This window comes from Temnothorax curvispinosus, unplaced genomic scaffold (genome assembly GCF_003070985.1).
Source record: "Temnothorax curvispinosus isolate PA1 unplaced genomic scaffold, ASM307098v1 QBEX01005182.1, whole genome shotgun sequence".
NCBI lineage: Eukaryota > Metazoa > Arthropoda > Insecta > Hymenoptera > Formicidae > Temnothorax > Temnothorax curvispinosus.
Window position 1 is genome coordinate 1,559 of NW_020214962.1, and position 72,089 is coordinate 73,647.

At 35.4% G+C, this 72,089-nt stretch overlaps 3 protein-coding genes across 8 annotated transcripts in view; 1 reads left to right on the top strand and 2 right to left on the bottom strand.

The window, feature by feature from the left end:
* Nucleotides 1-2,865, bottom strand: part of LOC112454621 (leukotriene A-4 hydrolase-like) — a 3,645-nt gene extending 780 nt beyond the window's left edge. Inside the window, exons 1-8 of the mRNA XM_025016117.1 lie at nucleotides 2,755-2,865; nucleotides 2,175-2,287; nucleotides 1,937-2,088; nucleotides 1,741-1,852; nucleotides 1,599-1,667; nucleotides 1,056-1,344; nucleotides 331-641; nucleotides 1-175 (exon numbers count right to left, since the gene is read on the bottom strand). The exon at nucleotides 1-175 is cut by the window's left edge and continues 74 nt beyond it. Of these exons, the coding sequence (XP_024871885.1) occupies nucleotides 1-175; nucleotides 331-641; nucleotides 1,056-1,344; nucleotides 1,599-1,667; nucleotides 1,741-1,852; nucleotides 1,937-2,088; nucleotides 2,175-2,287; nucleotides 2,755-2,803 (1,270 nt within the window). The 5' untranslated portion in view covers nucleotides 2,804-2,865. The remainder of the gene's footprint in view (nucleotides 176-330; nucleotides 642-1,055; nucleotides 1,345-1,598; nucleotides 1,668-1,740; nucleotides 1,853-1,936; nucleotides 2,089-2,174; nucleotides 2,288-2,754) is intronic.
* Nucleotides 2,866-5,902: 3,037 nt separating this feature from the next.
* On the top strand, nucleotides 5,903-38,359 carry LOC112454623 (centrosomin). 5 transcript variants are annotated; one of them, XM_025016122.1, is made up of 15 exons: nucleotides 5,903-6,017; nucleotides 17,684-17,739; nucleotides 26,994-27,262; nucleotides 27,703-27,874; nucleotides 28,025-28,164; nucleotides 28,829-29,239; nucleotides 29,589-29,810; nucleotides 29,881-30,207; nucleotides 33,646-33,753; nucleotides 34,424-35,677; nucleotides 35,872-36,159; nucleotides 36,232-36,456; nucleotides 36,537-36,737; nucleotides 37,110-37,329; nucleotides 37,494-38,359. In XM_025016122.1, exons 1-15 carry the CDS (start codon nucleotides 5,971-5,973, stop codon nucleotides 37,703-37,705), a joined length of 4,152 nt encoding a protein of 1,383 aa, XP_024871890.1. In that variant the 5' UTR covers nucleotides 5,903-5,970; the 3' UTR covers nucleotides 37,706-38,359. The 5 variants fall into 5 exon arrangements, with proteins under 5 accessions (XP_024871890.1, XP_024871892.1, XP_024871889.1 ...); XM_025016121.1 differs by lacking the exon at nucleotides 5,903-6,017 and adding an exon at nucleotides 9,692-9,888; XM_025016124.1 differs by lacking the exons at nucleotides 5,903-6,017; nucleotides 36,537-36,737 and adding an exon at nucleotides 9,690-9,888.
* A 3,058-nt stretch (nucleotides 38,360-41,417) lies between these two features.
* LOC112454622 (LIM/homeobox protein Lhx3) lies at nucleotides 41,418-49,121 on the bottom strand. Of its 2 annotated transcripts, none has more exons than XM_025016120.1 (7): nucleotides 48,014-49,121; nucleotides 46,955-47,129; nucleotides 45,954-46,156; nucleotides 45,462-45,654; nucleotides 43,631-43,797; nucleotides 42,309-42,524; nucleotides 41,418-41,908 (listed from the first exon to the last, which is right to left on the bottom strand). In XM_025016120.1, the coding sequence occupies exons 1-7, from the start codon at nucleotides 48,255-48,257 to the stop codon at nucleotides 41,694-41,696; spliced, it is 1,413 nt and encodes a 470-aa protein (XP_024871888.1). In that variant the 5' UTR covers nucleotides 48,258-49,121; the 3' UTR covers nucleotides 41,418-41,693. The 2 variants fall into 2 exon arrangements, with proteins under 2 accessions (XP_024871888.1, XP_024871886.1); XM_025016118.1 differs by having other exon boundaries at nucleotides 45,954-46,165.
* Nucleotides 49,122-72,089: the final 22,968 nt, after the last annotated feature.

Here is a 72,089-nt window from a genome sequence, read left to right on the forward strand (position 1 = left end):
AATAAGATTGAAGAAACGGTTCGAATAATGTGGGTCCTCCTAATATATTCTCTAGATGACATAAGAGAAAATATCCCCTTTCGTAAGGCACGTATTTAGTGGCTATGTCAGGTGACAAACATTCCAAATTGGGTAATAAGCATCTTAGCCAGCCGACATTTTTGGGTTCTTGAACCTATAATACAATTTACACAATACAGTTTCAGAAAATAATCCAGTAAGAATTGAGGAATTGGATATGTGTTTATAATGCATACAATGTAAATTATTATTAATTGATAACATTATTTATTACTCCATTTCTTTTACTAATCAAAGTTAATGTCTTACCAAACCATTCAGGTTTTTTAATCCCTCCCTTTGAAGAAAAGCTTGTATCTCTTTATGATACAAAACCGAGAAAACTCTGCGTTTAATTTTTCTGGAAATAAAAATGCTGAAACTCTTATTTAACCGCAGATGCTCATAATTGCAACATGTAACTAAATTTCCTGCCCAGCTCTGTGAGATGTTCCGAGCTAGCGAATAACTGACGTAAGAACGATCTCCTCCAAGTAGAGTCGGCGAAATAAATGTCACGCATGGACATTCTATTTCGAAATGGGCGATACTTGGTGGAAGCACGCATATATCGTATCTACCTAGAGATATCATTTGAAACGTAATAATATAAACAAAAGAAAGATATTGCACTGCAAATCCAAGTGTGTTATTTTTGCACACAAAAGCGTCTAAAAATGACACATTTGATTGACGCTTTTTTTACATGCTTCTCTTCATGTGTTAAATTACGTTATTTACTAATTATATGAAATTAAAAGATAATACGTTCAATGTGTTAAGCGACGTGAATTAAAACTGCAAGAAATGCATAAGAATAGCTTCAGCTAAAATAACACATTTGAGTTTGCAGTGTAATCATGCACAAAAGCAAAATTTTATTACGTATATATAAATTTAAATAAATATATCAAAATATTTTTAAACAATTTAAATAAATTTATATTTGATTAAAATTAAAAAACTAATATTAAAAAATCTAGTCAATACTTTACCCCACACATAAGATCCACACAATCTTTCGGCAATTTGCAACATCTTTACAATTGTAGTGCAACGAAAAATATTGATATAATTGGTGGTCTTAAAAATGTTTTCTTCGGCAAATATATTCATTGTTTCATTAAGTTTTTTTGTCCATAATGATCCCACAGCAATGATCACAGCATAAGATGGTACAGGTAAATTTTGACGGAATTCATATTTGTCTAGTTGCGGATCTTCGCGGTCTATATTATGCAAAAGTGCGGACATTAAAACTCTAAAATTTTTTGGTACCGAAATCTAAAAAATAAAACATACAAATACAAAAAATAGATATATATTTTATTTTAGGTTAACTAAAACAATTTTAAAAAAATATAGACGTTCATGTTTAAAAACGTTTAATTTATTTTTTGCTGATGCAGTCTATCTCTTCGTAAATCTTATTACTTTTATCAATAATGTCAATAATAATTAATCAAATGTCATTGATTTTATGTAAATAAATAAATGCTGGAAACATACAAATACTACTTGTGTTTAAATTCTTATACCTTAGCAGAGTACGTAAATTTGACAGACGGAGTGTCCTGGCAAGGAAACCATGTTCTAGCGTACGTTAACTATAAAAAATATAGATTTTTATATACTCTACATTTATATAGAAAAATATCTTTGTTTAGTTTTGTCATTTACCTTGTTGTTAGACAATAAAAAAGGATGTTTACCATCGGCAGTTTGCGCAGGTGTTAGCCAATATAATGCAGATGAGTATGGATTTGTTTCATATTCAATTTGAATTTTACATCTAAAAGTATCGTATTTGTATTTAATTCTTACATCAATAACTTTTAGTAAATATATTTCTTTAAAAATATCTTATATTTAATACTCAGGATTATAAATAGTGTCGATAGTTGATGGTGGTAAGTCTACACAAAATGAAATTCCAAAAGCAGGATTAAATGCAATATGATGATGTAAAGGTGTTCCATCAAGCACGTTTGTGATACGTGATATAACAAGTCCGATGTTATCTAAAAACTAATTTTATTCGATGTTATTTATTAATAACCCACTATATATACAGTCAAAATTTTTACTCGTTGTGGAAGGAAGTGTCTACTCACTATCTGATTAGTTGAAGGTTGCCTTATTATAGTCAAAATCACTTTTCCTTTAAGAACTCTTCGATTAAAATCCACAGTCAATTCTAAATGAATATGGGTTATTCGTGCCTTATCTAATAATAATTAAAAAAATACAAAAATTAAAGATATTATGTAATAAATGAATGTAATAAGTAAATACGTGACAAAAAATGATATTGTAATTAAAATCCCTTATATAAAAATTATTATAAAAACTGCGTATAGTATTATTTATAAAGTGCAAACAATTTCCAGACACCTTTAGATACTATATATTTCATATACATTTAATTAAGAAGGTGCTCAGAATGTTGTCAGTTAATAAAGAACTATGAGTAACTGTGAATAATCTAATTTTGAATACTGTACATTACTGAAGAGGTAAGCTTTGATTTGATAGCAGCTTTGATTTCAACCGTCTATGAATTTTGTCTATAACAAATTTCTTATTTTATTGTATTCTTTTTTAAGAAAAAGAATACAAAAAATAAGTAAATTTTAAGTATTTGTATTATGCTTATGTAGCTAATTTTATATATTATATATCTAATTGAAATACCTGGTAATGCAAAAGAGTGTGGATCTTTAGTAGCTCTTACAATATCCATCTTAGGAAAGTGACGTTGTAACGCCTCTTCAAGCGACTTGCGATAATAGAACTGTACGTCTAAATTGGGCGCACAAAGGCACAGTAGTGCTCTTAACTTCTATCACTTACTGTTGTTTGGTAACATATTCTGTTTATTAGAACGTCAAAGTGACTGTGACTTTTCGCGCATAAACATATTCGAATTAATTACATTTAGTATATAAATAAAACTGTCACACACTTCGGAACTGGTTTTCTTTAATTATATTTTCTTTAGCTTGTTTTTTTTTTTTATTTTTAATACTCAGATACATAGTTGCTTTTGTTAAGAATTATTTGTTTCCCGTGCAATGGTATGGATGAGCGTATGCGTGTGGGTATGCGAAGAGCTCAGTTTCGGTAGTCGGGCACGAGGGAGCAAAGTCCAAATTCCCTCACCTCGCGCTTTTCTCGCGTTCCGCGATATCGCCGGCTTGCGACAAGCGTCGCCCCTGTACGTGCGAACCTTGACAAGAGAAAGTCCACGTAATAAAGTACGCGTGTTCTTAGTCTGCAGAGAGAATTTCTTCGCATCCCGTCCCGGGGGTTGTTATACTGTCATTATTAATAACAGTTTTATTTTAAAAAAGCAATCATGGACACCCATGAGATTGTCACCCAGATTTTCAATTTAGAATTATTTTATAATTGACAATCAGATAATTTTTTTTTTATACAGTTATAGTAAAAATTTGCATTAATATATATCTTTTTAATATTGTTTAAAAATACGTTTGTAGAGTTTTACATAAATAAAAAAATATGCATAGGAACTGTTTTCTTTTTCAAAAAGATCAAACTCGATCGCTAAATGGCATATTATCTTCCGTAGGTTATATGGAAATTTACTAGAATATCTACGATTTAATTTTTCGAAATTTATTAAATCTGTTCACTTTTGTGATTTTTTACTTCGGTTCAAGATTATAATCAACCTTCTGGAAGTCAAGAAATTCAAGGAAATTTGCTTTTTCTGAATAATTATTTTTCATAAATACTCTATAATTTGTAAAGTTTTTTTAGTTTATACTAAATTAAATATCTTATTTGTTAACTCCCAGTTTTTTACGACTTAAATAAACATGGTATCTCTAAGTATATTAGCACTTTGCCACCCCTCCTTTTGAAATAAGTTGTAAGGACGCTCACGGCAGAAAGTGAATAAATATGCGATAAATAAGGTTTTCCTTGCATCCGTCTACATAGTGCAATAACTAATACATAGTTAGCTTTTCCGTTAAGTTTTAACTCCTTCGGTAAAGAGCCACTACCACCACGACAATTTGTCGTACTCTTGAGAGAGTTAAGGCCGGAACACAAACAAAAAGGTACAAACAATAAGAATAGGGAATAGTAACAGAATATAGATTTTCAACCTATCGGAAGCCGTGTATCAATGCATTCTGTTCTTATTCCCTGTACTTTTGTATTGTGCTCCGGTGTTATAGTCGACAAAGAGCCATGTGAAATCATCATAATGTTCCAAAAAATAAGCACTCGACTTTGCAGGATATATGCGCGCGCGCCCACGCACACACACACACACACACACACACACACACACACACACACAATCGGCACGAAATATTCAACATAATAAAGTAGCACACATAATCTGAAATTATTTGGAAAATTATACATTTATAGAATATTTCGCGTGGAAAGTGCAGTATGCGTGAACTATTTCGACATATAGTCATTTATGGCTTCCAATACTCTTACATGTACTTAAACGAGCTTGTAAAACGCGTCATAAACCCATGTGATATGCATAATATGCATAATATGCATAATACCACAATAAGTGATATGCATTATATAAGTATACATACGTTTAAAATTCGCGCACTTTTGCATGCGCGTGCGGCAGCTGAGCGTGCGCATGTGGCCGCAGGGCATGTTGAGTGTCGATTACCGAGATAATTTTTCGTTTTGAAGACTAATAATAAACCAACAAACACTAAAATTAGACCAACAATTATCAGCAAACGATTACGCATCGATTAGGCTTTTTTGAAATTAAAAATAAAATTTTTCCGGCTAACTTTTAAGGCTAATTTTTCTTTTTTAATAAAAAAAAATTAGGAACCAACAAACGTTGTAATTAGGCCAACAATCATCAACAAACGACCAACAAACGATTAAAAAAAAAAAATTAATAAAGTCGAAGTTGACCGGCTTCGGCCGGTATCACAGGGCCGGTATCACAGTCTCCTTTAACGTGATCCTCCGATTAAACTCAGTCTTCGTCTCTTTCTAGGGGGACAGTTAGAAAGATATGCAGAGTGAATTTAATGAGAGAATCACGTTAAGGTGATCCTAAAGCTGTCTGTAATACCTACACTCGTTTTTAACAATATTTGCTTCGTATAAAAATTCTACAATTTGATGTTACAAAATGAGGGTGTAGGTCCATTCAGTAGACATCAATAAAGGAATATCATACCGTTTGTAGAACTAGGCTGAGACTCCAAACAAAAAAGTTAAACGAAAAGTACGATAATGTACATACGTATGTACATACATTACGTTCACGTAATCGTACTTTTCGTTTAACTTTTTTGTTTGGAGTCTCAGCCTAATTCTACAAACGGTATGATATTCCTTGATGTCTATTGAATGAACCTGCACCCTCATTTTGTAACATCAAGTTGTAGAATTTTTATACGAAGCAAATATTGTTAAAAACGAGTGTAGGTATTAAGTCCAATGTCCACGATGCAAGAACTGTGTCCAAGTTTCGGTTTAAGCCAATGAAACTGCTACTTTTCTGTAAGAGCTGCAAGTTGATTGGCTTAAATCGAAACTTGGACACAGTTCTTGCATCGTGGACACCGTGCTTTACAGACAGCTTTAGGATCACCTTAATCGGAGACTGTGATACCGGCCCTTTTATAAGTTACGGTACGGGAGCCGGCGGTAGTAGTGATATTTCAGTCGATTGGCAGACCTGAAGGACCGCGCGACCACAAACGGACGGTTGGCAGAACCGAGAGCGCCGCGACAAATGGTGCGGCCACCTCACGAAGCATCGTTTTGAAAAGTAACGGCGACGCCGAGCGGCCGAGTTGACTACGCGCGTCACGCGTCTCGACGCTCAGGATACGGTGTGATAGGATGCGGTGAGCCTGCCGGAACGATTCAACGATGACGGAATTCGAGGAGACGCTCGCACCGACGGCGGAGTTCGACATGTGAGTAAATCACGCTGGCAGTTTCGACACTCTCCGATCCCCCTTCGCCTCTGTTCCGTCGACCCCCTCCGCGCGTTTGCTCGCTACGAGTGCTACGACTCGCACGTGGGGCCCTGCGTTTGTAAATATAAATAGACACATATATTTCTGCCCTCTCGCTGCTCTGTGCGATGCCGTTTCTGTCAAGACGCACCGGAGATTCGACTCGTTACTCGTGTGAATTACGATAATAAGTGACGTCACCGCGTTCCGTATTCCGTATTGTTTATAAATCACCCGGCCTTTGCCTAATCGATATTAATGGGTCTGTCGCTTTTTGAACCATTATGTTATTTTTCTGTGAATTCTCTTTGTCTTTCTATCGCCTTTTAGATCCTTTTTTATCCTCGTATGAGTGGAGTTACAATAAGAAGTTCTCTCGTATCTAAGATAGAAGTTACTTGAGAACCAAAGTGTGATTTTGTACAAAATTAATATGGTATTTCATTGTTCGAAATTTGTTTATAGATAATTTTTTTGTTTACCTTACAAAACAATTAAAAGTAAACAAAAGAATCGAACAAGTTTTATCTGACACGAGTATCCTTACAAGTGCGGTTTTCTTTTAATTATATATAAATTACAATTGTCCATTATTTGTTCATATTTACCCATAAATAGCCGTTATTTTTTATTTTTTTCTAGTTCCAATAATTGGAAAAAGATAAAAAGTAAGTTGAACTAAGATTAAAGTTAATCCACATTGACGAAAGGAATGTAAGAAAGTAAAGTGACATTCAGACGTTGTCATGTCACGTAATTTCGCAACATGTATTCCACAATAAAATCGTGAATTCACTCACTGTTTGCATTTAACAGTGGTTATCTCCCTGCGGGGTTAAGGATCATCTTACATATCTCAGCGGTTATCAATCTCTCGTCTGTGCGCCCGTCTGTCGATCTCAAAAGCAGCCACAAACGTCAAGGGCGACCTCAATCAGATTTCTATTAACTTAATTAAAAGATTAATTCAACCGAAAAAATTCGCTTACAGCGAAATTTCTGACTACACAGTTAACAATTCGTCGTCTTTTCTAATCTTAAAGATACTTAGGTAGCTCTACCTATGTTGACGAAATAATGTAGGAAATAATATTAGTTGATAAATTAATCGCCGATTAAGTTAATCGGGATATGATCGAAGTTGAGCACTAAAAATAATTTTGTGAAGCTAAAATTACAATATTTATATTGTAGAATGTAAGAAAAGCAGGTACTGCATTTTTGCTTAGATATACTTGTGTGTACTCATAGAACTGCCGCATCTGCAGTTTTCTAGTAGTGGTGTTACGGAGGAAATGATACCTTTATACAGGATGGACAAAATAAAGTGTGAATTTTTATCTCCAAAAATATTGTTTCTAGAAAAAAATGTTTCAAATAAAAGTTATTTGATTCGAAGGGGGACACGTTATTTCGATGTGAGTCATGTCATAGATGTCGTTTTCAAGAAATTTTAAAGGCGACTAATTTCTTAAATAGAATTTGATTTTTTCTTTAAGATAAAAGTTGCAGATCTCGTCGAGCCGTTTTCAAAACACTATAATAAATCTTTCTTCCGTTAAAAATTTCCTGATATTTTAAATTTTGTTATAATATTTTGAAAAATTTTTTTTTAGATAAAAATTTGTTACGCTTTATTTTGTCTACCCTATATATAACGGTTGCAGCTACGGTTTTTTTGTTTAGTCCAATGAATTCCTCGAGAAGTGAAAAATGTCAATCAATTTATGACTCAAAATGTGAATTTTTGCAGATAACGGCCCTTTTCTTTTAGTAGGGCAGAATCACACTTGCAAAATTGTCATAATCGTTCGGCTGAGAAACCCTGACTCCTCGATCGACGTTAGATTCGTTTTCGTGTGTGTTTTTACGACCTTCCGCACTCCCCGTTTTCTGCTTCTGTCATTCACTGTTAGTTCGTCCGGGGCCCTTCGAATCTGCCCCTCTCGTTCGTCCTCCCGCGCTGTTTCTCCCCCCTTTCCTCGCATGCATGTGTGCGTTGCTCTCTCGTGGAGTCCCTTTTCCCTTCTGTTCTTTGATCTGACAGTGTAGCGGCGTTTACATTGGCTAGATTGCGTGCTGATTTACACGTTCGTCGATAACGGAGAAGGCGAGAAGGCCAGGGAAACTCGTAATAAATACAAATCGTATTCTTGATCGAAATTTACGAATACTCGTTTAATCACCGAACGAACAAATTGTAATTGATTTTGTTATCTAAATATAGGAGCAGCGAGATTTACTTTAACAGACATAATCTATTGTCTTTATAGAAAATAATTAAATATATATAAGTTTAAGTCCTACAAATAATGAACGTTCTTGAAAAAGAAGTCGTCGAGAAAAAATCGATTTTCCGCAAAATAAATAGATATTATTTAAACCATATTGCTGGTTATTAAAATAGTATAAGTATCTGTCAAATTGTAGTACATATGTGTTTAAATATAATATCTATAACATAAGAAACAAGTATTTTAAAAATTAAATATTTTAAAATTGAATTTTATCTAAAAAAGAATCTGAAAGAGATAATAAACTAGAAGCTGAACATGATTTTTACACACAAAAATGTGTGGAATAATATTTAAGATTTATGGCACTTCACATTCTTTAAGTTTTCAAGTTCCTCAGAGATTTTGCATTTTCCCCCGAAGTCTCGCCACGCCGGAGAAGTGATGCTGCCTCTTGCTTCTCTCCCCTCTCGTTATTCCACGGTCGACACGGCGCATCCCTCGCGTTTCCCCTGTTGTCCCCCGCGCCCCTCGCCTCCATCCCTCTATTTCTGCCCGACTCGTGTTGCCCGCCGTCAGTCGTTTTCGGTGCGTTGCGCGGTGCGCGAGTGACGTTTCGTAACACGATCCTCGTGGTACGTCGGAGGATTCACCGAGCGCTCGAGTAAAGGGAGTTGGACTGACTGACGACGCAGGACTTTACGTACGCGTGGATCGCGTTCAGCCCGAGGTATCATCTCGTCGAGATAAGATAGCGAGGGCCTCGTCACGTCACAGTCACGTCTCGGAGTCGTCGAGGAGAAGAAAGGATTTTCATCCCTCTGCGGAAGGTCGCGCGCGACGAGATCCGCGGTCCATCGTGCGTAGATCGGCGCGAATCGTCGCGGGATCATCGCCGACTGGTGACATCGACCGCGAACATCTCGCTCTTGTCACGCGACACGCGCGAGATCGGATAACGTCCGTGGGGAATTGTCTGATGCGTCATCTCGCGCGAGAGCTGATTCCATTGATCGGTCCAGCTACGCGCGGAGGAGCATAGTACGTTCGCGCTAACGCCGCTGCCTCTCTCGAGCAGAGCGATCCCGAACTCGTTGTATGCTCATCCCTCGTGCAACAAAGGGTGAGACGAGGAGACGGGGGGTATGCTTCGAGGATTTACGCGAGGATGTGAGTGCGATTTTGGCGGTTAATCGTCGCGGAGGATCGTCGTCGTGGTCCACGAAGACCTGATTTCCCCCGAGGAACACTGTCGTGTCCCCCGAGTCGTTTTTTTTAAGGGATAAAAGACGTTAGTATTTTTAGAATTTTAGAAGATATTGTATTTGTCGCGGAGAGTTGATTGGTACGCGTCTCATCTTGTTTTCAAGATTTTTTTTTGGGGGGGAGGGTTGGGGGCTCGAGCGATAACCGTGACATACAGTGTCGAGGATTTAGTGACGTTCACGTGGACAGATCACGTGTTTTCGCCTCGTGATCGTTGCCGAATTGCTGCGGAATATGCTTCTTGGTGGCTGCAGATATTCTATCCAGAGTCAGAATGTGCCGTCCACGAGGACCGGCGGCGCCTGGGGTCCTTATAATTCTTTTCGAAAGTGAGTGCCGTATATGTAGTTAATCCGATTGATCATTGATTTATTCTTTTGATTATCAAAATCAGGTAGCCCAGTAAGTCTCAGTATATTATATTTTTATTATTTAAATTTGCAATAATTGCTTCTATCTGTCTTAATGATTTGTAAAGACATCCTAGTCTTATCGTTAAGTTATAAAAATGTCTAACTTAGATTTGATGTTTGCAGAGAGAATTTTAATGTTACAAATATTTAATTGATGTATTCGCGAACAATTAATTTTTTTATAAAAAAAATTAAAATTTATTTTTTGAAACAGTTTATCGCGCTAGAAAATTAAACATACCGTGTTTTTATTGTCGAAAACGACGGATATTAGGTATACTTTCGCTGCGTCGAATGTATTATCGGCGTTAAAAGGGTTAATGCAGGTTAATGACGCTATCTTGCCTTCTTTGTGCTCTTTATCGCGTATCCTTTAACGTGCGTGCATGTAGCTAGCGTCTATTTTAATATACTTGCATAGTCTGATAAAAATTAATAGTGCATCATAGAATTTGATTATAGTTTGTACCAAATACAGGAAATATTTTTTAAAAAATTATTTGACGATATTTTATGACGTAGTAATATAATTATTATTTTGATTGTTATTTGATTATTATTATTGGCCAATTATTGAGAAATTATCGCGGTACTTTTACTTCACATTCAGAATGTAATAATTTTTTTCTACCGTACATAACCATCAGGACAGTCTGTCAGTCGCTATTGTATCGCAGAGTGCATATGCATGAGATAATTTAAGATACATGGCATTAATCTACATACTTTAAGTATTATTCCGATATCTTGCAATGACCCCGAAAGAGACCCCTTCGTTTCGACACCCACAGAAGTCAAATAATTGAATAAAACATTGAGTAAAAAAAAACGAAATTATTGCCGTAGACAGCGGATAACTTATTCATACGGGCACATAGTCGCGACATCGTATCGTAAATAAAGTTCTACTGACAGGATCCAGCTAATTATTTAACTGCTCGGTCAATTCGTTTAACGAACCGTTAATTGAGGAAACTTTGCACGGCTGACACCTACGTGATAGTTACATGTATGGTAACCCCAAAGCAAAAGTCTGAATTATCTCGCATGAAAATACATCACATTCGCTGTTGTTTATTAAATGAATATTCTAATAGGTATTGCAACAAAACAATTATTGAGGTAACTTGGCAGAAAAGTGAGAGACTCGAGCGATATTAAGTACCGCGTATATTTCTCTTCGATCGAGCCAATATTATTGTTAGTACTATAATTGTTTTACTTATATAAATTATTTAATATTAATTATATCAACGTCAATATTAGCTGTGATGAATGACGATGATTTACGTTATACATTCAATTTTAGCTTAATGTTTTTCATGTTTTATTCTTTCACTTTTCTTGACTTCTGCTGTTAGAGATTTTTTATAATTTAAAAAAAGGATGAGAAAGTTAATGTAAATCACTTAATAAGATGGTCTGTAGATTTCTTTTTGATAATGTTCTAATTATTAATATCAAAGATTGAGACGCGTGCACATTTCGGTCCATGTGGCTGCTGCTACAACCGACTGTTATACACTCCGTATCGATTATCTGTTACATCCACCATGTTGTCAGACGATGATAACTGATGGTGCGCCCTTTCATCAACTATACTTCCTCTTCTCCGTGTGCTTACAAGCGATGCCTTTGTCTAGATTCTATTTGTCAAATAAGATCAATAAACAAATGTTACGAATTGCTACTCTGCATTTTTTTAAACAAAACTTACATTTTAATATGTCGCATATTTATATATATATATATATTTGATTTTTAATTTTATCTTTATTACGAACGTCCAATTCATTATTGTTATAAATTCTGAAACGATGACATGCAGAAGATATGTAAAGTTTTAAATTTAAATTAAGCAAAGTAAAATCAGATACATGAAATTAAATAAAATTAAGTAAGATTAAATTGAAAATAATTAAAATTATTTACATTAGCAAGATATTTTTTCTCTAATACAATGGTGGCTCTAGTAATAGTAACATTTTTTATATAGTTTTGAATATAGTTCGCAGCAAAAGATATTAATTTTGGAAAAATTGGAATTAAATTTCGACAGATTGTTTCACTCTTCACCGTAATCTAAACTTGAATCATCTCACGATATGTCATACAAAAGCACACAAGTGAATCATATCGTTTCACGCAACGCGTATAATTACAACAGTGAACGAACTGCGTTATCGCATAATGCGCGCCTTGCATTTGTCTTTGGGACCCTTTAACGTCATCCGACACGCGTGTCCCCGGTAGAACTGTAAAATTCTGAGAAGTCCGTATCCGGAATGGTTAAACCTGGGTGTAAGGGTAGTGCTTAATATAACGGTGTCGGATGCACGCAGGAGTAAAGTCGAAAAGCCGCCAGTTGTGCACGTGTCCTCTGCATCCGCTGCTTGGGCATGTGTTAAAGAGAACTCAATTATCAAGTCGGAAAATTTCCTGAGCTGATAACTCAATAGGATTGATTTTCTTTTCATCATTATGTACAGTATGTACATATACACATTGTAATATTTAAATACTGCAGCTAGAATATTAATGATAGTTTACAGATAACTAAATAATTTTTTAAAAATTAACACATTAAAATTTCAGAAAAAATATTTATATGTTTATAACAATAAGGAAATAAGATAAAAGTTCTATTTTTCTCGGGTCTGTAGCACTTACATTAGCGTTTTGCTTACCGCAACATATAGGAGGAAATAAGATCCGATTTGTTTCTTAGAGGCCTACAAAAATAGCTTGAATATTATGTCATTCGAAAATAATCTACTGTTCGCGCCATTATTTGCTTTTTAATCTTTTATCCCATGCAGGCTTTTTATTACAGCAAGTTTTTAACGTGAGATAGATACAGAAATATAAATAAATAGAAGTTTATGATATTTAAAGTAGAAATATGTACTTTTTTTGAAAAATTCCATTAATTTACTTTGTTACACTTTATCACCTTTATCACCTATTTCATTATTTTATCGTGTTTTGTTATTTAATTTTCTTCAACACCTAGGTTAATTATCAAAATCCAATAGAATATCCAATAGATATTTGGATTTTAAAATATCTATGATAATGTTGACGCATAAAATAACTTTTATGAATATTTTCGCGGAAAAGGCACTATAGTAAGCACGAGTACAAGTAATTACGAACGACACATGCGCTATTTGTATATCGTATACATTTGAATTCTCTCTTACGTAACAACCATATGAAATGGTGACATTACCTTCCTTATGTCTACCACATGTCTTTTATTTTCTAATTATAACCAAAGATTATGTGCACGAATACGACACACCCAATATGCTTTGTAAATGCAAGCTATTTTCTTAGTATTGTTACATTATAATTTGCACAATAATCTTGCCATATAGTAATCAATATTATAATATAAATAATTCTATTTGTATAATATCTAATAGTGTATCTGTAGAATAAGTCTAATTTAGATTTTGTAATTGGCAATTATATATATGTTGCCAATTGTATAGCAGCTGTGATTCTAGTTGAGATTAGACTCGTGAGTCTCGCTCTTCGGGGAAAGTGTACATTTTCCGTGATACCCATTATAGATCTTCTCGCATCGTGATCTTTAATGCTCCTGAGCACATTTTGTCACGGCCCTATATTACGACCGTGTGTTTCTCTTAGAATATTGCCTTTACTACGAAACGCGATACTCTTTGCACGGATCCTACTGCGCGTTATGATTCGCGGACGCTTCCCATGGCGCAGTTATTTCTAACTTACGAGATTCGGTAGACGCTTCGCAAAAGAACCTGTAAATTGCCGTTTTTTGTTTTAGGGGAATTGAATGATTTTGTACATAAGATATTAAGAACTATTCTTAGAAATCTGCAAGTAATATTAGTATACTAAATCGTGCTTAAGTAACGCCTTTCGATTTTTTAAACATTGGCTTATTATTTTTATAATTTCTTTAGTTTTTTTATTTTTAAAAACTACTTTTGGAACAAATAAGAATATATGACAGAGAATATTGAAAATTATTTAATAACTAATAAATAATTTCTTCAGTTTTAAGATAACTTTTGGGACCTATATTTTACACATTTTTTGTAGATTATTTCTAATTTATTTTATCTTCTTTAATTATTATAACTGCCTTGTAACGTTTTTAATTCTTGCATTTCTTTATTATCACATCTAATTTATTTTTTTATAAAATAATTATAAATTAATAGCATGCGAATGTAAGAAGATATTACTTTACAATTAATTACTTTGTATAGTTTTACCTGAAAAATTCTAATTGGAAGAAAGTCGTTACAAAAATAACATATTTTTTGCTTATTTTATACTGTACCTAATACTATGATAAATAGAGGTTTGACGAGATATCAAAGTGACTCGAGCAGTCAAACATGAAGCTCTCTTACGATAAATAGTCTGTGTGTTATCTCCTGATTGAGATTAAGAAGTTTATATATACCTAAGTCTAACGAAAGGTAAGTTTATATATTCAGTTTTTTCTCAATGGAAATTTTGTATCAGGTTTATATATATTTACAGAACAATAAGCTTTCAAATAAACTATTTGATATAAATAACGCCAAATCAATAAATTAAATTTCCAAAAATTTTGTAAGCAAAGACTACGTGAGTCCCCTTATCGATTCTGTGTCACTGTGTGCTTTTAGCTTGTATTTCACACCTATATTATCATGTATTTACTATTTGGATTTGTTCTTCCTGTTTACGCGAATGACGGAATCTTATGTGCTTTAGATTTTTATGTACTTTATTCCGCGATGGACTCATTTTTACACCGTAATTCGGTATTCATTATATTTTAAGATCTACATTAGTAATTATTTTTATTGCAAAATTATAGTATAAATATTTACCTTATGATAAAGATTCTCTATAGAATATGATTAATCTTTCGCAGCGATAGAACGTAATGTATATTAAACTATCGAAGTACATGTACACAGCAATATATAGATTTTTTAATAATTTTCGAAGGATTTTTTTTTAAATGAAATTTTTGTATTGAGTCATCGCTCTTTAAATGATTTATTGTATTAATTTTTAATACGAAGTATTAGCATTAAGAGATTGAAATTACTGCAGATTTCTGTAAAGCATAACGCATCTCGTTGAAACACTGAGAGAAATTTGTTGGTGATTAAAACTATACTCGTTTTGTGAGACGTAGCATAGTGAACTTGTATGCGATATGTGGTTCATACATCCAAAATTCTGATAACGGCGTCTTAACGCGTCATAGTAGTCGATATTATACAGAGACATTTAGTTATAGGTATCTAGACAGTTGGTAATCTTTTCTAGACGTGTGGTACCCGGCCGTGTGATGCCGCGAGTCATTTGTTTCTCGCTAAGACGCTTTCTTTTCCGTCTTACTATATAGTTACGAACACAAAAGTTCATAATGAGCCGGCACTGGTTTCTGACATTCACCGGACATTAAGAAATATTATATCATATATCCAATTCAAAATTTTATTACTCTTTTTAAACTGAATTTGTTTCTTAAAATGATTTTTGAAAAATTATATATTTGCGCTGGTTATGACATATGTAGACTATATATAACGCTTACATCGAATTAAGAAGTAGTCTACCACGTAAGGCAGTTGGCTCACGATGCAGATGTCTCGAGGTCCTGAGTTCGAATCCCACCAAGGTAAGTGTGTTTTTCACATACGAGAAAATATTTATAATCATAGACTGCATCTTAAGAAACAAATTTAGGTAAAAAATAGTAATGAAATTTCGAAATAAATAATTTTTTTTATGTCGGGTGAATAATTATACTAGACAGTTTGGTAAACATATCTAAACATTGCTGTAATTCTAATCAGACATGCGCTTATCAGATAGTTTGGTATTATTAACTAGATGTCTTGTTACACGATTATTCACTATATTGTTTGGTAAACTGATTCTGAATTCTGGATAGCGTCACCAGAAATTTCTCTCAGTGAAGGGAAAGTCTCACGGTCTGTAGGGGAGAGTGGGGCAAAGTGAGCACTTGCAATAAATTTGTATGTATTTATTATAAAACAATGTAATTTTTAATTTTTATTATTATTATCTTATACATTCCAATAGAAGTTTTAAATGCAATTATTATAACTTTATAATAATACATAAAAATTGATTGCAAGTGCTCACTTTGCCGCTATTGCCCCTATACATGCCCACTTTGCCCCACTTTCTTCTATTTGTTTATAAGTCTAATAAAAACAAAACTATAATTTTTAACCGCGTTATTCAACTGTTGTAATTCTTAGCTACTCTTACGATCTCTTCAAAGACAATTATACCAATTTTAGAACATCTCGCATATCCTTCTTGGATATCGTGCATCGGCTCGTTGGTGCGATTCGTCATGCAGTATAACGTAAAGGACGCGCGAAGCGTAGATTAATTATCCATTTCACGTTTCGGAAGACGGAACTGAAGAGAGTGAGAGAGAAATAGAATTTACGTGAAATCTAAATAAAACCTTACTGGAAACCCTGTGGTTTCCTGCCGCTCTTTCGTCGCCCGAAAGAGCTGCGAGACGGCTCGGCTGCAGTGAATTAATATACTCTCGTAGCAAACACTGCGTCACCTTAAACTGTATCAGTAATGACTTCTAGGCAGAGCTTGGCAGGCCCGGACGAAATAAATTCCGCATAAACGATTACTTAATTTCACACAATAGGCTCTGTTCTGCAGTCATTACGAAAATGACTTGTTACGTTTCGTTATTACGTACTGAAAACTTTTGATGGAAATATTTTGTTAGCGTCATAGTTTTTTCTCATAAATACTTAACAATTACCTAATTGATTTTATTCAGTTGATAAAAATAATATACGTTTAACAATTATCATGGAAAATACATATATTTACAGAAGAATATAATGTGAGATTAATCAAATACTAATAATATAAATTATAAATTATTTATTTTTAAAAATAGTTTGTAACGAAAAATGTTACATTAAAATTCCTTCATACACGATTATGTATACATTGTAGTTCTTGCAATTTAGATATATAAATATAAGTTTAATACATGACAATAATACATTACTTTTAAATCTTTAATCATCATAAAAAGTTGCGAGGGCGATGTTTCGAAAAACTGCAGGACTATTAATAACTAACGTACTATTAATAATATTGGCAGGCAATCCTTATTCGCGCTCTTCGTGCTCTTGTAAATCATTGTATACTCGCTTACGTGTCGAGGCTGGCTTTGTTATGTCAGTTTTTTGGCTTTAAACGTCCCATTGGAGTCCTGAAAATAGAACCCTCGATGCTCACTTTGATCCTTTTCAAACGTTTTGTCGTTTTATCTAATTCGGTCCTCGTTATATCTCACCAGAAGCACGTACCTTCTTACCATTTTTGGTTTTATTCCGGAAATAGCTACTCATTCACCGTTTTTCATTAGTTCATTACATTCCATTCCAATAACGCTAAAGTAATTTGTCGTATGGAATTTGTTTTTTTCATACGATTATATTTCAGTAACACTCTTTTGCACGTGTTAAGCATTAGAATCATTTAGTATATTTATAAGAAATTGATATAAAGAAATGTCTATATATATATTTACTTTTTACTGTATTTTATATTATGATCAAAATTAAGATGTTTTACTTATATTAATAATCGAATAATACTGTGACTAATTTTTTATCTATATTCTATTTTATTGCAGCACCAATATGCCGTTGCAGGACATCACATTGAGTCAAACCCTGCCATTGACGAACGGTGAGTAACATTTGTATAGGTATCTTGTCAAACTTAAGTAACGTGATATAATTGGTAAATCTTTATTGATACAATAATATTATGCCAGTCTTTAGCATAATAAATTTGTATCGCATTAATTAATTAATAATAACCAATTATAAAATTCCTAATATTTGAGCTAAGATAAAAATAAAAATAAAGCTTAAATGAGGCAGAAAAGAAATAATTATAAATCTAAGAAGCGAAGTTCCAAGATCAGATAATTAAATGTTTTAAATTTTTCCTTCTGTTATCTATCTGTGTGTGTCGTGCTTCTTCGATGATGCGTACAATTAATATTTCTTTCGCCGGGAAGAGCGTTCCTAAGAATAGCCGGATATAATTTTACGCTCTATAAAGGCGAAGGCGAGGCGGAAGATCGTAGCGATCGTATAGCGAACGATTACACTCGTATTTATTATTTACGACCTTGTAGCGGAGATTATATCATATATCGGCAGATATCTCGACGGATCGGTACGCCTCTTGAGCGAGTCGTCATCGATATTGCAGAGCACGATAGGGTGACTCGATTATGTGGTTTTTTCCCCTGCACGCCTACCTTTATTGGTCATTTCCCTTAAGTAATTGAATCCCCCTCCGGTTCTATTCCAATTATGGTTGCAGATGTAACGTGCATGTGATGCTGTTGACCACACTTTCAATTATACTGCTCCTAGATAGCTACAATTTGTCCCGATCGCGAAATATTAGAGTTAATCTATTTTGATAGGCATTTATCTCTACAAGAATACATAAATTTCCTTATTATTTAACAGCAAATTATGGTGTTTATTATTTTTTATATGAATTTATTTGTAATAATAATTTAATCATTAATTCAATACTCTTCAAAAAAATTCAGAATTCATTAATAGATAAGTTTTATCTGTTTCTACTCTTGGAATTTAATTTATACTCTCTAAATTGAAAATTTGTCAAATTTTCTAATCAATCTTTACTAAAAAACATTAGGCAAAGCAAATATATAGTTACAGAGAGAATAAATGTAGATTAAAATTTTGTCGGAAGCAATAGAATTCGAAAACTCAGATTATTTTTAATTTACAAATATTTTTCGTACACGTTACTATTTCTACCTAACAATTGAATTTTACGGGTTTAATATCCAAATTTTTGATCGGCGCGCTTTGCCCGTCCAACACAAACATGAACTATTTTCGACGCAGAATCCATAAAGCGCGTTTCTCAGCCCACACGTTAAATATACCTTTTGTGATCAGACGCAAATGGATTTTTTAAATTTAGAATAACCTCGGTATTAAGATGCATTATCTTTCTTCTAAATCTTCTAATCGGAATAATTTTGGAATGAGTATATCTCCAGTTTTCATATTCAAGATAACGCATATATCCTCTCCGTACTTCCCATCCGCTCTCATATACAACGAACATTTGCATTCGTCCGTTCAGAGGCCACGTGAAAATGCATAGGAGGTCGCCGCTAATTTGTGTGCCGCGGTATACAGTTCGTTACTCCCATTCGCATGATCTGCATTTTCCGCCGTTAGCCAGCGATTGTTTGGCATTGTTATACGGAGATTTCGTATTGTGTATGGATCAGGGAGAATATCCTGCATCCCGCCAGGATAACTGTCCCGCACTGTCATTTATAGGCTTTATATTGTTAGCGAACCCACGGACCCGAGTTCAATACACTGCAAATACTTAATATACCTTTGCGCATTATACACTTTTATACATAGACATATTTTGTGAGCCATAGTGCGATAAATTTTTGAGGGAAAGTGAAGTATGATGCAACCTAATTTAAGAATAATGAGAAGAATGAGAACAGGAACAAGATCTACGTGTTACGCGTGTTTGATCTGGATGGAGCAGGATAGCGGAAGCTAAAGCTCATTTTTTATTTATATTTCTTAATTAAAAAGAAAGATATACGTAAGCACGTGACACCATGGCCGCGTAATTGTATCTCACGCCGTGGTGTGAGGCCAACGAACTTTCTCGCTCGCGGTTGTACTCGAGCGAACGACGAGTATAGTAACCGTGCGTCTCGCACTATGTAGGTACTTATCTGCCAATTTTTACGCTTCCGCGATCTCGTTCGTGAATCTGTCCAAGAAGACCGTCACTTTCGGAGAATCTGCTTGGTAAGAGTTGGCCTAGAGATCGATGTACAGAAAACTTGCGACACTATGTAAATTGTATATGCTGCATAAGATTAATTTTTAAAGTTACAAGTATACTAGCAGAGATAAATTTAGCAATACAATATGAATTTTAATGATCAATATAAATTATTTTAATAATTATTTAGTGATTTAATTTGATCTTTTCTCATATGGATTTAATCTTTTGATTAAAGTTTATGGATATTATATAAGAAGGCACTAATCTTAAATAAATAATTCAATGAAGTGTTGCTAATTTTTGTCAATGATATAATCGGCCGATATTAATATATCCTGGTTATATGATTCTCAAAGTTTTCATCTCAAATGTTTCAAATTTAAAGGGTTTGAAAGAGCATAACTGCTCGACCCAAATTTCATGATTTGTTCTACGTCATCGTAACAATCTAGCAGTGCTTAAATTATATCAATTGGACCACATCCGCACTTCGATTCGGTTCTCGAGGGGATCTAAAATGGTAAAATGGTCAAGGTCGAGTTGCATGTCGCTAAACGAAATTAGTGCATATAGGATATGGATGTCATTAATAACATTAGCTAGTCTTCTAATCCCGACCGAAATGATTGTTTGTATCATTGTCTGAAAAATGTCTGCCGCGATCTCGCGTTACAGGAAGCGAGCATTTATTTCGGGGGTCCAGAAACGTGTTCGTGACGACGTGGTAGGGGAAGAAGAACCACTCGAACGGTACAAACAAAGTAGCGAGACAGAGCGTGTATTTATTTCTGAAACACAGGAGAAAAATATAATTCCGCATTTATTTCCACACTGAGAGAAAGGTTTTGTTATTATGTGACCAACCAACATTTTTTGCTGCGAGAGCTAATTTTGCAATAATAGCAAAACTTTTGTTGCTATAGCAAAGTTTTGTTCAACTTTGCTATTCCCACAAAAGGTTTTGTTATTATTGCAAAATTAACTAGTTCTCGCAGCAAAAATATGTTGGTTGTTCACAGTATAACCTTTTTCTCAGTGCAGCTTCCTGTGGTTTAACTTGCAGAAAGAGTATTTTATTTTTAATTGTTTATAATTAGAAAAATGGTTTCCTATGTTTGAGAGCATATAATTCTTATTATCATTGGATACTCAGCGCAAAGTTTTATATTTATTGTTATATTCTGCATTGTGCATAAATATAAATTCTTTAAAATATACTTCATGAATTTTTACAATGTATTAATTTAGAAAATTACGAAAGCATTAGTATTAAAAGAACTCTAGGAGTTTCTTTTAATACTTTCATCAGATTTCGTTAAGTGACGGGTGGACCCAGTTATAATAATGATGATAATAATATGGATATGTTTAAGTTATAAAATACAAAAGTAAACAACATTAAAAAATCGAGAAGTTAAATGTTTGTTTCCAGAAAATAATCTGAAAAACTGTAATAATAATCTGTAAAACTGAACTGTTCTTCCTATACAAGCTTTTCTCTCTTGATTATTCTACATGACGCTTTGAGTTATGCAATATCCTGGTAAACTGAATTTTTCAACGTGACATTACATGCTTGGCGATGCAGACGTGTATTTCAACAGGATTTGTATTTTTAATATGTTATGAAATCACGCATGTAAAATTCAATTCTTGACTGATCGTGAGATGAACTCGATTTATCGTTCTGCAATCACATCCTGCCGATAAGCAGACGCCTAGTCTGTTAGGGTGTCACACATCGAGTGTCGTCGAGCCACTAACACGTGGCGTCGCGCCCTACTAGTAGCCGGGCTCTCGAAATAAATTGGCAATATCGTTTGTTTCTAATCTAGGTCTACCGTAGGAATTATTGGCCCGTTTCTCGTTACTCGGAGATGAGCGAGCCAAAGCCTCAGCTTCAATTTCGCGCTTTTACGAGAGAGAAGTGCCGGTCGTTCTAAGCCCAGCGCTCAATAAGAAACTATTTCGTGGATGATAGTAATGTAGGATGACTCATATATATTGTAATGTGATCATTGTAATGTGCCAGATGTAATGTATTAATAGGTATAAACTGCGGTATAATATGAGAACCCTAAATAACGTGTTCAAAAAAGCAAATTTTTTCATGAAATTAAATTGATAGTCTATTTTTTAAATTATGTTATAATTATAACAATTTATTTTGGTTTTTTATGACAAATTATATATAATTTGTCTATAAAATTAGTAAAATAAATTTGGTTAATTTTGCTTAATATCTGTCCGTGTTTGATCTATAGAAAGTCTATTAATTTATTTAAACTCGCATCGATTTTTCTATCAGGATACTAATAGTTTATTATTACTAGACCAATAGTCTAGAATTCTAAAATAGAATAACAAAAGTGATGAGATACAGCGCATTCGCTTTCATAAATATTCTCGTCGAGGCGAAATCGGGAGCAGCGTAAGGTCTTTGGTCGGTGGTTGAGATTTTAATTGCCGTTCGGGGACTGACCAGAGATCGGAGATCTGGAGAGAGCAACGAGTGGAGGCCCGCGGAGGCTGACCTGCCAAAATAAAGATAGTTTAAACCGTTCTGGCCTAAATGTGTCATCTATAAATACGTGAGCTCGCTCTCTCGCTTCGCGGTATCTACTCGCTGGCGTGAATCGATATTACAGTTGCATTTCTGCCGAAAATCGCCCATTGCGAAAACAACACGGCCGACCGACCGACCGATCAGACAGGAAATAGATTTGTTTTAGTGGGAGCACAAAGCTTTCGCGTCTCTTCTGCTCTTTTAAGTTCCCCAGGCTTTTTACGTCGGCTATTAAGACACGCGATGGCCTCCCCATCGATGACAGCTGAAAAACGAACTTATGCTTGACGTTACGACTGTATTAACTTTTGCGCCCATAACGAAATCCTCGCACTCGTAAAAATACCTTGCCTCGAGGAAAAGATCTGTCTGGAAAAGTTATTTTCTTTTGTTTTATTTATAAGTTCATATTTCTGCATATTATCAACGCGGAATATAAAATTTTAAAGAATGTAATATTTATTCTCATATAGTACGGTACAGTATAGGTACAATGAATATGATATGAATCGGATTTTAACGAAAAGACGTAATTAGAATTAGGATGCTGCAGCGGATAATCTTTGTCAGCTGTTATTCAACGCGACAGCATGATATTTTGGCTACGAATAGTATGGAGAACCTGTACATCGTTAATTAGGCAAGATGAATCATTCGTGTTCCACCGGAGACGTTCCACGTCTACATAGCTTGTACATAGCTAATTTCGATATAGATTTGTCGCAAACTTGCGATTATTGAACCACGTATTCATGCAAACATTTTAAATTGCTTTATATACTCTGGTATTTATTGCAGAAATGGTATTTTTTTTATTCTTAACTTTTTATTTTCAATCCTGAGCAGATATAACAGAATCTTTTATCACACTGTAATATAAAATATTGCTGTAATTAATAAAAATAAAGGAATACAAAAATCTCACATAAAATGATTTAAATTACTCTCTTATAAGTTTTTTAAAATTCTTTTTTTTTTACTTATTTATATTTGCAGATTTCTTTGTATCGCAAAATTAATAAAAATTTGTAGAAAATGTCAAATTTGTGAGAATTAGCCTCTTAAATGCCGAAGTAGTTTACCGCGAGTTAAAGGGCAGGATATTTCATTCATGCGTTTCAGAGGCGATCAATTGGAAAACGCACGTGGACGTCCGACCTTCGAGAAATCCATCTATATACGACACCTCAAACGCGCATTTAGAATATAATTTTAACCACAAGTTATAGCCTTGTATCTTCGGTGCTGCTTGTTGTTCTGTCGCAGTTAGTGTTTGTGCAGCCGTCGGGTGAGTCTCCTTTGTGGTGAGGCGAGATGTCCCGCTCGGTCCTGTCGCGATTTCGCTACGTTTAAAAATGTAACGACTTCAAAAACGCGCTTTTCGTGGAATGGGATGCGGTAGGTCGCAGCTGATCTTTTCTTCTCCCAGGGAATCTCGAGAGCGAGCCAGTAAGGATCGAAATCACGTTCGGTATGCTAGATGTTGAAGACTCATCTATTATCAATATATTATTGCTGATTAGAGTTGAATCGTTGTAGAGCGTGAGACGTGCACTGAATATTGATTCATCCCGATTTTGTGATTGCAATGCGATTGCTGTTAACGATACGTTCATAAATTGATGCGATCAAGTCGTAGACATATTGTAGCGAATATTGTAGCGCGACTGTTTGCTTTCTGTTTGCTATAGCAATTACTAGCAAGTGACAAATGAGGATAGCTTTAAAGATGCAATAGTATCTTCTCTTTGAAGAGAACGCGGAGAGAAGAAAAGAGAGAAGAAACGATCATTAACTCTTTCAAAGCTGAATGTGTGAGCTCACTACCGACCACTTACAAATTCTCGCAATTATCTGGTCTAGACCGCGTAGAGAAATTTTTATACGCAGTTTATTGTAATAGTTATTTTTAACGTAAGGTAAAAATAGCCAAACTTGTTATTTGCATTTGAATATATTTCTTTTCGTGCTCTAAAATTAATAAATTTATTTATTTATTTATTACGTTAAAAATAATTTTAAAAAATAATTGGCTTATAAAAAATATAAAGGGCATAGCAATATTTATTATTATAGAAAGTGATATATAAATATTGAATTTTCTTTAAAAGTGTAATAGGAAAAATATGTTATATATGCGCCAGATTTTCTTGGATGTTTGCGCTCCGAGAGTGTTAAAAAAGAAACTTTTTGGCGCTCGATGATGCGCCAAAATAATTTAATTTTAAAGGTGCATGGCAACGGCGCCGCCCGATCTTGCGAAGTGGATTTGGCATCGGTTAGATCTGCCTAGACAGACCGAAAATAGACTGATTGATTCGACAGATGCTTATCTGAAGAATATTCTAAAAATAGCACAACGTGTGTGTGAGATTTATTTAAAATATATATATACAAATTATAAGAATCGTTTATGCTATATTATACACTGTTGAAAAAGTTCGGAGAGTGATGCTATTAAAAATCGAATTTTACAGATAGACAAAATTTTATTTTTTAGTTTTCAATATACATTCCTTGCCTCTCTACACATGCCTGGCACCTTTCCTATAACCGCTCTGAAAAGTTGTGCAAAAGTCTTCTTTCACGAATTGTGTTTAGGATCGTTCTCACTCTGCTTTGAATTGCCTGCACATTCTCAAAACGAGTTTCTCTGAGGACCATTTTCAGCTTTGGAAATAAGAAAAAGTCAGCCGGGGCCAGATCCGGCTAGTGCGATGGGGATCACGGTAATCGATTTTTGAGACAAAAATCTAGTGACAATCAGCGAGGAATGAGTCGGAGCATTTTTGTCAAGTAGCAGGAAGAACTCTCCCGATTGGTAAACTACAAATCCGGTCTGACTCGGTGAATTCGCTTTAAAAGCTACACTGACTCTTTTATTAATGCATTTTTTTACTTTTTCTTCAATATATGGGTACCCGGGTACTCACGTACCTGCGTATCGTCAACATTTCACAAAATATCAATGAGTACCCGGGACTCATCGAATGACGTACCCGGGACTATATCGAATGACGTACAATTCGACATCGTGGCGACGCGACCGTGCTAAATTGATATCAAGCAACAAAGGTAAAATTGATATCAACATAAAATCTACTGAAAATTGTTTCTTATTATTACATCAAGGATAGGGATCTGAAGCGTCAAAAAACAATTCGCGGATTAATATAAAAATTTTTAACATTTAAGTCTTTAAATATCCGATTATTCGTTCATTAACAGAAAGGTTAATAGTCCGACCTAGCAGGACGAATTCTCGATCTCTTGCGAGTCGAAAAAGCGATCAACATCGTGAGTTTTACAGAAATATCTTGTTACGAGCCAGGCAATCATTTCCATGTGCAATTTTCATCATTTTGTACGTTTTCGGTTTTTTTTCACATTTAAAGCAAAACTTTATCGCGGTTCTGTTTTATTTCGAAAATTGTGACAACGCAAAAATATCTGACAAATTTTAAACGCGCACTGCACACGACTACCGAGTCGATGACGACGATAAAACATATGGTGGACTCGGGAGAGTCAGCTAGGAGGCTTCATTCATATTAACTAACCGTTATTGCGTCCGGAAATAAATCAATCCCTGAACTTTTAATAGATTGTGTACGTGGAATGAAAAAGAAATTATATTTCTACAGGGAATATAAATAATAAATTATATAGTATTTTTTTTTGAAACAAAAATATAGATTGCTAATTAGATGAAAGGTTCGTATATTGATAACGCACACTGGAAGCACGTGCTATTTTTGAAATAATTTCCCAGACAAGCGTTTAATAAACATATGTCAATAATTGTTTAAAATTTATAGAAATAATAGCTTAAGAATGTTTGTATTATATTTTTAAGAAATATTTTGTTAGGAAATAATATATTTTTTAGAGAATATTTTCGTAAAAAACTAGGCATTGAAAGTAACTGAATGATGTTCTTTTATTTGTATCGTTTTATTTTCGACATCGAGCGATCGAGCGAGGAAAATCGAGCATTTCAAGATGATTAATTTCGGGTTTAATGCGGCACATGTGGCATATCGTGGTTGCTCAAAATTCATACGGATTTCATCAGCACGTGTCGGAAATAATGCGGTCAGAGTTGGGAATTCGTGATTATTCGAATGACAGATAGAAAATTGTGCATGAAGGCGAAACTGGGATTACCCGCACCAGCTTTGCACGTGATATCGTCGCATTGCTCTCTTTTAAGGTACCGCGTGCAGGAAACGCATTGCCGGGACAATTTAATGTAAAGGATATGTATTCGAGGAATAAGTGAAGCAACAGATGTGTTAGCAATAATTATATGAACACTGTATTGTATAAATAATTTATAGTTTAGCCATTTGTTCGTGACGTCTTAAATTACGTTAGAAACATAAGAAATATTAATTAAATATACATGTGTGAGCAGAAATTATTATTTATATCTACAGAAGAATGTTTAATAATTTAATAGTAAAGTTCTAAAGTTCATTGCATATATTGTGTATGCGTATACATATATTTAACGAATTTAAGTTTATCGACAAGGAAATATCTGTTTCAGGTGAAAACACAAGAGCATATGGTGAAAATTCCTCCGAGGACAAAGACGGAACGACGATGGCGCGATCAGGAGATGGTGGAGGAGGCGGTGGAGGTGGAGTCGGTTACGGTAGAACCATGAAGGAGTACGAGGATGAATTGAGCAACCTGAAAAAGGAGAACTTCCAGCTTAAGTTGCGAATTTATCTGTTGGAGGAGGGAAACCCTGCAAGAAATGGCATCAGTAGTTTCTCCGACGAGGACGTAATCAAAACGAACGTAGAATTAAAGGTTGATTAATATTCAATGTACTAAAAAAAATAATAATATAGATGTTTCTATGTGATAATATAATCGAAAGAACAATTCTTTTTGAAAGAATTAATTGAACGTGTGGAATAAAATTTTTTTACAGTAGTTCTTTTGCACTTTTGTTTTCATGAAAGAGATTTAAAATATTTGCCAAATATGTTTGAGGTTTCCGTTTAACAAATTTTGTTGTAAACTATCTTTGTTTATATTTGTTTCTATGACATTGTCAATATCATAGCTTGTTTCGTCTCAATTCTTCTAGCTTGTTTTTATCATTGCAAGTTGTTCACTTTAGACGCGAATTTTTCGAAGGAAAAATTATTATGAACATAATTATATATTATATAAGACCTGTAAGTCTATATTAATTATTGCGATTTTATTGTTTATTGTGTTATTAACTAATCACTGGTGTTCAGGAAGAGTTGAAGAAATTGAGGAAGGAATTGATGGAGAAGCAGGTCCTGCTTAATCAGGCAGCCAGAGCTTTTAAATTATATGAGGAACAGAAAGCAGCAACTTCTCGTACTCAAGATCAATATCAGCAATCGCTTGAAAAAGAACGAGAAAAAGTAACCAAGCTTGAAAGAGGTAAGAGAACTTTTTTGTCTCGTTTTGTCTACTTCCTGATTATTGTGCAAATATTCAAATTTATTTTAGAATGTAATATAAATTTTATTTATTCTAATAGTTATTATTATTATTACGCCTCTATTATATAAATTCTTTCTGTTACCCCAGAATTAGCAGAGTATCGAGAAAGGGAACTAGATACATCCTCGTATTACAAGGAAACATTTGGCATCACTCCGGAACAGGCGTTAAAAAATGTAGAAAAGTTGCGACAGATGGAAGAACTGGTGGCTTCCCTCGAAGCAGAGGTATGCCCGTATAAAATATACCTTAATGATGATTAATATTGTTAATAAACTCTGTTTTATAAGAATATTTTAACTCTATCTTTTTAAGACAAAAAATTTAATCAATAATATTATAAATTACTTGTTAACTCTTAATAGTAATAAGAAAAAGTTTAAATATATAAAAGTTACGTATAATTACTAAAAAATAATATTTCTATATACATATAATACCTTTAAACAGAAAAATTACTTAAAAGTGATTTAATACATTATAAAAAGATGTCTAATAATTCGTATTAAACAGGATTTAATTAATAATTTATTCGGAATTTTATAGACGTTCTTATTCTAAAAATGTTAGTTTCTCCAGTTTATGATAGTCTTTCTAAATGAGAGTAGTATATTATCAGCTTTTGTTTCTTTTCCTTACCGCGAGTTGAATATTGATCATTTCCACAGTGCCGAAAGAAACTAGGAAAAGTTAGGAAATTTTTATTACGCGATGACTTGATTTACGCTATAACTCGAATTCATTGACAAAACATATAGTTTTATGATACATGATTAATAAGTTCTACGTGCTTGTTTGTTCGATGTTTACGATTGTATAATAATGTCTATAAAAAGAAAATGGCACGCGCGAGTGGGAGAATTTATAATATACGTGACGTTTGCGGTTTAGGTGAAACAGATAACCGGCAGTCTGGAAGAGGAGCGCAATTGGGCACAGGAACTTGAAAACGAGAGGGATCAGTTCAGAGAGCGATTAGACACGGAAACGCGGCTGCGGGAGAAGCAGGACAATGATCGAGTGCGAAATATCGAGGAACTGTGCGATGAAGTGAAGGAGCTGAAGGACCAGTTATTCAAGAAGAATTCAATCGTGCAGCAATACGAGAACGATCTTGCCGAACGGGACAGATTGCTTAAACAGAAGAGCACATTGTTGGAAGAAAGGTGTCAGGCATATGAGGAGATCAGCCAGGTTTCCGAAAAAAGGAAAAAGCAGATCATTCAATTGAGGGCATCTGTAAAAACACGCGATGACGCCCTCACAGAGATCAACAATAAGCATCGAGCGTTGCTATCACAGGTGAAGTAAATCGATTTTTATTTTTTGAAATAAGATATATATATTAGTGCTAGGAAAATTTATTGAATCTTGAGACATTAATCGTTTTGATACAATCATAATCTGGCATTACTATTCTTTTTTTTTTCTTGACGCTAAATATCTTATTCTTTATTTTTGACGTTATTGATAATAAGTATACATATAATAAATCTAGTTTTAGAATAAATGATTTTAATGAAAAATATATACTGATAATACAGCTGTAGAAGCTCTCAAATTTATCTGTGTTAAAAGTTACATACCAGGTTTTTTTATTATACTTATATCTATTATATCTGTTGTAACTTATATTTATTGTACTTTGTAGTGCGAAAATAATTATGGCAAGCGTTCGCCACCTAGTAGTCCCTCAGCTTTAGTTTCGTTGACAAACGATTATCTATCACCATTTACGGGACAGAAAGTATCTTATGTACAAAGTACAACAAAGCATGATGGTTCTTATGATTGTGAATCGAGTAAAGAAAGAGCGACGAGTTTGAGTTCACCACTCGGCAGAGATTCCAAGGAACTCAAGAATCTTATAAAGGTTAATGAAATATTTATTGCCTGTTTTGCTACAAGGTAATCTGGTCTTATCAAAAAGAATTTAATTGCAGGAACTGGAAGAGAGGGACAATAAATTAAAACAGCACGAAGATACTAGAAAGCAGTTGATATTAAAACTGTGCAACGCCCAGAAGCAGGCAGAAAATTCAGAGCAAAAATTGAAAAAACTGGAGGTCGAGTATAAGAAGGCCATTAGAGCGATACAAGGCTTTATGGAGCGCGAGAAACACAGGCGAGATACGGATTCCCACCAAGAACGGCAGATCATGGAACTAGATTCGGAGTTACGCAAGAGAAGAAACAGCCACAGTCCCGTCTCGTTGAAGGATCTCAGCGTTAAGAACGTGGACGATATTGAAAACGAATCCTGCAAACAGGTCAATATTGCGATTCATCTCTAATCTTGTTTGCCGATCTCTACGTTTCAGAATTGTACATTTGACAACTCAACCTTTTGAAAGATTTATGCGATGCTTATCTTTAAATATTATTTTAAATCCTGAAACGTAGAGACACGCTTTGATTGCCGAGAAGCACGATTGAACAGCTTGAAATATCGGAAGTTTCTCTCTTCTTTTCAGAATCGCTAAATTCATCTAACTTCTGTTTCTCCTTTTCTGCTCTATGCCATCGTTATTATGATTGCATGATTTTTGTTGTTTTTTAACTATCTCGCTTGACAACCGTTTTTCTTGCAGTGCATGAAATGAGATTTACTATGTGGTACTTTATTTTAAATATTTTTGACTATATCTTGTACTTTTCACTTTTTATTTATACAAGGTAATTTTTTATTATTTTTTATGATATATAAGATGTAATCAATGCGATGTACTAGATAAATTTTAACAATTCATATTTTGGACATTGTTTATTGTAGTTTATTTCAGCAATTGTATTCAAAATATGCCATAACAGACACGATTACACTTTATTATACATAGGAATTTGTGCATTTGTACAATTTTATAGTTTATTTGCACAATATTAATGTTTTAAATGTTGTAAATATTTAATAATTAACTTTCAAATTAACTGTTTCTTTAGGGCATAGCTTTTTATTAACGTTTCAAAATTCTCACGATAGCATTACATGATTTCATTCTAATATATTTAATGGTATTTAATTAATATAATAAATAATAGGACTCTTTTTATAGAGTCTACTATTTCTGAGACATGAAATCTTATAGGTATATTCACTTGAGTTTACTGCATTGAGGATAAAAAAGTCTCTGAGATCCTTTATAGTCTTCACTGTAAAAGATTCTTTATTAGAAAAATGTATTAATTGTTTCAACATCTTTTTATACTCAAATATAAAATATCAAATGATATGTCAAATTCCAAACAAAATTGTAAAATTGCATCTTTTTGTTTAATCTTTATTTACATACTTTAGTGAATTGCTTACATATTTTTTTCAGTTATTTATTTAAACTTTCTTAAACCTTATAACCTTCCGTAAAATGTAAAAGAACAATTTTGCAGAGTTTATATCGCATATAGAAATTTGAATTATTCCATCTAAATTTATTAGAAAAGGGTGTCATCAATCTTAGGATATCTAAAAAATTGTGTAAAAGTAATAGAAAAATATCAGCATAGGGTTAAATAATTAGAATCCAAAATAAAGGAAAGAATTTGAATTCTATAAATATCTATAGAACCAACTACTGCTTCCTTAATTTTTCTTATTACTTTTTATTTCTTATTACTTTCATATCACATATCTCTTCCATAATTCTTATTAGTCTTCTTTTTCCTTTACTTTTGTCTTATAAAACGTTTTCGTGTGCGTTTTACAATTTCTTGTCAATATTCTAAAGTTTTCTAAGGAGCCTGTGGGTCAGAGAAAGATTTTGGAGGCATTAAACGCGACTCTCGTTTGGTATCTCGGGAATACCGTGCGGGAAGACGCGGTCGTCGTCTATTAATAGAGCCGCCGCCTCTTCTCGCGACTTCTTACGGTCTATGCATCGCGATACGCGGCAGTCCTCATACGAATACTTATCTCGACCGATCAGCCGCCGCAGCCCGCGGCAGCGCCGAACGAATAATATAATACAAAGAATACAACAACACGAGATAGATCCGTCGCCGATCGTCCAGCTATCTCGACGATATCACGAGAGAACGACTCGCGTTTGTACGCTCCGAAAATAGCGCGCGATTGCTAACTCTTAACGTAGCATAGCGGGAGGAAGTTGTTACTTTGCTCTACACGTCGAATAAGTTAAGGGAGCACAAAGAGATAGCCAAAGAATTTGTGAAAAATAAACAAATTATATATTAAAAACAATTTAAATAGAAGAGTGAAGAAATTTTGTTTGTATAATTGCGCTTCATGGAAACTGTAGCGATTCAAAATTAGCTAATAATTAGAACCAGATGCATAGGTAACTTATATTGGCATAGTTTTTACGCTAACGGATATTCACCAGTGCTGATCGCACTAGCACTGACGTAGAGTATCTATTCGCGAGTTGATTGATCAATCGCTGTTTTCGTTGCTGCTTTCCGGTTGAGTTAAAAGTTCAACGACAATTAAATATGTTCTCTTGTCTGTGCGCCTCAGTGCGAATGGAGGTAGGTATAGTGTCAAGTGTTGTTGTTGTTGTGAGTGCTGTCTTTTTCAGTATCTTCTTCAAAGGATACTTGTCGTGCTTAGCCAGGCTTTATAGATTTCCTCTCTGCTTTGCAGCGTGCTCTTTCAGCCGTACATATTACAGAATAATCTGAAAATGATTTAAATTAAAAAGTTAATAAAGTCAATAATTTTTATTGAGTTATTTAGATAAATATTTTTTATTAAATACTTTTGATGGATTAAAAATCTTAAGAAATTAATTAACATACATTTTATAATATACAATTTTACATTATTCGTGTTCTATAATTTGATTAGTCTTATTGTTAATATCAGCATTTTTAAGTTTATATGAATATAGAAATTTTTAAAATGTGTAATATTGATGATGGAAAATAGACAAAATAGATATTTGATGTTGAAAATGAAGAAGATTAATAATCTCGAGTTAAAAAGAAACAGATTTTCTAAATTTATTAAGTAATCTATGATTTAAAGAGCATTCTGTTCAAACATTTAATTTTATACATATATTCATAGCTTATTAAAACATGCATGTCCCATATAATACATTTTTATTCACGTAAACGAAATCAAATAACTCTGATATGAGTTTATCTTTTTTACTAAAATAGTTACAATTTTAATTTACAATTGTAAGAGTTATTTAAGTACGATTGTAAAATTAACACAAAACAAGTGATGATTTATGACAACTTACATGACAAATGTTTTTATTGATGGAAGACTATATTGCTTTAATAAGCTAAATCATATTTTTTTAAGTTATTTTATTCGCAAATTATTAAAGACGAGAAAATTTGTTATTATATTCTTGTACAGTAGAAGCAATTATTTTTGAAGTTTCTTTTACTAGATAAGTCTCAGAATGGCATATTTATTTAGTAAAGAAACAGGAGAAATTATAAGAAATGTGTTTCCCTTTTAGGCACCGGCGATTGTCACACTCGTACCGCCGCGATGTTGGTCTAAGAAAACGAAAAGTTAAATTATTGTAACTGTTCTCCTGCATAAGAATGTATAACTTGCATGTAATGTCTTTGCATTTTTTTCTCATCACTTCTCGAAAGCTTGGTTCTTACATTATACACATGAATTTTATATTTAATTGTAATCAAAATTATATATATTTGAATAAAGCAGTTTTCCAGTGAACCTAACGTTTTGAGTTTTATTGATATGGAACAACACTTTATGCTTGCAGCAACGTTTCGAAGAAATGGAAAGCAAGATTAGCGACCTGCGAGACCAAATCGAGACAATAAAAGCTGAAAAGAATCTCTTGGAAAAACGGACGCAAGTCGAATTTAACGTATGTCATAATGCAAATATAATTTCTTATTTATTGCAATTTTATTAATTATAATTTGCAGTTACGATATATTTGTATGTACATATAATAATAAAATAATAACTAATCTCATAAATAAGTGAATGACATTATATTATCGGCTTTTTAATTAAATTTTATGCTTATTAATTATATTGTGTTCATTATCTTTTATATTTCTCTTTGGTGTTTATATAACTAGTAATTTATTGCATAATTATGCAAATATAAAATAGAAGAGTTCAACAGGAAATATATTATATTTTATTTTAAATAATAATAACGTTAAATAGAATATTGATTTAAAGACGAAGCGCTAAATGTTAAATTTAAAAAGCAATATATAAATTTATATAGTATATTTGTAGTAACTGTAATGATATACTTAAATTTTTTTGTTATTGTTGTAACATCTTATATTGTTTATTCAAATAAATTACAAAAGAATACATAATTTACACATGATATACTAATTTTAATTGATATCTATGCAACAGACATGACAGTACAATTTTTAATTAATTTTTAATTTATTACATTACTATATTTTTATTTGTATATTTGTTTTTTAAAATAAAACAATTTAAAAAATATAAAATTATAATTTATTTTGGTACAGATGAAATAAACTTATTTCTTTTTCATTTTATAGGAATTCCAAGTTCGTCTTCTCAATAAGGAGCAAAAGATTAAGGTCCTGGAGATGGAGAAGCAGATTGTTACAGAAGATTTGAAAAACAAAACTGCTCAACTCGATAACCTCAGGCATGTCGACGAGATGAACGGTGTGGATGCAGTTACCACCACCAATTATCGTGACGATACTCTGCGAAGGGAAGATCTGCTCGAGCAGTTGAATCAGCGAAATGTCGAGGTCGAGGAGAAGAATCGCAAGATTGAACAGTTGACGAAGGAATTGCATGCGACGACTCAGAATCTGCAGATGTTGATTAACACAGAACTCTGGAGCAAGAACAAGGAGATCGCCAAGCTGCACAATCATATGACAGCATCGTGTAGTCATGACAGGAACCGTAATAAGCCCGAGATTGTCCAGGAAGTTGATAGCAGCTTGCAGTTAACAAATCTGATTCACGAGTTGAATGAAATCGGTGTTAAAGTAAATTTCACGAATGACATTGTTCAACTCGATTACATTAACGGGGACGAAACGGTGGACGTGAAGACTTTAAGCGAGAGCGTTCAGAGGCTGACGAGTCAGCGAAATGATCTCGAAAAAGAAGTGGATTATCTCAAGTGGCTGAAGCTCGTGTCGAAGCCCGACATCGCCGCGGAAATCGATGGTTGTGGCAACGAGACGGAACGGGCGAAGAAGTACTGCGAGCTACTGCGCACGCATCTGAAGGACCTGGTGAAGTTCATGAAGGAGATGCTCAAGAATACCGATCGTGCGGACACTATTGGTACCGAGCACAAGAAAATCGTGCTCGATGTTCTGCTCAGCTCCAAAATACTGTCGGATGATTTTGTGCGCGCTCTTGAAGGTATGAGCGTGGAAGACGGTGGTGCGATCGTGAACGATAGGATCGATGGTTCCGTGAAAAGGAGTCGGTCCGACAACGTCGTGGAGACGTCGAAAAATCAGGCGTCGCAGTCGGATTCAGAAACGTTCTCGGAACCCGATCGGACCGTCTCCATGGCCAGAATCGGTCTGCAGGAAAAGCAATACAAGAACCTGTGCCGTCCCAGATTCACGAAGTACACCAAGACCCGCAGCGACTCCGAGGACTCCGCGGATTATGTGCCTTATCATAAGACCTATCAGAACGACCTTGATCTGGACGCGAGCCACCAGATACAGGAGCTGAAGGAAACGAATAACATGTTGTATTCTGAACTTAGCGCTCTAAGGAATGACTTGATCACAAAAGCTTCTTTCGATTGTGTAAGTGTATTTGTATATTTTTAGGTCAATAATTACCCATGCTTATTAACACGTTAAATAAATATTATTTTAAAACTAATTTTTAAAGCTAAATTATAAACTTTTAATTAAAAATTGAATTAATTTGTGATATAAACATCCCATTAATTTAGGAATTTATAAATGATTCAATTTACAAAAGCTGAATTTTATAGGTAATCGATGAAAAATTAACGCCATTTATCACGAAGTTGGAGAAATCGCAAAGGTTTTGTGAAAAGTTACAAGTTTCTTTGGAGAAGAGGATACACGAGTTCCATACGTTGAGAAAGGAGAACAAGCAGAATAGCGTTCGCAAGATGCAATTGGAGAAAAAGATCAACGATGTCGAACAAATGGCGAGCGAAATTACCAAACAGAAAGCTGAATTTTTGCAGTACAAGGAAAACACCGATAGAAAGACTACGGAAACTCTTTTGATACTCAATAAAGAGAACGAATCGGTGAGTGCGTACTGCTTGTTTACACTGGTTATGAAAATGGTTACAAAACTTTAATTATCTGATCCATTTCAGTTGCGAGCGAGAATTAAACAGCTAGAGGATGAAACGGAAACCGCCAAGACAACCATATCCACTCTTAGAAAAGAACTGGACCATCTCACTCTTTCGCATAGTCAAATACTCGTGGAGAATACCAAGTTGACGAACGACAAGTTAAGACTTGAGCAAGATATAAGGAAAATGGAAAATCGATATGACGTGACTGTTCGTTCGCTGCACGATAAATTCAGCAAAGAGGTAAGCGAATCTGCATTAGTTCATGAAAGTGTTTCCCGGTGTGTGCCATTACTAATATGTGATGTAACGTCGTCGCATAGATATGCGATCTCAATCAGATCAACGAATCGCATAGAGCAAGAGTGCAAGAACTCGAAACGGCGAATAAAGAATTTAGGAGACACATGGCGGTGTGCGAGGCTAGCGATTCGGCGGCGAGCTCGAGCGGCGTATCGTCGATACCTACGGACGCCACGCTCAAGCAAACTTGCGATATTCTGCAGGAATATCAACCTTATAACGTTAGTTCATTTTCTAGTGTTGAATGTAGCTGTCTGTTGTTAAGCTTCATTTGTAGATCGTATTATATTAAAAATGGACAAGTGCAAGTCGCGAATTATAATAATTGATACATATCATGATACTTCAAGAAACTTTCTAACAATTGCATGTGACGCTAAATAGCATGCACACTTTATTTAATTTAAATATTGCACATTAAAAATAAATTGCTGTTACATTTATTAATTTAGCATAAAGATTTATGTGATTGCATTTGTGATCAGTTTATATTATAATGAGTTAAGCATATTTTATAATAAATTTTATATTGCGCACTTCTTTGTTTAAAACATTTAAGTTTCCGTGATCGTGATTTCTACAATTTATTACAGGTCTCGCAATTTTGGCAACTGACGAATTACTCTGCACTTGGAGGACGCAGTAAATCCAGTTGTTCGCCAGATTTGGGGATAGAAAGCGACGCTGCCGTTAATACAATGAGACCTTTGAAAGACACATTAAAAATCACAGAATCTATGACTAACTTATTGAGCGACGAAGACGGTAGTAATCACAGAGATTCAAACAGTGAAAGTCCATTACCGATAGAAGGTGCGTTTCAAAATGCTTTAAAAAACTTGTTATTAATCTCTTCTCTCTTATTATATTTCTTATTTTTGAAAACTCTTAATTTAAGGTTAATTAGTCTTATTTAATAATACTTGTTTTTTAATTTACTTTAAAATGATAAGTGATTTTGTAATTATCTTTTACAGGTCTTGAAGAGGTTGAAGCTTTGAAACAGGAGAATGAAGCATTAAAGCGAAGACTGATGAAAACTCGGAAAGCATTGGAGGATACGTTTGAGCACTTATCGGCCTCAAACAAGAACAAGAAAAATGTTGAAAAGGCGATAATAAAGCAACTTATGGTCACAAGAAGTATCCTCAAAAAGACGAGGACATACGACGAACCTTCGGACAACTAACTAACAGAGATTACAGACTGACTGACTGATTAAAAAAATATTATGCACGAAGTGTGAAAAAAGGGAAGTAGAACATAGGAAAGTTGTTACTCGTTGAATTGTGTTTCTCATAGATTAATTGTTCATTCAATGTATCGTGTTTTATCTGCGTTTCTCATTTATCTCTTCTCACATTTTTTTGAGGTGAGAGAACTAACGATACATATCGGTACAAAAAATTGCAATACTCAGTAATACTGTAATACTAGGAATTACGTGTTACAAAATTTTTAAACGGAAAAGATTTCTAAGTGACAGATATTTTCATACGAACACAGAAATAAACTGTTTTCAAAGAATATAAAAAAAAAAAACGAAACGAGAGCTTAAGATGGATTTGTATATTGAGATTTGTATATATTTATACGGGATACGCGGATGATATTTTTGACATTTTTGTAGATTTTCTTTTTTTCACTGTGGAAAAGACCTTCAAATGCTGAATACGGCGCGAATGCCGATATTAGAGTCTGTCTTCGTTTGTTGACGTATTTTGCTTTATGAATAACAGAAATTCGCAATATGTGTGTATATATAATTAATAATTATCTCATATATCGTTATGTAGCATTTGTACATAATCACCATGAATAAAGTGCCATTGATATGCAGGAGTTTATGTGTTAATCACAAATGCATGTTCTTGACGTACGTCGTGTTAATTATATTACGTTTAGCGTCTCGAATTTCTGTTCTGTTCTCCTTTTCGCCATCGATGTCCTATGTCTCTCGAGGCGGTTTATTCGCCGCGTGCGAATAAATACTTGAGAATAAAAATGAAAGACCGTGGCACAGCGAGATTAAGATTATGATAGAATTTTTATTATCACTCCATGACTAGATAATAATATAAAGATCCGTAATAACTCATAGTGATGTGAAGTGTACGAACTGCGCCAGACACGCGAATTCCTTCGACCGCACATCCGGCGAGGAGCGGAGAGAAATACTGTATGTACAACATTAATCTTTCTTATAAGTCTAATATACCTTTCTTACCGTCTTTCCTTCCGTTCGCGATAATCCCACCCGTTGGTAGAATGTATATGAGAGCATGTAAGACAAGAGGAGGCGTGATGGGGGATGGAGAGAGCTGGGAGCCAATACCGAGATATATACAATTCTACAGTGACGTTTTTGCGCTTCTATCGCTGCTGCCGCTCGTTTTGCCAGCATGCTATTTAATAATAATATGAGACCATATTTGGATTAATCAACTTATTACTGTTCCATTTTATTACGAAATTCTGTTCTATATTACGAAATTATTTAATGTTGCAAAGTGCCACTAAGCGTGTCTCTTTTAATATACTCAGTGTATTACGTTTATTTAAAATCTCTGTAAAAATCTGAAATTTATTTTTGTAATATTCTTAGTAGAGGTAATATAATCTATAAAAATATTAGAAGAATTATGATAATACATAGTAAACTGAGATGTTTTATCGTGCTTGTAACTTGTGAAGATGTTAAAGATGACAGTTAAAAAGATACAAAAGCAATCAACTTGTTAATCCAAGCGAGACTCGTATTACTATTGCATGCATTTTGCCTAAGATTTATCGTACATTCAAGTCGTTCAATTTATCTCTCTCCTGTTTTGATTATCAACATATTTTGCGACTTACGACTCGAGAGAACGATTTTCCAATTTCTCCTCTGTATACACAATGACGAGTCACAAGTTATTATTAGTCGACGGCTTACGTGACCTCGTGGTCAATCAGCAGCGAGGTGCAGTTCGAAATTTATAATTTTGATCATTACACAGATCGGCGCGCAAAAATAGCAATAAGAATGTACAAGATCGCGCAATTCTGCTCGAAGATTGTGTTTGACTTTGCATTCGCTTTTCAGATTTCGAATTTGTGTCAGATATAATAATAATTAAAGCGTGTCCACGATGGAGTAATACGGACAATACGTGTCTGAAAAAAAGCGTTTGCAAGTATGTCAATTAAATTGCAAATATTGTTTAACGTAAACATCACTGTGCACGTTGAGACTTTTGCACGTCAATCTTTCTTACGCACAATTTCAACTAGCAAAGAAAAGTTTTCAATCCACATTATTCGATTCTGAACAAAAGTATTATTGTTTCTGTACAATATATGTATAATATTAAATTCGGAAAAATTTCATTCACACGAACTGTAATTATATTATTGTTCACTAAATTAACATGATTCAATATCTTTTTTTTTATGTGCCAATAATGCAAATAATTAAGAAGTAACAACTAAAATCGGATATCCTGGATTGGATCAACTTTTCCTACAGGTTTAATTCGTACTATTTACAATACACATTTCAAGATTCTAGCGTCACACGCAAGCAAGATAAATCGTCAAAACGCATGCCCGATGCCCGATTTTCAGAATTTAAGTCTTCGATCGAAGATTGCTCGAACAATAATAATTAAATCAAAATAAATTATTTTATGTTGATCGGATATCGAAGAACGTTCCTTGCTTCTTCCATTTGACGATAAAATAGAGCGACAAGATATAATCTTGTTAAAAATTTAGAGATTATACAGGTACTTTATCTCAGCACATTCTAAAGGAAGATATAAAGAATAGGCTTTTTCTACTCGTGCAAGAAAATAGTTTGATTATTATATATTAATTCTCTTGAATATTTGCGAAATTTTGAATTTTATATGTAAGCACTATGAAAATCGGGCCTAGAGGCAATGGTATGACCATACGGATGATCACATTCGTCGTGATGATGTGAATTCATTCAGATAGTAATCAAATATCCGTATCCGTCATACCTCAATACCTTAGAAACAAAATGCTGATACAAAATCTTGATTTCCACTCATATTCTGCAAATTGTCTTTCGGGCTCTCAACTTACGACTGAAAGAAATTAACGAACGGGCTATCATATAGATCACGACGAATGGATCCGCGAACAGTCCGGGGCACGTTTAACACTACTTCCTATTATTACTCGACAATCAAACTCCGAGAAACGAGGAACTTGTACATAAATATATTTAGATTAGTCGTAGTATCGAATGCGAATCGTACGTATGCCGTGAAGGCTTCGATACAACCGCTCGGATGACAAAAGATCGTGAGGAGGGACGGTGTAAAATACCGACGTAGAATAACTTGTGGACTTGGACCATGTGAGACGTTTGCAAGCGTCGCGCAATCCGTCGTCGCTGAAGATACCACGTCGTCTTATCAAGAATGATTTTTTCCGAGATTTTTCTGGCAATGCTTCTGTAGTCTCCGGATTTTTAGTGAACAGTAATTAATTCAAACTTGTCTTACCGCCAATCGAGTGACAGTATAAAAGATCTAAGACCGAAGAAAGCGATTTCTATTATCAATTCAAATATTGATAAATCATTAAGATAATTATGATTTAGAGTGTGTTCTAAATTCTACATAAATCACATTGTTCTAAAATAAAGTGAAAAATATTGTAAATACACATGAACAAAATCGTAATTACACAATGCAATAATTAACGATATGTTTTAGAGAGATAACAATAATCTTTTTAATTTTTAGTACAGGAAAAAATCTTGATATATGTAAATTAATATACTTTTTCATAGAGAATAAAAAATAATAATATACATTATATATACATAATATAATTATTTTATACAAAATATTTCATGAAAATATACGAAAATGTGAAATTCACATTCTTAATAAAAAATAAAAATTAGTTTTTCGCTTTTAGATCTTGCACACAAAGAAAATTTTAGAACGTCTTCAGTCAAATAAAATCAGGCCTTGTCGAATAGGTTTAGAGAGCGCTTTCTGAAATTTACGAAATTTATTATTTTATTCGAAGAAACGTCTTCGGGGAAGACGACGACGGCGACGACGACGAGACCGGCATCGACGATCTCAGGTGAACGCCCCGCTCCGCCAGCACGTTATTCTATACGGTATTTGGCGACGCGCGGTTTTGGCGGGTTATGTGGCGTAATGGGAATGGGAATGAGAATGATGGTGAGCATGCGGGGGCGGCGGTTCGCCGAGCCAGGAGTCCGGCGACGGTGGGAAGTCGGGGTAACCACCGCCACCGCCGCTACCACCGCCGCCGCCGCCGCCACCGCCGCCACCGCCGCCTCCGCTCGACTCGTTACTCAGATCCGACGCTGGTCCTGGCACCATGCCGCCTGGTCCCCCTGGAATCATACGGTTTACGTCAGTCGTAAAGTTCCGATTCTCGCAGTAGAATAGTTTAACGCCCGAGAGTTCCTTCTCATCTCAAACCGAGCTACAGTGTATTGATCACCTAGCGAGCAAGGCTGTTTGTCCGAAATGGGAGGCTGAGGGCTGAGAAAATTGACAGATTTGCGAGAATCCAGATTGTTCGGAAAACCAAGAGAACTAAAAAGAGTCGGGATCTCTCGACACGGTTGAAGAAACGAAAAGAAGTTGTAGGAACTCAGAAAGTTAAAAGGATTAAGGAACGTTACAGATTGGAAGACTTGAAGATACAGAGAGAACTGATATAGTCAAGAGAGTCAAAAGCGTATATTGTCTTTCAAGAGTATATTGTATGGTAATTGGCGTCAGGCCTACCGAGAGTGGTGTACACCGAGAGACCAGCGTCCGGCGGATACGGGAACTGGGGTGGTAAGGACGGTGATCTGGACGTTGAGAGATACGGAGGTGTCGTCGCACCCAGGTACCCGCGGGGCGGTCCACCCCCGGCTCCGTTGCCACCGCCGCCTGGACTCGCGCCCTCGCCGTCCAGGCCCATGTTCACCACTGTTCCGTAGCTGTCATTACTCAAGTCTGCAAAAACAAATCGTTTTCTTCTTAAGTCTCAGACTAGCGCAATTAGATTAGAATGTATTATATAAACCCTTCGTTAAGAGAAAATATTCATTTAAGCTAACCCAGACAATACGCAGGTCTCAAATCGGGATGTATAACGTCATTAAGACGTCTTAATGATGTCTTTAAGACATCATATATCCCGATTTGGGACATTATGTTCACTGGGAATATTCTATTGTTCTAAGACCTGCGAAACTAGATATAATGATACGAATCAGGACATTAGAAATAGATATGGCTAAAGTGGTGCTTTCCGTCACGCGTCGGGAGCTATTGTAACGAGCGATCATTCTAACGCCGTAAGTTGGAAGTCGAAAGTCAAGCCAGCGACTGGCAGCATCCATTGTGTCTGGGTCTCCCAGTACCCAGATGCTATCCGAGGGGAGGACGATCTCCTCAAATATTCAGGAGATCGCGGAGGCTAACTGCCGGCTCACCGTGTCCGAGATTTCAGGAAGATTGCGGGCCATCCTTGAATTTATGCTCGCTATTACCTGCACTTACTCGAACGAGTACCGCGTATAACACACCGCTCGTCTAGATTATTTCGGAAGCGGCTGACGCGATTATTATGAATAACTTTGATACATAATTATTTGAGGGAGGAACGATAGCTACCAGTTATATAGGCATATTTTTATATCACGCTGTCACATTTGAAGATAAATATTTCTTATTATCGTTATCTTTTTCCAATTGGTATTTAATTTATATTTAATTTTTTTTATCTTAATAACTAAATATTATAAGTATTAAGATATAATATATTTTCTTGCAGAAGTTAGCTGGAACTATATAAGAATTTATTTTTGAAAAAGACAATGAAGTAGACAAATTCTACTTGTATTCAACTAAAAATACTTTTATTAATCAAAATTTTAATTTGCTTTAGAAGTTTAATTTTAACGTTGAAGGAATCGATACATTATAAACTAGTATTTATAGTTGAAATGAACTGCGACATACAAGAATTGCGTAGTCTATCTTTCAGCTTTTCTTGCCTTTTTATTGCCATCTTTATATTTGTATCAACAAAATGATAATGCAATAATGCAACTCACCGTGATGACCGAAGGTGGAGTCCAAGTCTACCTTCAGCTCGTCTTTGTCAAGAAGCTTATCGTGTCTAGGCGAGTGACCGCCCGCACCGGCGCCTTTCATACTGCGAAAATATTGAGACCACCTCGTCCTACCAGCATCTTTCTTCAGCCTCTTTTCTTTCGCCCTCCTACAGAGACCATAATGATAGTAATTAATAACAATCACTAATAGCTACATTATAAAGTTTTGTTTCTAGACACCTCCGAAGGTAAGATCATTAATTTTAATAGAATAGATTATTAATAAAATTACCAGTAAAACAGTTTCTAAATGCTTCTAATGATTCGACGAAAGATAGGTTTATATTAAAAACCTTAATTATGATTATGAAATTATAACTTTATTTTGGGATATATCGTTGCGCTTATAATCATTAATTATTTTTTTGTAGACAATATTTAAAGATTATTGATACACTATGGATATCATGCTACGCTAATACAAATATTGAAAATATAATTTAGAATTATTAGATATATCAAAATATAATAATGGTGAAATTCCTATTTTATCGCTTTCAGTATCACGCGTTCAATGGATGTTGATACTGAACGTCGATAAAATCAAGAAAAAGAATAAATTCTGGGACGATAAACATTTTACTCGTTGTGCTAGGTGTTCGATTATTTATGATAAATACTCATATCTTGTATAACATCTCGTACAAATTTCTACTTTCCATTATCATTTCGCTGAATAATGAACAAATGTATCTTATCTCGCGGCGACAGTCCGACATTAATCTCGTATTACGTCGAATATATAGATGTGTAAGTTTTCTGGAAAATTCTGCACCACACGTGTGTAGTTTTATGAATTTACGTGTGTTATATAGTATATTTATCTGCAGTCATTGATAGGCCTTATTTACTTATCCTTGGGCGTTATTTTCACGGGCGCGCGCGCGCGCGCGCTTTCTAACACCGTTCGCATCTGATAAGCGACGGAGGTCAGCGACTAGAACTCTCCTTTTTATACAGATAAAACAATTTTTCGCGACAAATCGTTATACTTTAGTAACAATATCACGTAGTGCCACTTGAGCGATAAGAGGGAAAAATGTGCATCCACCGTTACAAAGTACAGTACTTTCAGATATCATGATCTCGGGTACGTAGAATAAAGTTAACAACGTAGACATCAATTTCATTATCATAATCTTTAGTTTATATTTCTGGGATTTATTTAAATTCCCATTCAAATTAAGTGACATCTCTACTTAGTTCGTGTCGAATTATGTATATGACGCATAATTTTCGAACAAGAGTTAATTCGGAAATTAACTTTTATAATAGGAATTAATTTCTGCTGTCGTTAATTAAGTTATCTAACATGTTTTATTGTGTTGCGGAAGAGATGTATGTATTCGGAGTGATGTCTCTCAACATCTCTGAATCTCTCGATTGCTTTCATGAACGGCTTCAGAAACCATATCAAAGGCCACGTCAGACGTTAATGCAGAAAAAAGAAATCCTGACGATAAGCCAATGCTTCTCTCTTAATTTGATTTCATCAAGATCCAAAATTAACTTTTCTCATCTAACTTCTTTATTTAGTATATGAATCGCGTTCACACTGCTTGTCATTTATACAACGTGTAATTTTAGATAATACATTTAATCGGACTCTATTTCTTCCGAATATTATTCCCGTCTACGTTATATCGAATACAATGCGCACATACACATAGTTCGACGAATTGTAATATAAGGTATCTCTACGTGAAGAGCTCGGAGAGAGAGAGAGAGAATATGGGAAGCCCTGTAAGCTCAACTATCCAACTTTTCTTACCTATTCTGGAACCAGACTTGAACGACGCGCATGTCGAGACCTGTGTCCTGAGACAGCTGTTCTCGCACGTGCCTCGCCGGTTTCGGACTGGTGTTGTACGCCAGCTTGAGAGTTTCAAGCTGCTTCGCCGTGATCGTCGTCCGCGGCCTCTTATTAGGTTGATCACCGTCTATACTTCCTCCATCTGCCAGTTCTAAAAGTTCCGTAAATTACGCATCATCATACATATTTTGGAGATCTCTATTTAATTAATCAATCAATAATTTATTAACTATTTTAGCTTCAATTTTTTGTTTACATCTTTTCTATCATCAAGGAAAATTATAAAAAGTCGAAAGTAGAAACTATTTATTTAATTTTAAATTAATGCTAAAAAAAATTACTGTAAAAAATTACATTCTGAATAGAAGATTCTTCGAAAAGGAATCCTTTCTTATGAGAATGCTATTTTGGCAATTTAAAAGGTTACATATTATAAAAATCACTTCTTACCTTTCGCCTTCGCCTGTTCGTAATCAGGCTTGCAGACGAGTTTTCTATCTTCCATGAGATAAAATTCATCGCCGGTGTCCAGTTGCCGGGAGCAAAGAGCGCACGAGAAACACGTGAGGTGGTAGACAAACTCCTGCGCCCTTCGTACCACCTGCGAAGGCGCCAACCCTTGGCCGCAGCCCGCGCATTTCGTCCCGAAACGCCTGCCACACCAACAACATACAATATTTTCACATTACATTCACACATCAATGACAAAACTATATAACTATGGACATAACATTGTCGCGATTCGTCAAATCCGACAATCGATGCGAATGCAAGTAACGATATGCGCTTGCAGTAATCATTACAAGTAATAATTTCTGCTTACTATACATAATTATTTATGCAAATATTCTTTACTTTATTTTTATTATAATTTTAAAGTGTAATTAAAACAAAAATAATTCTGTGGTAGTTTAATATTTCAAATAAAAAATCAAGGATATAAAGAATGAAGGATAGAACGAGAGAAAATCGGTTTAGCTTTTCAAAGAAAAGAAGCAGAGTAATATCATATATATCTTACAAATAAACGAGGAAATACATGCTATTCTTCCGGAATCGATATTGAAATATCCTATGTACATGTTTTACAAAAATATAATAATTTTTTTGCCTTATCATAGTTCATTATTATCACGATAAGTATAGATAAGTCGAACAAAGTATTGCGAAAAACGCCGAAAAGATTTGTCTATTATTTTTTTTGTAAATTTATATAGATTAGATGGTCTCTTAAAGATATAATCAATAAAGACCAAAAATAAAAATTAATAAGAATAATGACCAGTAACAAATATTTTAGATAAACTGTAATAAATAATCTCTTCATGTACAAAGATAATTTCTGTATGTATATTATAAATATATTAAAAATCTACATGATCTACATAATATTTAGAAAATATTTGCACGTATGCAAGTATAACGTCGTGAAAGCAATTATTGGTGCTTACTTGAAGAAGTCATCTTTGCAGAACACGTGGCCGTTTCTCGCGAAACATTTGTCGGTCAATCTGGCACCGCAGTCCCGACACGTGAGACACCTTGCATGCCAACACCTCTCCAGGACCCTTAGAACGTATTTATCCAAAATAACTTCCTGACATCCGCCGCATTTTGGTATCGTGGCTGCAACATATCAACGCAACGGATGTAATAAGCAGCATACAAAAAAGATATATTTTTCATATTATACTTTCATATACATTTATACTTTTCATATTTTGTATGTTAATATAATAATAATATAATTAATAATAATATATAGATGTATAATATGAAAAGTATAAACACATGAGAGAAATAGTTTTATACATTAAATTTATTGTCGTTACTTTTATACAGTTTATTGTAGTTTAAATTTTTATTAAAGAATATGATATTAATAAATAGTATCTAATATAACATGAATATCTGCAATAATGTCAACGCTCTAGAAAATGATCAAATTAAATCAATGTTTCAGTAGTTTTAAAATATCGAAATAATAATTAATAATTCTTTACTCTATATACAGTATAAAGTTTTAACTAATTTATTAATTCCCTCTTTTCTTTATTATTTGCTTTAATGAAATACATCTCAAATTAAAGTACGAATTCTAAGTATTAACAATTAAATGCGAAGCTGTAATGTCTATCATTTGTTTAAAGCCAATTTTCGTAAATTTCGAATTTTAGAATTTATTAAGTAGAATTAGAAGTTAATCTACATTAATAGAAATGGACATGAGAGATTAAGACTTCTAAATCGGGATATTTTTCGCAATATTAATCCCCCCAATAGAGAAGGCTGCTGCGTATTATGTATGCTAACAAAATGGCATGATTAAAGCTGTTCTTGCTCCACCTTCCTCGACAAAATTAAGCTTGCAGGAGCTCGAATTCGAGGAATGTTAGATAATCTCAATAGCTTTATTCTCGGTGTTCTCTCTCTCTCTCTCTCTCTCTCTCTCTCTCTCTCTCTCTCTCTCTCTCTCTCTCTTTCTATCGCCTATCCGTCGACACACTTACAATGAAGGATCGTTGGGATATGCAGAGGCAGATGATCGAGCTCGAAAGTGGGCTGATCTAGCGGATATATATCGCCTTGCGATATCGTAGAGCCAACGCTGCCCGCGCTGCTGCGCTGTTCCTGGCGAACGCTCCGCGATTCCGGGCTACTCTGCGGTGTTAGGACGTCGTGCCGTTGCGAACGGTACATCCTTTCCAGAGGATGAGCATCGCACCCCAACAACTCCAGTCTCATCTTAGTCATAACTGCCACCGTTTTCCGCGTGCATGCAATCACACTCGCCGCGCTATTATCTACCGTGCTCCCGCGACTTCAGCGAATGCAACGCTCCGTACATCAGAACATATCGATTCTTCTTTTCTTTTTTATTTCGTGCGTGCGATCGCGAGTCTCTTTATCAAGAAAGCGTTGGAAGAAAAAGAATGCCCACTATCTTCCTGACGGTTACTAAGGCATGATAGTAAGGAAGAATGACATATCTTTGGAAAATCCAGACGTCCTTGTCTTAAAGGCTGTCAAGTGGAATAACTTCAAGCTTTCAAACGAAAATTTTCTTCGAGCAAATTCGTTATTAATTTTTGGAAAAAAAGAGGACATATATTTCATTAAAACTTTCTTGCTTTTTCTATTAGTTTTCCAAAAGCTGTTGCTATAAGTTCCTTATTAAATTTGCCATTGGCACTTAATTCATCTTGAGTGCAGTTCGTTCTTTAATCAGACACTTGGAGTTCACGGAATTGTACGAGACAAGTTCTTCAACATGCACGACCGGAGTATCTTTTTGTCAGAACTTCATCTAGATCATAATTATGGATAACATCGACGTATTACGAAGGCTTGCAGCGAAGCTTCGATAATCCGAACAAACAAGTCTGACTATTCGTCAAGTTTATCTTATCGCGCACCAACACTTCTATTAATACCTCGGCGTAAAAGAAAGAGCACACTCGTCCCGCAACGACAAGTACAAGACGAGGGTACGCGCACGACTAGTTCGCCAGCGACGATGTTGCTTGTGCGCACGTGACACTTGTGGGTGTGGCGACTGATTGGTGGGGCGAGTGCCTGGATTATTGGGTGCGGTCGGCACCCACGCCAGCGTCTGGTAGGTGCCGATTGGTGGGACGCCCGACCGCCCCCCAATATGGCGCACGCCACCAACGCTGTACGACTTTGCCGGGAACCGCGTTGCCGGGGTTGCTGTTGGGGTGTCCTCAACGTGGCGCGGAAGATGAGAGAGGACGAGAGGATCTGGAAGAGCGAGGCGGGCCGACTATCGTCGTCATCTGATAATTCGCTGATGGTGGACGATATATTAAACCTTTATTCGGACGGAGAGAGTGTCTGCAGTAAGACGCCGACGAATGTAATCCGATCTTCCGCGTTTACCGTCTTTTATTCGTGCGTTGTTGAAAGTTTGATCGTACGACTGAGTTTTGACAACGAGCATTTAGATTGATATGTATAGAAGTATATTTTTATTGATATGTACTATAGCAATGCTGATACTCAAGGAGAACGTCGTTTAACATTATTCATTGACAGTGCATTAGAAATATAATACTTAATTTTTATAAAAAAATTCAATTTTTCTCAGTAAGCAATTTTATGTTAAATTTAACATTTCACATGTCCCAATTTATACACTCTAATTTTTATGTTAATTTAACAGAAGGCAAATATATGTAAATAAGTAACACGACAAGTAATATGTGAAAAATTAATACAAAATTGTAACACGTAGACGCTATCTGGAAGAAAAGTTTATGTTAAATTTACATATCTATAATGTTAAATTTAATTAAAATAAAATGTTATTCTTTTTTTTCTTTTTCTTGCAAAAAATAGGAGACAGCGACATGTAACATAAGAAAATGTCGATTTAACAGATGGAAACTCTCATAGAGAAAGGAAAGTAACGCAACTTGAGTTGTTCATTTTAACATAAAATATGTCATCAAGAATTCGTGCATTTTCATAAAAATTGTGTTAGTTTAATTCTTAAAAATGTTGAATATTAACTCATCGCAGAAAAGTCAAAATTACACAATGACAATATGTTACAAAACCAGGGTATGTTAAAAATTTAACACAAAAATTTCTATACAAATAGAAATCTATATACTCAAATACAAAATGTTTTTTACTGTGTTATTAAAATATATAGCTCTATAAAATAAGGGATGTATAATTTTGTTGTTTATAAAAAAATAGAAGTATGTCATTCATACTTCTATTAGAGGAAGAGATACCTCGATATTCGATATTTGTGGCATTATTTATTAAAATAAGTAGATGGAGAATTATGTAAAAGCATGATTATTATAATGTAGAGAAAGAAGCGTAAAAAGGAGCGGAATAGGATAGGAAACCTCATCTTGCCGGGTATTAAAAATCCCCGAAAATATATTGTCTACGTTTAATAACTCAACGCGGCGGCTTATTAATGCGTCGCAGCGGCGGTATTCATTGGAATTGTTGCGCAAAAGAATTCGAGAGTCATCCCTCGGGAGTCCCTTTGAGCTGCTGATTCTGCCTCGATTCGGTAAGCAACGCGCGGAGCGCGCCGAATAAGGAAGGATAACGTCTGTTTCCGAGCGAGGAGCCCGGGGAGTGAGAGGAGAAAAAAAGGAGGCGGAGAGGGAAAGAAGGCGAGAGGACAAAAGGAACTGAGCGAAATTAAGAACGGTCACGGGGATGAGGGACGCCATTTTATAATCTTGCCTGGGATCATTCGCGTATATTTCTTCTGTTCTTCTCGCCCGCCCATCATTTCTGTTTCTTCCTTTTTATACCCTTTCCCCTAAGCCCGCGCGCACGTCCGACCGTATACTATACGGATCGATTGCACGCGTATACATAAACGCGCATTAGATCGTGAAGGCTGTAGCTGTGATTATGGGATGGTTCCTTGATCTCCGCGGTTTACTTTCCACCAGCGGTTATTCTTTATGCTTATAATAGAAAATTAAAAATTACAAGATTCTCGTTAATGAAAATGAGTTAATTATTAGTGCGTGATAAGCTTAATTCGTAAAAGAAACGGACGTTTCGGCTCCGCTTTGAGCCATCTTCAGCGCACAAACGTTACATATGTTAAAAACTTAATGAATAATCACGTTCTCAATAAGGCAACTCAGCGCATAGACCTTATTGAGAACGTATTCATTAAGTTTTTAACGTATAATATGTAATGTTTGTGCACTGAAGATGGCTCAAAAGCGGAGCCGAAACGTCCGTTTCTTTTGAACCTTATGTTTTACTATAATTTAAAATAAATTACGAATTGTTCACGCACTAACAATTGCGTTATATTCTTAGTGTCCAATGTTTAACTCACCTCATGCTTAAAACTCGTCGAAAAGCAAGAAAGTTATAATAAAGAAATTATATTCTTGTGGAATTTCTATTTTAACATATTTTACAATACACTGTTTGAAAATTTGTATTAAATATAACATAAATTATCACATGTCCCAAACGATCCACTAAAATTTTCGTGTTAATTTAACATAATATGGATGTATTAAATGGTAACACACCGATACTATGTTAAAATATTTCAACAGAAAGGAAATGTAATTCTGATCGTAATTTGAGTTAATTATATGTATAATTAACATAACTTTTATGTTGAAACTTACAATCTACACTCTTTTTTCTGTAAATTTTTATTCCTACTTTTGTTATAGAGTAAAATGAACATTCTTTTTCTGTAAATTTTAACACATTTAATAAATACGCTTTTTTAAAATTATTTTAATAATTGTACATTTTAAATTTGTTAAGTTCAATTAACATATATAGCAGGCAGTTAAATTTACACATGTATGTGTTGATTATTTTACACAAAAATTTTAACAAGGGTCTTTTTTGACAAAACTACAAAAATTTCCCAACAGTGTAGAAATATATCGTAAAGAAAAAAGATTGATCTTGATATTGCCTGAATAAAAGAGGTGTATTGATTCGTATGAAATGTCGCCAATATTAATTCATTTTATATTTAATGTACTGTTAATACATTATCGTATATGCATGACAATTGACAATATAACAGCAGAGTGATTAAGATGCAAAATCTGTTCATTTAACTACAAATCCATATCACTTATTCATGTCGCTAATCACTCTACTTATTTGTCGAAGATTCCATCTGTTCGCATTTCAGCTGTGATTTAGGTCAATTTTTCTCGAAAATCCATTTGAAGCGGTGATTTAAATCGATCGTCTTTACGGGCTCGGCTTTTGCCGTGAAACGGAGGCGCATGTTCGCGCAGGCATATTTCACGCGGTGCAGATACATCAAAACTCGCAACTCGCATATAAAGGCCTGATCGATCGAAGTGCGATATTTCCCTAATGCATCGCGACGATCGTTAAATTTTCCACCTGACCACGAGGTAACAGATGGCACGGCGTTTTCTATGCGCATGGTTGATGCCCATAAAATCTGTCATGCATACGCGTCGTTGGCATTACGTCGCCCAAAAGGGTGTACCGCCAAAAGTAAGCCACGCGGCAAATGAACGTCAGAAATTGTCCGATTTGTATATCAAAGTATTGTGCTACGCGAATGCACCAAATATATGCCGCACATATACAAATCACAGGGTGTATTAAATATTTCGTAAGGAAGATTTGAATCGTTATAGCTGTCACATAGAATAGATTTTGATATAGTTTGAATTCTTTTGATTTTTAAACTTCTCAATTCCGCACGGCAGATGCCAAAAAAGATTATAAATTTTGTATTTACATATAATTATTTTCCCTAAAAAAGAAGCAAAAAACAGAGACTAAAGTTTATATTTATAGATATTATAGATATTATTTAGAATAAAGTACATAAATAAAACAAAAAAATACTAATTTTCTATACTCCGTATTATATTAAAAATTCTATAGACAAAATATTAATTGTACAATAGTGATCTTTTTAAGATTTATAATTTTTCCCAGTTACATTCTATTTTATATTAATAATGTATAAAATTATAATCTTTTATGTGAATCTTTTATGTGAAATTGAAATAAATTAAAAACTATAAAAATAAATAAATCTGAAAAATATTATTATTAGGCTACCAAAATCCAGCCCGACTGAAAATGACACTCTATTTAATTTTAGATTTTTTATAATAATGATAAAGTAAATCTTCAACTCCATGTATCAAAATATGTAAAGTTCTAACTTCAAGCTTAAGATTTTCCTGTCTTATCTATGACTGGAGTTCTCCGAATTTCTGTAAAAAACTTGGAATATAATTTCTATATAGGACTAACAAAGCTTTATAATTATGGAATATAAAGTAGGCTTATATTTATAATTGTACAAAGTGCCGTATATATGTAATTAATAAGGGAATTTAAAAACTTATTGTCAAGTTTAATGTTTTCGCCAACGATACAGTCATCGATTTTCCGCAATTGCCGACACGCCATCGATTTTCCTTTCACGAATTATGCTCGAATCTTGATTTCGACGATGACGACTTTCTCTGAAAATCGGCGACGGCGACGGGGGTGTCTTTGCGATTGCGCGACCTCGTGACTTTCGTGGGCGTCCTTCTACCCGAGCTTCGATCACGCGAGCCCACCCTTTGTCGGTTACGTCGCATATATACGTCGACACGCCTCCAGGAGTCGTCCGTCACCGTAAAAAGCGTCGCCGCGGGGGATTGTAGGGCGAAAGCGCTCGTAGAAGGGTGTAGAATGCGTCGAACCACTCGATTCGCGCATCGCTATACCTGTAGTTCGCGCATTTATCGTTGTGCACGATAGGTATATAAAGTCTCCGTTTTCATGGAAGAATTTGTCCCAACCCATGAGCGTGTTTGTGAGAAGAAAAGACGTTCAATTAATTTAATATCTACAACAAATACATAATGCTTAGTATTGTATGTTGTATTTACTTAGTATTTTTCGCGAGCGCGCTTTCTGATATTTATCTGTTATTTATTTTGCGACGTATATATCTACGGCATATTAAAGTTAAATATTAGGTATATCAAACGCCATTATCTCTCTCGTTCGGACAAAGGCTGCTTTCACGTTCCATTCAATTGGTTTCAATCTTCGCCGGAAAATACCAGCTGGAATCAATTGTTTCGGTTCTAGGCTTACAATTAGCGAACGCAGAGAGGCGACCGCTATGAAATATAAAGGTCCATATACGCGGCACATTTTTTAATTTAACTTGTTTCAAAGCCAGCCAGGAGGAGAGAGAGAAAGAGACGGGTGGGAATGGGAAGACCCGCGGGGTAGTCTAACTCAGGGGATACGACTGCATATAATCGAATTTGCACCGGGGAGATCTCTTTCTCTATGGGCGTTTCCATTACGTTGGCGGGCAATAAATTATGCTACCCTTGCCGCGTAAATAGATTTGAATTTATGCTGCCTGCTTTGCCCCACTTACGCATATGCTTTTTATTTCTCTTCCAGCGAAGCGGCGAGCGTATTGGCAATTCCTTTAGCAAGTTGTTTAGTTAAATCGAGTCGTTGGATAGTAGATGCAGCGTTAGGTATATGCTTCGTTAGAAGAAATCAGTATACGAAGATATTATCATCAAATTATCAGGTATAGTAATAATATTAATAGCACATCCATACGTGCCAATATAATAAGCTTTTATAAAATATATCAACAATCTGCAGAAATAAATTGTGTTATATCTTTAAACATTTTTTTGTTCCCGAGCATGAAACGTTTGAATATATATTCGATTGATGAAATCGCTTAAGTTTTTTTTTTTACGCACCGACACCTGCGTCTGACTTCTATAGCCATTCCTGATCTTCATTTTATATTTCGGGAGTCCAATATTCATTATATTTTAAACATTTTTTTGTTAACCGTTCTAAATTCGAAGTTATTTGTAATATTTAAAATCATTATATTATTGTTTTTTCGACACGTACATTTTTTATTTAAATTTATTTTACTTGAAATAATTTTATACTCGCACATTTTTAAAAATAATATTACTTGTACACTATAGGTATTTAATAAAGTTTTAGATTTTTTAATAAATCTTTAAGGGCACGATAAAGCCGGACAACATTCTATTTTAATAAACATATATTGTCCGAAAATGTTATCTTAAAATTTTATCAAAAAACCGTCTTAAAGACATCTTCAACAACTTTTTAAAATAAGATGTATATGTATATGAAAGTTATCTTTTACAAAACATTATTTGGATCTGGTATAGCAATTTACACTACCAACTGTATTATTTATTGATTAAAATATAATATAGCTTATAAAAAGATGTATACTGTTTGTTAAAATCTGATTGACAAAATCCGTGCCAGTTTCGCGTGTGCACAATTTAAGAGGAGAAGTATCTATTTGCCAGAGCGCTCTAATTATTACACTTCAAATCTGCAAACATAAGTCCAACACTCTAAACCCCAGAGAAAGTTCGACTTCCTCGGATCAAGCGCGTAGACAAAATGCGCGCGACTCCACAGATGTGCCATTGTGCCGGGCGTCCACGGTGATGTCGGCGTTGAGGAAAAGCGAGTCTGGTCGAAGGTGGAACATGTCCGGAGCGAGCATATCCGCACCGACGTGCCGCGGACGAACAAGGAAGAGCGAAACGCGGAATGAAAGGGGCGCTCGCGCGCGTGGGTGCGCCGACATGGTAGAACAAACCGTGGGCACCCTCTTCCACATCTTCCCCCCTTCCTCTCCCAGTCTCGAGCCGGGTTCGTGTATGTACCTCGCGAGAGAGAGATCCCCCTCGCAAAGCCCGACGACAGCCCTGTTACCATTGTCGTTTGGCTCGAGCGAGAGATCTCTCTCAAGCGTTTTCGACGATTAAATGGACTTAAGCGACATACGGGGCGCGCATTTGCCCGTTACACCGAGCCCGATGCACTTGCGCGCGCGGAGAGAGACCTTTCCACCTCGGTTCACTTGCATTTGCCCGCCAGGTAAAACACGACTGGACACACACACACACACACACGCGAGAGCGGAAACCCGGATAAAGGGCGGTGAAGTCCATTCAAAGGTTCCGGTGTTTTGACTTCATTCAACTGGCGTTTAACTGCCTAATGTTAATTACGATCAACATTAGCGTTAACTCCAATCGATTCTGATTAACGTAACTGCTCGAGTTAAAATTAGTATGTAACTATAAGTAGTTAGTATTTATTTGTCAATCCTCGTTAACGTTATTGGCGAACACCGCACTCGGAATTGTGACTCATCGTTGACGTGAATGATTCCGATATTAAGCAATTCTGCAAAGTCGCCAAATTTCAACGTTGCCAGCTTCAAAAGCAACCCGACGATTTGTATAACTTCGCGAAAGTTTCGTGGCTGGGATTTAAAAAAATCTGCTCATGAATATAACAGGGATTCGCGCGCCATCCGGGCGCGCATGGCACATCGAGCGAGGGAGAGACTCCGGCCGGCAATAAAACGAATCCGACGTGCCTAACCAACGATATTAATAAATCCAATATCTTCCGACCGATAAAACGGCAACCGAGCCGTCGCGCATTCGTCTCCGTGCCCCTACCGTCCGCGTGCCCTCGGTCTCATAAACAGTTGGCCCGTTCGGAGTGCGCCAGAAATTGTGCAAATACGTATAAAATACGCACAATGTGTCCGCGGAGCCGCGTAATACGCGTTGCGGCTCACGGACCTTCGATAAAAAGGCACCAGACACCGAATCGCCCTTCTCCGAAGTGATCGGCACGCGGTCGTTTGTCTCGAGAAAATTGTCATTAGTTAAATTATTGTATAAGTCATCAATCTTGTACACATTTTGCATATCATATAGTCCTCTTGTAATATATTTAATTCAATGTGCTTTATCTCAAAGATAAAGCATCGGGGGGAAATGTTCTGTACATTGATTCAGTTTACTATTATGTACACGGAACAACTTTGATCCACCCTCTTTGGCGATGCCGATCGAAATCAGGAGGGGGGCGATTAATCGCGCTCGAAAGAGAGAGAGAAAGACGATAATTCGCTCGCGCGCGGACCTGAGAGACCTGCCAAATCACGGCGCCATCGGCTATCGTCATCAACCGTGTTATCAAAGTAACGGGGTTTACGCTCGTAAAGGTACCGGCGCAGAGCAAGTGCCATGCCATGCCACGTAGAATAGACGAGGGTTCCCTCGCGTGAGAGGATGGTACCCCACACGCATTATTTATGCGCGCCGCCCATTGCGTGTCGTGAGATACACACGCGCGCGCGAGAGCTTCGGTTCACGCATATGGGGACATTAGCTACCCCATTAAACATTTTATCCGCCGCGCTTCTCCGGCGCGGCGGGGGAAAAAAGGACGTGATCGTACCTGGACGATTCGCCGGCGAATCCATCACTCTCGCCGATATGCAGTGGGTCCGAATGACGCTTGCGAATTGTGCGCAATCATATCGATACGTCAAAGTTAATCAGAGATTTGCAGTTTCTTAAAATGTGGCGGTTTTATTTATATTTGGAGTAAAAATTTTATACCTTTAAGCCCCTTGCACAATGCCAGGCAACAGGCAATAGGAACAGGGAATAGAAATCAGAAATCATGTATAAATGCAGAATAAACAGTGACACAGGCAATAGACACAGAGTTTCCGTCACGTTGGAAATTCTGTGCCTATTGCCTATTGCCAACCAATCATAGCATTTGAATTTTTTAGGTTGTAATTAACGATTTTTTGGTTATTTCCTGTTCCTATTGCCTGTTGCCTGGCATTGTGCAAGGGACTTTATAGGAAACTTCTTAAAACTTTTCTTTTCAGAAAATTAATTTTAAATATAAATACATTTTGAAAGATTAATAGGCGCAACACAAATTATGTTTGGTAATTTTATGGAAGTGTGATGATTCCCACGTTAGTCTAGCATGTTGTTAGACAAATTTTATTTGTTAATAAAAAAAGAGGAGTGTGAGACATATTTAAGTGACCAAAAAGATGGACAATGTTGCGCGCGTTTTATGCAAGTACTTCAACCTGATCTAAATGGATTGTATCTGATCGATGACGTTCTCCGTTTCGATCGCGGTACACATTTTTACTGTCGTTCGCTTAACCCACTTCGGCGAATCGTAACGCTCGCGATCACATAATAACGTGCATTATAGTAGAAATATCCACACATTCATGCATGCACGCATCCACGCACGTTCACACACGCGCATCCGCATGTGTGTCGTAACGTCGCTCGGTATATGTACTGCGGGTTAGAACATTTAGCGAGTACATTAAGGAAATTGCGTGGACTCTTTGCACCGCGCCCTCTGCCACAGACCGCCTCTCACACTCGCTCGTATTAAGCACACACGAAGGAAGCGTCAGCGACTGCAGGAGGTGGTCTTTTCCGAAGCATGCAGTGTCTCTCAAAACCTTTGAAAGTCTAAAGTACAATGAAGAAACTATAAAAGGATCCGTGCGATGCCTTTTCGTTTTTTTCTTTTTTCATTAAAAAGTGAACATTTATACATGGCTCTGAGTGGATTAGTGAATAGCTTTCGTCGGATTCGTGCTTTTTAAATCAAAATATCGAGGGAATAATTTCAGAGTTAGAAAAAAAACAATAGAAAATATAAAAAATAAAGACAATAAATTGAAGAAATAGATAATAGAATCTCTTACTTTTATAATATCTAGATCTTGCCCTTACTTTCATTATTTGAACACTGGCTTTCCCTTACTTATGCGAATACTTCTATCATCGCTGGTTCCACTTGAGAGGCTCTGCCCTGGGCCGCGAGGAAACCGTGCGCTCGCACCCTTCGGCGCATCAGTGTAAGTAAGGTGGCGCGGATAGAAAAAGAGAGAAGGAGCACGCTCTCGGATGCTGTAACACCGAGTGTGGATACCGAGCGCACGCGTGAGGGCGAAATGAAGGGAGATAACGGGCAGGAGGGGCACAGAGAGAGAAGATAGAGGGCCAATGGGGCGGAGAAGAGAGCCGTGGATCCGAGGGTGGAAATGGGCTGCTCTACCAGACCCCGGGTGAGACAAGTAGGGTCAAGTGAACTAAAGCGAAACTACCGGGACGGGGGTGTTAAGGGGACAATATACCGCTCTCGTGCTGGGAGAGGGGGAGGGGGGAGTGAGTCGAAGATGGGTTTAATCTATTACCGGGCGACTCGGGCCAAGTGGCTTCTTGTTACACGCTCGTTTGGACGAGACAGACTCTCTCTAAACCGATCCGATGGAAAACCTGGCACTTCTAACGCGGACGAAGGTAGATTTGACGTCCCGAAGGTTTTGTTACGTCGGATGAGAGAAATGCATGTTTCCACGAAGTTCTTACGAAAGCATACGGTTTATTACAAACTTGTAAAAGATAGCCTGCTCGATGACCCAGTACGATAAATTAACGTAATTTAACTTATTAATTCTTCGCTTCTCTTCAGCGTGTTCATGAATTTATCTTCTTTTTATTCATAACTTGTAAATATGCATGTATTCCAGAATGGTTCGAAATTTTATTGCTACAATTTTTAAAATATATTATTAAAATAATATACATGCATGTGTAAAAAATCAATGATGACATTTTGCGTTCGTTCAATAGTGAAGTTTGTTTTCGCATCCATTCATGGTACGTTGATTTAATTTTCGACTCGCCGGAAAGGCAGATGTCTTTAATATCTTTATTATTTCGCCTCCTTCCTTTTCTGATTGACGAATTATTCTCACCAGGATTCGTAAGCGGAGCGCGACGTCACTGCTCCTATACGGGACACGTTATTTCCGGAAAAGGTCAACGAAGCCGGAAATCAAAGGGCCGCAAAGTGCTCGACGTAGCGGGACGTTATTAATTTATTTTTCTCGGCTCGCCGAACGCAGCTGCTTTTACGACTTCGCTTTCACGAGAGAGAATGATTTGTAATTATACAATATTCCTCAGAATTAAAATATTATTTAGATATAATGTTTTTATTATTTAACTTGTTACTTAATATAATATTACTTAAGTGTATTCTTTCACGAGATTTTATTATAATCTTATATCTTCAGCAAAAGTATTTTGCTGTTTTTTTTAAATTATTTAACATTTTTTAAATAAATATAGAAGTTTTACAATCAAATTTAGGAACAAGCCGATCAGGACTGGATCTTGGTTGCCTAATATAATAATATTTCTTTGTGTATTTAATATTACTTTTTTCTATATAGAGACTTTTATTTTATGTTAGTTCTAATTGCACGATATTGTTCTTACATGTTTTCCCTAATAAAGGGCATTTTCATGTTGTAATATATAAATTGCAGTATTTTTGTATTAAGCAAATATTTGTCGTCAGATGACAGCTCTATGTGCCCAAATTAGTAATTTTTAATTTTTTTTCGGTTTTCATGTAAAGTCAACAAATGTCCTTTACATTTTTGTGCGTACTTTAATCGTGTAAATTTAAAAGAATTTGGCAATTCTGTAAAGCCAATTCAAAGATATCGTTTTTTTTTAAAGTGTCGGTAATTACTGCCACTATATAGGCTTCCCATAACCGATTATTGTAAAAAATATCACTTCAGCCAAGATTCAAACCTGAAACCGCGCTTAATCTGTGACGGGTGTCTTACCAAATTCGACCACTGAAGCATGTGGTGATATTTATCGCAATAATCAGTGTTTTAAGTCCGACAAATAATCGGCGCGCGTTTTAATTGATTGGAAATATGTGTATTAAATATACACAGAAATATCAAAATCCAGTCCTGACCGTAAACAGCTTGTTCTTTAATTTAATTGTAATATTTCGCTCCTGTTTTACTTATTATATTAAAAATAATAATAAAAATATTTTTGAAAATCGTTTCAAAAATAACCCGTAAAAATATAAAAAATGCAATTGTTTGTACGTGATGTAGCAAGCTAATAACAATATCTACTCCGTCATACTGAATTATTTCATCAAATTAGAGAGAAGTGGTTTTCCTATTAATATAGATAAACGTATTTCCTATCGATTGATACGTTTTCCTTATCACATATATAGAAGCCGATTTCGGATGTATAACTGTAGCATCGAAATCTGAATTTCTCAAAATTATACCAACCCCCTTCCCTCTTTCCCCATCTAATACCCTTTCAATACCAAATTTAAATTAGCTTTCTTGCATCTATATATCTAGCTGCATTTACAAATTCTTCTAAAAAAAATTGTGTCAGTTATACACATTCCTCGTTGTTAGCAAATATACTTAACTGCTACGAAAATTATAACAAGCGTATAAATAATGTTCCATTCAATGTTCCATTCAATCTTAGTGACACGCGGATTGGATTTGGCGTATAAGATTTGCCAGGATTCGTCGCGGAACCTCCGTTTCGAGGGCGCACCGCGGGCGAGTTTGTCGCGCGAAGCGCGTGTAACGACGGATTCGTTTCGATTCTCACATTATATCACCGGCGCACGTCCCCAGAGATAAGTAACAGGCCGAGGGAATTCGCCTGGGAGTTATGGGAACGGCACGACAAACAGCAAACCCAAGAGTATCCGATGTACGCGCTAGCATATTGCGCCGGGGAAGCCCGTGGGGTCTTCCGTGTTAGGAGTCGAGGTCGAGCGAAAGAAAAAGAGAGAGGGACAAACCGTCGTGGGCAGCGGGAGGTGGATCCGTTCGTAGGGTAGGTTCGAGCGTGCATGCAAGCGACGTTACCGCGGCCCATTGTGCTCGCAATTGTTGCCCATAATCATGCGTCGCACTTGACACGCGCTCCAACGACGACACCCGTCGATGAGAGCCAACAACAGGCATTTCAGCATCTTTCACGATTAAATCCCGTTCGCGCTTTATTACACGTGTATATAGCGAAATCAAATTCTTAAACTATGTCGGAATTTTAGAAACGGTTTTTCAAAAGATAAAGATGTAAAAAAGGTCCAGTGGCAAATTCTTAATTTATACTCGTTGATGCTTTGTCTGGATATTTGTCTACCTAACTATAATATGTGGTTAATTATATGTTTAACTGTGAAAATTTCTTACACAGTTTTCCAGATCAAGTGTTCAATTTCTGACCATTTTATTTTTAATTGACCAGATTCAGAAATTATTAACGTTGATATTTAAAAAAACAAAGGATATATAAAAGGATATAAAATGAATGAATAAAGGTGTACGTGCTAGTAATGTATTACAAATTTAAATAAATAATGTGACAAACGTTTCAACCTGTAATAAGGTCATCTTCAGTGCGATATAACAAAAACCGTCGCTTACAAACTAAAATCGATGAAATATCGGAATTATAAAAGTTCACAAGTCATGTATTGGATTAAATCTTTTTGTATAGAGTCTCTTGATATGCCATTAAGATTCTAATTCAGAAGTATATGAGCTCTCAATTTGACGTACCTATTTAGTAAATAGCAAGTATTTACATTGAATATTTTACATTTTAGTTATTGCAAAAAGAAATGTGTCAGTGAATCACGATCCAACGTAAACTATGCTTGCTAAAAACGGTAAAACCGAATCAATCCCTCCGATGGTGCGTGGCATTATTTTACTTTTTCCCCATGGAGCAACTGCAGGATGCTGTAACACTAACGACAACGCGAGAGGCAGGAGCTTGAGAAATCGGCGGTATCTCTCGCAAGACTCTACATCCGCATCAGATGTTTACTTTCTGCAAACTATATAGACTACAGGCGTGCAGGACTACAAGGGGCGAAATCAGTGAATCGCTGTAATCATCGGGTACATCGCATGCCGCGCGCACGTTTCCGCACGGCGAAATAGCCGACGCGGGAAGGCCCGGCCGCGCGCGCGCGCGCGTTTCAGGGACTAGAGACTTCTGAAACGAACCAACCCCCGGAATTCCCCCGGGAAATCAGCGAGGCATGAGACTTCGCCGGGTCTCTCGGTAGGTAGGTGGAAAGCCGGCGGCGCACATCGACCGAGCGTGCACGTGTGCCTGAAACACGCGTGCCGGCTTTTACGAGCGTTGACAGTGCTCCGTAGCGCACCCTCGTTGTTGCTGCTGCCGAACAGCCGCTGCCAAAGCCAGAGAGGAGCCAAAGGTAAAACCTGCCCTTGCCCGCTAAATTCTCGTCCTCCAAGCGAATCGAGCGAAGATTTGCACTTCGCGAAGAGAGTCGCACGCGATGAAGACAATTTGGAAATATCTCTCTTTCGTGGAGTAAGTGCATGGAGTTACTTCAAATGCATGAACTCTTTTTTTTTATGTGAGAGAAACATATATATAAAGATTTTATTAAATTTGTTCTAATGAAGTAAAGTCGAAACGTTAATTGCGGTTAATTCTTTTGTTTAACAAACTTGTCTTATCTTTAAACTAACATGATTTTTGTGCTCGTAAATTGACCGTTTGACTTTTTTACATAGCTTTACTTTTATCAAGCAAATGATTTTTCTTTTTATAAAGGAAATAAAATCATTCGTTTGATAAAAGCTAAGCTTTTATAAAGAACATTTTGACATGTAAGTTATACTATTTTTGACGCGTAAAACTAAATCATATATTAATATAATTAAATCATATTTTTTTAACTGTAAAATTAGCTAATAATAATATCCAGGATTTCTTAATTTTATTAAATTAATTAAATGTTACGAATTTTTGCTGTAGATTATAAATCCTTTTCATTCTAATGTCTATCAAAAAAATTAAATATTTTAACATTCTGCAATCAACGTGTTAGTGCAAGGAACAACGTGTCAGTGCATCGCATGTAACACCGCAATATCGATGCAGTGTTAAAAGGTTGGTGTGTTTGTTTGTTGTTGAGATACGAAGTGTACGCGCCGATCATAGGAATAGTACAGAACGAAGTAAATACACTCTTGTAGGGATAAAAACGGTTGGCTATCGTTCTGTTTGCATCATCATCCTTTGATTTATCCGGTGGTCACGTAGTGGACGCGCTGTGTGCCGATAGAATCCGAGGATAACGATTATTATCGGTTCTTTGCACGCGCCGTTATTTGCTGAGATTAGTCGTAACAGGCTTATACGTGATTTGGACTTCCCAATTTCGATAATTGCATATACAAACGCGTTGAAAAACGCATTTGTTTCTAAATTTTGTTACAAATTTAATTATATTAATTCTACAATAATTCTTATATAAGTATAAAGAATATTTACAAAGTATATAAGCTTATGTATAAATATATATATTTCAGAAAATGTAGAAAACGAGAGAGAGAGAGAGAGGAATTTATAAAATTTATAAAATAGTAATACTTTTCATTATATCTATTTCAAATCAGTTTAAGTGCATTAATCATACTCATATAAAGAGGATTGCTTTTAATCCCTTAATTCCTTACATTTCATTATTTAATTAAAAACCTAATTTGCATTTCCAATTGTGTTCTGACTGAACAAATTGACGATCGAATTGACCGATCGAAACTGTATTTATTACGTTCGTATTAATTACGTTTACGCTCGAATCCGAAAATGATAAAAAGAAAGAGTCACCGCGAAGCTATCGTGCCGTTTCATCGAGGGCGTCGCGTCGCACGGAAATCATTTGGACCTCCACCTGTTACCGTTGCGGTGCATGCTGAAAACCTGTAGGGATGAGCTTCTCTGAGTGCTATCGATCGTGCGGGATCAATGGATACAATTATCCGGTCACGTGTCGGGCTAACGGCGAACAAGTAGCCAGAGAAGAAGAGAATGGAGCCGGAGAGCGCATCCTAGCTCTCGTCGGTCCTTCGGCGTCCGCGACATTGATAAATGTCGCACGCGTGACGCACATTCTGTCGCCGGTCGCGTCTCGTGGATTATTTGAAAAAAATTGTTCACCGCACAGAAAAAAGAGAAGTGTTAAATCAAAACTTATATTCTTGTATATATTCGGTCTTATATATATTCTTGTATATAATCAAGAATCTATAATCTTCTTATAAGAATTTCAACTTTTTATTTCAACTTTTTTTCTTGATTAAACTATAAATAAATACCTTCATTTAAACAAGTTTTCTTTGTTTAACGCAATTTATATCTCAATTCAAGATTATAGATTCTTATTGCTTATGTACAAGAATATAAGTCTTGTTTTAACACTTTTTTTTCTGTGCGATCCTTTCTCTAAGAGACAGAGCAAGTATTCTCTTAGAAATAAAATTGGTGTCCATTAATAGACAGAGCATATTTATTCACTTTACCGTGAATCGGATAACGAATTAGAAAGGAGCTGTACAATTCTGTTCATAAAGAAACACAGAGAACGCAAAAGCGTAAAATGTTCCAACAGGGAAAACCGAGAGGAGAGACAATGCTGATTTTTCCAAAAGTGAGCCTGAGAGAATACTTTAGCGGCATTAAGCCGTTAAGCGCGCACTTTTGTTCTTTTAACGTCCGACATGACTTTTATCGTTAAGAATTCTAACAATTAAGCAACAATATAATTTGCTCTTGCAACAATGATTTGAGATTGCTGATTCTGATTACCGCGTTATAACGGTAAATCGTAATAATTACGGGAGCAAACTGAGAAAATTCTCCCGCGGGATACCGCAGCCTGATAAAATCCAGATCGTTCCCTCCGTTCTCGAGGGATGTGGGCTCTCACGATCGGCGACCTAGTGCCGAATCTCTATCGACGAGCATGGAAAAGGACCGAATCGGACGGAGATTCGAATTTAATAATGAAACTTTGCTCTCGCGGTGGGGTAGATCGTAATCGATGATCCGCGGAAGTCGCGATTCAATTACGCCAAATCTTCTCACGAATAGAATGGAAGGTACAAAATTGGATATAGACGTCAATATTTCATTTATATAACACTTATATTCGACATGTTGAATTGTTTCAACTGCTATAACAAAATTAATTACAAAGTTAATTCAGTTAGTTGGAAAGCGCACTGATCTTCAATCTCAAGTTTGTATTTCTTTAATTTTTATGCAGTAATAATATCAATCGATAATAATATCTTTAATTAAACGATTATATCTCTTAATTTGTAACAGGGTGCGCGCAATGTTATTCCACATTATAGGTAATCTAATATACGGTACATAGAATGATATGAAAGATTAGAGTACCTGAAAAATAATTTGAAAAGCAACTATGGTAATAGGAGAAAAAAATTTACCAATTGGATATATAGACGTCAATATTTGATTTATAACGTTTAAATTCGACATGTTGAATTGTTTTATTAATTGCTATAACAAAATTAATTATAAAGTTAATTGGAAAGTTTATTGATCTTCAATCTCAAGATTTCTTTAATTCTTATGCAGTAATAATATCAATCGATAATATTTTTAATTAAACAATTATATCTTTTAGGTAATTTGTAACATGGCGCGCGCAAATGTCATCCCACATTACATAATCTATATCTATACGGTGCATAGAATGATATAAAAGATTAGAGTATCTAAAATAATTTGAAAAAGGGCAGCTAACAGGAGAAAAAATTTTCAGCAACATTATCTTTTTAAATTAGAATCAAAGCCATACGGTCCAAGCTTAAATCTTTGACAGCCTTATATTAATTTCCATATGTGTGTGTGTGTGTGTGTGTGTGTGTGTGTGTGTGTGTGTGTGTGTGTGTGTGTGTGTGTGTGTGTGTGTGTGTGTGTGTGTGTGTGTGTGTGTGTGTGTGTGTGTGTGTGTGTGTGTGTGTATATTTTTCTAACTTATTTAACTGCGCGCCGATTATTTGTCGGACTTGAAACACAGCCATCGTTGGAACATTAATACCCGTCCCTCCCCGGAATTAAATCAACTCGATTTAATTATCTAAAAATTCCCTCGTTCCGTGAAGGGTGTCGTATCAATTCGACTACCGAGGCATGTAGTAATACATGTAGTAATATTTATCGCAATAACCGGTTAATAATAGTTTTCTTTATTTAATTTTCTTTATTTAATTTATCTTTATATAATTATCCTTTTACATCAATATATCCGCATCTTCAACGGCAATAAAAACATTTCAATGCACGCTTTGAAAAATATTCTCCTAATATATATTCCGCGTATGTACGTTGGTAATATTTTTTTATACGCTTCATTATAATTGGGGGTTCGCGTGCGTTTATACAGGCGTAACGATTTTGCTGGCGTTCATGCCTCGGCAGGTTGGGTAATCAAGCGTAATGCTTTCGGGCTTCGAACGTATACGCTCTATTTGCACCACGCATCATAGCTACGGTAATAACGTCCCATGAGGACCTAATGTCGAGTCCGTGCTCGATTCGAGCCATAATACGAAGCGTGCGTGCGTGTGCACCATCGTGTGTCACCCCGCGCTATGTCGTGACGCGCTACAGATTTTTCTTAACCGTAAACCTCAAGGAGACGATCAACATACTTTCGTGAAGCGGTCTCATGATTTTAAATTTGAATAAACAGCCTTCATCCTAGCGCGAGACCATTTTTTCCGAGAGATTTTGAATGGATTCAACGAGTTATACTCTCATGTACGAATTCATTAACCAACTTTTCGTTGAAGATTAAAACGATTTTTTCACAGAATTTAATTAGATATATCTATTATTTTGCAAGGTTTTTTTAAATTTAAATTTTCTGTCCTTTAAAATTCTATTATAATAAAAACCTGTCTGAAATTACTGAAAAATAAAATTTTATTATCTAACAATAAGTTTAAAACTTGTTTGCATTTTATAATATGTGCAGATATATACATAAAAATAATTTTGGACACTAATCGTTAATATTCGTATGAAAAGGAATCTCATATAAAGAGCGAATTCTTGTATGATTTATTTTTCCTTGTTAATCGAAATCTAAATTAGTACGCCAGATAAAAGTCTGTATCCAAACACTCGTTATCCGTAATTATGGAAGATGTATAATAGTAATTACCACACAGCATATTCACACAAACGCCTGTTACGTGAGTTGAAATATTTTTGCAATTTATAAGCTTTTAGCTTTTCGCGTTATATGCGGAATGTCGTTGTTGCATGTATCGGGACACACGTGCGCTGTAAATCATACATTACGATCAATTAAAATAATTACAGGTAAGTAGCTTTCGTGCAGCTCATATCGGATCAATCTACACGTAACGTCGCTTTTTAACTTGTTGCATAAATATAAGATAGGACATGCGAGGATCGTGTTGTACTACTTGCGAAAGCCTCTCGATACAATATGGATACTTCCGAGATTAACGATAAGCATAACGAACGAGAATCGTAGTAGAAAAATTGTTATACTTGTTAAATAATCGCATCAGTTTTGATAGTTTTAACTAACTTTTAACTTTTACCTAAACGGTTAAAGTTTAACAATGCCAGCGGTTGCTAGCTTGACAACCTCTAATAACTATTTATTTTAAAAATACACTAGCTATTTCTTTTAATTTGCACACTTTTTTAAGTTTTATTTAACCTTTTTATGAATTGATAGAGCTTATTAGCACAAGGGTTTTGCAATCGACACAATGTCAAATCGATGTTGGCTTTGGGAGTTCAGGCTACATGAACCATCATATGGACTGTGAAGTCCATATGATGGTTCATCATATGGACTTCACATATGAACCTTTGATCGCATATAAAATTGGGACTAATTAACCAAATCTTAATTAAAGAATTATATATTAAATAGGGATAGAACTAAAGAATATAACAGAATTAGAAATAGCCCGATATCTCATAATTTGAGAAAGTTACAGCAACCAAGATATCAAATCCGTACATACGCACGGACACATTTTATAAACATGTGATTTTTCGACGTTTTAGAACATTTCCGAACACATTGGCATAGAAAACTGGAAAAAAATTGTTTACAAAAACAAAGCTTCCTCTATGAGAAAGCAAAAATATTATAACAACATTATAACAACAGAAAAACTACCATACATTATTTCTAAGTCCAAATTACAAGGAATTTTGAACTGTTGCATTGAACTAAAATAAATGTCGGAGTAACATTTGAAAAATATTCGTTTGTATAATATTTTTCAAATGTGTATGTAATATTATTAAAATACCCGCAAATTGCCGCTACTCAGGTGATAGTGTGCACCGCGGAAAAATGAGATATTATAACGAGAAAGGGTGGCGAGAAAACTTTCACGTCATTAGTCGATTGATCATTATTGATGAGATTCACTTATTGCACAACGAGAGAGGTCCTGTCCTAGAGGCGCTGGTGGCAAGAACGATACAAAACATCGAAACTACTAAAAAAGATGTGCGTCTTGTCGGCCACATTATATACCCAATTATCAAGATATTGCAGCGTTTTTACGCATTAAACTGGAAACGGGACTGTTTTATTTCGACAACAATTTTCGTCCTGTAGCTTTGGAACAGCAATATATCGGCGTCATAAAAAAAAAGCATTAAAACGTTTCCCAGGTGATGAATAAGATTGTCTACATGAAAACCATGGAACAAACACGCCGGCGTGTGTTCCATGGTCTTTTCGTAGACAATCTCAATTGTTGTCGAATTTGTTTATATATTTAAGTCGGCGCTCGCAAGAAAGCGCGTTTTAGCCTGCGCGCGGTTAATTAGTGCGGTGTCATCTCGGTGCATGCGGCCACCACACTATATATCTGACTTTATAATTACTTTCAATTTTGTTAATAATTAAGCTAATTTTATTTTTTAATGGGTAAGTTGTTAGTAACTATTAGTATACATACGCAAGAGTTATGTTTCCATGCTAAGATACATCTGTCACTCTGCTACGCTAAGAATAATTTCAATATAAAGACTACATTTTGCATTTATTTATGATTACGAGTTAATTCCTTGTAAATACTATGATTAAAACAAATTTTATCTAGCACTTTAAACTTGTGATTAATGACATAAACATAATCTATTGACCATAATTTTAAGTTGTAGAATAGCATACGAATTGTGAAATTATAAGCTCATATAAAATACTGCAAAAATTGCATTCGTAATTCGATCTAATTATTTTACAAAGTGTTGGAAGTTTCTTGATTGCAACAGTACGAAGCTAGTCTTGTGTTTGTTTTTTTTTGTCGGAAAAATTGTTTAAAAGGGCACTCATTGCACTCATTGTCAGTTAGATGACACGACACAAACCGGCAGGCAGCGCGCTACTTCTCGTTTCTGTAACTAATTGGAACACTGTTAGTGCATGCAATAAGTGCCAAAGCGTACAATTACGATTTGGCAGGTCGGCTCAATTATTTAATTTATTAATTAATTATTCGTAATGATATCGCGATGTCTATTTCACGAATTGGATTTGTACGCGACACTTTTATTAAACGCGAAAGATATATAGACGGAAATTACAAAATATTTAATTAAAATGCTTCCGTGCAATTGTTAAATCTTTACGCGTATTTTAATTAAAATATATCTAGTATTGCGTACTTATTTTTTTTAACCCGTTAACTATAACTCGCTGATTAATTTAAAATTCTGAGTTCGAATTTAAGTTACCGTCAAATAAGAGTCCACAAAATGCATGCGGTGCATATTGCACGTATAATATTTAATTGAAAAGTAGAGAATATATTCGATGAAAAATTATTGCACAAAGGATTAACAGTTTATTGATCACAAAAATTCCAACCTTGTGTTTGTTTCTCCGTCCAATAAGTGGTCATAGATCAAAAGTATGTTGCAATCAGTCGGGCGCGGCGTCACGACAATATTATTACTTAATTAAATAATCACGTAAGGTTGGATAGTTTTAATTATCGTCTGCTTATAGATATTATCTTGCAATATGTTGATATTGCACAATTCTTCGAACGAATTTTAATTACCGTGATACAGTCTCACAATCAGTATCAACGCTCCTGAGCGGATGAATTACATTCTATTTCTTAAACTTGTAGATATTAGACTGACTGATTTAGGGCTTTCCGCGCAGCGAGCCGGATTTAATCACTCCGTGCGGGATCCGTTCTTCGCGATGGAACAAAGGCGGCATTTGAGTTCGGCATTCGGGCGAACATGCTCGTCCATCTGTAAAAGTCAGCGGCGTCTCCCCGTGCAAAACGGAGCTTCCTAGATTCTAATCAGGGGCTGCGTGTACCTATTAGGGACATTCATTGTGCGTGGGTGTACCGTGAATACGACAGGGGTAAGTCTCCCCCTCGGGATAGCCCTCATCGAAAAGCCAGGGATCTGACTTCGCTCTCTTTCTTTTTGTGTTTCTCCCTCCCTCTCTTTCTCTCTCTCTCTTTCTCTCTCCACGGAACCGTCACTTGTCACGTATGATTATGTGCGCGATTCCCTTATTTTTAATCTACATACAAACACTATCACACACACGACGCATGCGACCAGCACGGGGTGTACATGTTCTATACAAATATATACACATATAATATATAGTTTACTAGCGATACAACCGAAAAAAAAAACAATGATTTCTTATAAGAATAAGTGCGGAAGAGAGAGAGAACAGAAGTTAGTTTTATCCTAAATTAACTGCAGTCAAAAATTTAGGATTGTAGTTAGCCGACGCGGAAAGAATGTTAATTTAATTTAATTTTGTTTTTCTAATTTTAAATCAAGAGACTTTATAATTGCTAAATTAATGTAAAAGACATTAAAGAATAAAGTCTTAATGTATAAATAGCGTTCAGTTTTTGTTAATGAAACTTTTAGATGTATAAATAAAGATCACGTTATTAAGTTTTAATTGTAGCAAAAGAGAGTTAAAAAATAATTATGATGAATTTTATTCACATTTATATCTTTTAACATCTTATATCTGTACATTTTATAGTGTGTGTTACTAAAATATTTTATAATTTAATCTTATAATTTCTAATGAAAAGGCGTAACCACTTTTATCGTTCTCTTTTATCTCTTTTCCTCACGCAAACATACACACCCCTTCAAGTAGCAGCGCGCATGCTGGACTCACCGTCGGGGTTAACGAGCATCAACGAGCACGAGGATCGCCCTGCGTAAAAACATATATACAACACGACGTCCTCGTGCAGGCTTCCAGAAGTTATCGGGCTACTTCCGAGGCAGCGCTACCGCGGCGCGCCGGCCCAGCTATCTTTCAATGATCGCGCATCTGTCGTGCATTTTGGTGAATCACTCCGTTCCGTGGAGCGCCCGGACGGGCGTTGCTCCATATTATGGCTTCCACGGTCCGCGGGTG

Bases quoted from the DNA above. Each gene is read 5' to 3' on its own strand.
- LOC112454623 (XM_025016121.1), top strand. From the start codon at position 9,794: ATGCTTCTTGGTGGCTGCAGATATTCTATCCAGAGTCAGAATGTGCCG. The intron at 27,875-28,024 runs GTAAGAGAACTT...CTGTTACCCCAG, and splicing joins AGTAACCAAGCTTGAAAGAG to AATTAGCAGAGTATCGAGAA. The intron at 36,457-36,536 runs GTAAGCGAATCT...GTCGTCGCATAG, and splicing joins ACGATAAATTCAGCAAAGAG to ATATGCGATCTCAATCAGAT.
- LOC112454622 (XM_025016118.1), bottom strand. From the start codon at position 48,257: ATGACTAAGATGAGACTGGAGTTGTTGGGGTGCGATGCTCATCCTCTG. The intron at 47,130-48,013 runs GTAAGTGTGTCG...GATATGTTGCAG, and splicing joins TATCCCAACGATCCTTCATT to CCACGATACCAAAATGCGGC. The intron at 45,655-45,953 runs GTAAGAAGTGAT...CGGAACTTTTAG, and splicing joins CGAACAGGCGAAGGCGAAAG to AACTGGCAGATGGAGGAAGT.